Source organism: Hibiscus syriacus, unplaced genomic scaffold (genome assembly GCF_006381635.1).
Source record: "Hibiscus syriacus cultivar Baekdansim isolate YM2019G1 unplaced genomic scaffold, ASM638163v2 tig00110339_pilon, whole genome shotgun sequence".
Classification (NCBI taxonomy): domain Eukaryota; kingdom Viridiplantae; phylum Streptophyta; class Magnoliopsida; order Malvales; family Malvaceae; genus Hibiscus; species Hibiscus syriacus.
Window position 1 is genome coordinate 1,648,345 of NW_024062692.1, and position 72,089 is coordinate 1,720,433.

Consider the following 72,089-nt stretch of genomic DNA (forward strand, 5'->3'; position numbering starts at 1 on the left):
GACGGTAGCCCATTGAGAATCGTCGTCACCTGCTCATACTCAGACACCGAGCTTCCACACGCGACAAGAGCGTCACAAATCTCTTTTACTTGAGAAATAAAGGTCCTCATGCTCAAGTCCCCTTTCCGAACTGCATTCAACCGATAATGTAAATTCATTATCGTGGTCGTTGACTTACTTGCAAAAAACTTGTTGACAGTGGACCAAAATGTGGCAGTAGTATCAACTCTAACGAGATGAGGAATGATGAATGGACTCATCGTGGAGAGAAGCCACGAAGCGAGCGCACTCTCTTGCGCCACAAACACCTCGTAGTCCTCATTTTCAGCAACGGTTTCATCTTCTCGAACCACCGTCGAGGGAGGAGTGATAGCACCAGCCAGAAGATTCTTAAGACGGTGACTTCTGACCTCCAGAAGCACATGTTGCTTCCATAACAAGAAGTTATGGTCATTCAAAACGACGCTAAGGCTCTAATTATTACAAATTCCAAGGAGTCAATACTAAAGATTAGTATATAAATCGGCTAAAAAGGAAAAATTTTCTTCCTCTCAAGCTTTTTCTTTTTGAACTACTGTTCATTGTAATTTTTAACTCGTATGCTCTCTGTTTCTTCTCCATCGAACAATCGGCTGCAACTCTCCATCTCAATCAAAGAGGTGAACCGTCAAAAGTCACCGAAACCTAACTTTTCACATCAACCCGACTTATCACATCAATCGTTTGCAATTTATGTGAAAAGTAATCAATCAACGAAAAAGAAATACCATGACCCAAATGCTTAAGAAAAAACTAAGAAAAATATACAATTACAAAAGAGAAACAAAGTAGAAGTGAACAACACGATGGCACCTTATGGTGGCCACGGTTGATCAATGACATTCTATGACAATTGAAATGCGTTTGGTATAGAAAGGAGATAATTTCTACAAACTTTGGTACACTTGTCAAAGGGATATATAGGGTCGAAAACTTATAACAGCCCCATGAGGACCAACACACGAAGCCATAGAGACAAGAAGAGCGCCGTCATTTGAAGTAATCGTGCCAACTATGACTTGGCCCCTAAACTAGAGGCCCTCGCATAGCTGGTCGCTGCTCTAGTTCCCGATGTTGAAAGTCAAATATGGTGGCAGCAAAATTTGTCAAATAAGACTACAAATTTCGGTGGCTTTCGACGCACGCCTAAATTAGTTGATTTTGTTAATTTTTTTATATGGGAAAATTACAAACTATAGTCACTAAATTTTAGGGTATTTACAAGATTAGTCCTTAATCTTTAACTATAAATACCCTAATCCATTTAGCTTCAAAATCATCCCAAATCATTCTAGCTTTCTCCCAATAGTAGAGAATTTAGAGAGTTTTCTTGCGAGTTGTTTTCTCCTTTTCATCAAGAGATAATTGTCATTGTTTTCTCCTTAAATCGAGAGAAGTTGTAATTCCTATTTTCTTATAGTGAAATTCTTCTATCGTTGCATGTGGTTTTTACCCTATATTATTTAGGAGTTTTCCATGTAAAATTTGTGTCTTCTTTATCTTCATTTTTATTTTCTCAAATTATCAGTTGCGTTTTTGATCTATCTGATAGTCGTATTCCGCAACAATTGGCATCAGAGCCAAATTAGAGTGTGTAATATCTACTTATTTTCTTTGTGGTTGCTACCAAAAGGTGGATCCTCTAACATAAGAAAGTAAGAAGGTATTATTCACTCTTTGAAAGTTCCAAAGAACTATTCACAATAGTGAAATAGTGAGAGCTATCCATAATAGAAGCTATGACAACGAAATTTGATATTGAAAATTTCAATTGGAGAAATTTCTCAATGTGAAAATTGAAGATGAAGGACATCCTGAAAAAGACGGTAGTCTAGCAGCTATCAGTGAAAGGCCGGTGGATTTCATAGATGACAGCAAATGGAACGAGATGGACGGGAATGTTATGGAAAACTTTCATCTAGCATTAGCAGATGAAGTATTGTCAAGCATCGAAGAAAAGAAGACAGCTAAGGAGATATGAGATCATCTCACCAAACTGTACGAGGCTACATCGTTGCACAATAAAATTTTCCTTAAGAGGAAATTGTACACTCTTCGTATGCCAGAATCTACTTCAGTGACGGAGTACTTAAACACACTGAACACTTTATTTTCTCAGCTTACATCCTTAAGATGTGCAATAAAAGAACAAGAACGTGTTAAACTTCTACTTCAAAGTCTAACTGATTCGTGTGATCAACTCATCATCAACTTGACAAACAGTAATGTCACTAGTCTAGTCTTCGATGATGTTGCAGCTGCTGTTCTACAAGAAGAAAATCGGCACAAGAACAAGGAAGCCAAACAAGTAAATTTGCAACAAGCAGAAGTGTTGACAATGATGAAAGGGAGATCAACAGAACGTGGCCAAAGCAGCAGTCACAAACATACTAGATTGAAGTCGAGAAGCAAAAAGAATTTAAAATGCTACAACTGTGGAAAGAATGGTCACTTGAAGAATGATTGTTGGAGTTTAAATAAAAACTCGAATCCACAAGGCAATACCTCAAACACTTCAGATGATGTAGATACTCTATGCTGTGAAGCGTCAACCACCGTGGAAGAAAGAAAAAGATTTGCAGATATATGACTCATTGATTCAGGAGTAACATATCACATGACCTCAAAGAAGAGAATGGTTCCATCATTATGAACATGTCTCAGGAGGATCTGCGTATAGTTGTAATGATCATGCCTTAGAAATCGTTGGCGTGGGAACCATCAAATTGAAGATGTATGATGGAACAATTAAAGTTGTTCGAGATGTGCAACACGTGAAAGACCTGAACAAAAATTTATTATCCTACGGATTGTTGGATAATAATGCAAGCAAGATTGAAACACGAAAAAGAATCATGAAGGTTTTTCGTGGAGTGCTTGTGGTGATGAAAGGCAAAAGGATAGCAGCAAACTTGTACATGTTGAAGGGAGAGACTTTGCTAGAAGTAGAAGCCTCTATTGCCTCATGGAGTTCAGATTCTGGAATGTTATGGCATCAAAAACTTGGACACATGTCAGAACAAGTAATGAAAGTCCTTGTGGTGCAAAAGCTACTTTCAGGCTTAACAAATGTATCACTTACTTTGTGTGAGCATTGTACAACAAGTAAGCAGCACCGGTTGAAATTCAACACGTCAAATTCTAGAGGCTAAAGTGTTCTAGAATTGGTTCATTCTGACGTAGGGTAAGCACCAGTTACATCCCTAGGCAGAGTAAAATATTGTCTCATTTATTGACGACTACTCCAGGAGATGTTGGGTGTACCCTATTAAGAAGAAGTCATATGTGTTTTCAACTTTCAAAAACTTCAAAGTGTGGGTGGAACTTGATTCTGAAAATAAGATCAAGTGTTTCAGAACAGATAATGGAGGAGAATACACAAGTGAAGAATTTGATGACTTTTGCAAGAAAGAAGGCATCAAAAGATAGTTCACAGTGGCGAACACTCCTCAATAAAATGGAGTGGCAGAGCGGATGAACAGAACCTTGTTAGAAAGAACAAGAGAAATGTTGAGGGATGCAAGCCTAGAAAAATTATTATGGGCAGAAGCAGTCAATACCGCCTGTTATTTGGTGAATCGAGCTCCATCAACTGCAATAGAGCTAAAGACACCAATGGAGATGTGGACTGGTAAACCATCTGATTATACAAACCTCCATGTATTTGGAAATATTGTGTACGTGATATACAACTCTCAAGGAATTTCAAAGCTCGATCCAAAATTCAGGAAATACAAATTCTTGGGGTATGTTGATGGTGTAAAGGGGTATTGCTTGTGGGATCCCACTGCCCGCAAAGTGAACATTAGGAGGGATGTTATCTTTCTAGAAGATAAACTACAAAGAAAAGAAGATTATGATAGCGTTGAAAAGTCAGATACTACACAAATACATTTGGAAAAAGAGGTTGAACAAGGAGATTCTTCTGAAGCAGAATCAGCACATTATGAACAAGAACAAGAGAGTTCTGAAGCTCTAACAACTCGTCAATCAGATCGTGTGAGAAAACGTCCCAATTAGCACTCAGATTATGTTATAGAAGTAACTATTGCATATTTCTTTTTAACAGAAGACGGTGAGCCATCAACATACCATGAGGCAATAAACAGCTCAGATGCTTCACTGTGGATGATGGCGATGCAAGAATAAATTGAAGCCCTTCATAAAAATAATACATGGGACCTTGTGCCACTACCACAAGGAAGGAAGCCAATTGGTAACAAATGGGTCTTCAAAATCAAGTGAAATTGTGACGATCAAGTAGAGAGGTATCGTGCAAGACTGGTGGTCAAAGGATATGCTCAAAAAGAAGGTATTGATTTCAATGAAATCTTTTCTCCTGTGGTTCGACTAACAACAGTTCGAGTTGTCTTGGCAATGTGTGCTACATTGAATTTACATCTAGAGCAGCTAGATGTTAAAACAACTTTTCTTCATGGAAATCTTGAAGAAGAGATTTATACGCTTCAGCCTGAAGGTTTTAAAGAAAAAGAAAAGAAAAACTTGGTTTGCAGGTTGAATAAATCTCTGTACGGTCTAAAACAGGCGCCGAGGTATTGGTATAAGAGATTTGATTCATTCATTATGTGCCTTGGATACAATAAACTTAACACAGACCCTTGTGCTTATTTCAAGAGGTTTGGTAATAACGATTTTGTTATATTGTTATTGTATGTGGATGACATGTTGGTTGCAGGATTCAACAAAGATCATATTGAAGAATTGAAGGCACAACTGGCTAGGGAATTTAAAATGAAGGACTTGGGATCAACAAACAAGATTCTAGGGATGCAAATTCACCGAGACAGAAGTAATAGGAAGATTTGGCTTTCACAAAAGAATTATTTGAAGAAGATCTTGTCACGATTCAACATGCAAGATTGTAAGCCAATTTCTACCCCTCTTCCTATTAACTTCAAATCATCCTCCAGTATGAGTCCTAGCAGTGAAGAAGAGAGGATGGAGATGTCTCAAGTGTCGTATGCATCGGCAGTGGGAAGTTTAATGTTCGATATGATATGCACAAGACCAGACATTGCACAAGCAGTGGGAGTAGTTAGTCGGTACATGGCGAATCCAGGCAAAGAGCATTGGAATACAGTAAAGAGAATCTTGAGATACATCAAAGGGACCTCAAATGTTGCATTATGTTACGGAGGATCAAATTTACTTATCAATGAGTATGTTGATTCTGACTATGCAGGGGATTTGGATAAAAGCAAATCTACTACAGGATATGTGTTCAAAATTGATGGTGGAGCTGTAAGCTGGGTTTCAAAATTGCAGTTAGTTATGGCTACATCCACAACAGAGGCAGAATATATAGCAGCTACACAAGCCAGTAAAGAAGTAATTTGGTTGAAGATGCTATTGGAGGAGCTTGGGCACAATCAATAGTATGTATCTCTGTTTTGTGACAGTCAAAGCACCTTGCATCTAGCAAGGAATCCAACATTTCATTCAAGGACAAAGCACATACGAGTTAAGTACCATTTCATTCATGAAAAAGTGGAAAAAGAGACGGTAGATATGCAGAAAATCCATACCAAAGACAACATAGCAGATTTCATGACGAAGGCGATCAATGCCGATAAATTTACTTGGTGTCGACACAGTTCGAAGGCCCCATGGAGATTGCAACAACCTCCTTAGCCAATCGAGATTCTTTCATTTTCAAAGCCTCCTCTAAAACTATCTCGCAAAAAGGATTCATTGACATCTTCACATTCTGGGTTTCAACTCCACTCTTATCGGGCCTGACTCTGATCTTAACGACGTAATCCACTACTCGCTTTACGGCTACCATTATCTTCATGGCTAGAATATCTTTCTCTTACGTCTTACAATAGCTTCGACCTTTGATACTGGAGCTTTTCTTTGCAGCCTTGATTTTTGGATCTTCTTCGGTACTAATGATTTCTAAAACAACATTCCTTTCAATCTCGTCGGTGAAAGCATCCAAATGCTCCATTAATGCATCATTGAGATCCTCATTGTTCTTGTTCCTAACAATTACGGCTGCTCGGACCTTAAACTGAACACCTTTGTCATTCTGGTCGGGCGCAACCTTGATCAGATTGTCACTGACGGCAACCACCACTGTAATACCCCAAAAATTTAGATAATGACCAAAAATGCAAATTTTGAAAGTTTGATGGTCAAAGTAGAAAATTGGGAAAAGTTTAAGGAATTAAGTGGTGATTTTTCCCAAAAAGAATTTTATTTCATAAATGGATTTATTTAATGACCAAATTATAAATTTGGTAAAGTTTGGTGATCAAAGTATAAACTTTGGAAAGTTCAAGGACCAAAATGTAATTTTAGAAAAATTAAAATGGGTCACGAAAATAAGAAATAAAAATATTATTTTCACATTTTTAAAATGTTAGAAAATAATATTTAATGGTTTAATTTCATGTTTAACTTGAATTGTTTGATTAAATTGACTGAATTATAATTTTTGGAAATTGCAAGGGCAAAATGGTAAAGTGGAAGACTAATTTGTTTATCTTTGACTATTATAAGATGATAAGGTTGATATTTCTCTAATTTGGAAGGAGATAAGAATAAGTATATAGGTTCTTTGGTAATTATAAAGTTTCATTAAGGTTAAATTGGTATTTAACCAATTTAATGAATTTAATATTCATTAAATGATTAATTAAAGGATATAAGCATGATATCAATCAAACATATCATGCCAAAGTGTTCATCTTCTCCAGCACAAGAACATGAGAAAGCTTGAAGGTAAGAAAATATTTCATTTTCAATTTTGAGCTAATTCCTTTGGAATTGGAGTTATGTTGTGAGATAGGAAAGTGATCTAAGCCAAAAACGCTATCATTTGGTACCAATATTGCTTTTTAATTTTGCTATATTTCAAAGATCCTAAATCTAAGGGTTTGTGTTCATATAAGAGATCATGAATTTGATGATGAATCTTGATGTTTTAGAGGTTGTAGATTTATTTTCAAGTTTGATTGATGGTTATAACATGTTCAATCTTCTTAGAATTAATTCTTCAAAATTCGGCCAAATCATAAGTTGGAGAAATTTGTGTTTTGATGAGAGATAATTAAGAATTTGATTGTAGAGATGTTAAGTGGTTGATTTATTGTGTTTTATGGGTTTTGAAGAGTTAAGTGAATTGAAAGAATTGGTTGTAAGAATTGATGAAGAACCTAAGAATGAAATTAAAGAAAACAGTTTGAATTTTGAATCTGGCAGTAGGTTCGAAAATTCACCAAAAATTATATAAAAATAATTTTGAGATTATTTTTATATATTTGTGTTCATATATCGATCTAGTTTCGTTTAAAACAAACGGGGATCAATTTCAAGGTGTATACAAAAAGATATGAGTTTTTAACCAAGGAAAGGTCAGAAAAATCGGACAGCAGATTCTGCAAAATAGATTTTGTTAATCAACTTTGAAAATTCACCATAAATTGTACAGAATGAATTAGAAGGAGTTCTTTATATGGATAGATTCGCATTCTAGTATAGTTTCTAAAGGAATAAACGGAATTAAATTCCAGTGTGTATATTAGTACATAATATTGATTCTTTAAAGGTAGTGCAAGTTGTCAGAATATGGAAATTTTAGAAAGTTTGGTAATTGTAATACAAATTTCGAATTGTTGGGAGTGTTATTGTAATTATGCCTTTGTGTACTTGGTTGATAATAATTTCAATACTGGAATTTTTGTATTGAAATTCTAAGTGATAAAATGGTGAAGGACCATTTTGTGTAAATTGAAAAAATTGGTTCCAATGTTAAAAGAAATTATTAAGAGTTAGTATTTTGATAGATAATGAGTATAAAAAATATTGTTATTGTGGGATATGTTTATGTTAGTAAAATACTAACATATGTATCGTTATGAAATTATGAATTATACAGATTATAATTGATTTGCGATTAAAGCAAGTCAAGTGGGTTTATTGTGGACAATAGTGAGGAACAAATTTGGAAAATTATAAAGTGTTAAGGTGAGTGCAATACATGCATGATATTATACATGGATGTTTTATACATCATCAGGAAGACTTGCGATAAGTCGACCTTGCTTATGTTGACATGATATTTATGTCATTTATCATATATTTGACATATTCTAAATATGTCAAAGGTTGAATATAAAATGTATTGATCACTGATTTTTGCATATGATGTTATTATGAACATATATGATTTTTATCATGAATAGTATTGTGGGTATGAACTACCCAATGTTAAATGATATACTTTGCCATGGATGGACCGAATAAAATTGATTATATGCCCAAGTATGTTATTAAGGATCAGTGGTATTAATGGTATGTCATAGAGTCTAGCAGCTGCAATATTAAGTAGCACTAAAGTGTCTAGAGAAGGCACATAGTGCAGTCCTTAGTGTCTAGTAAAGACACAGTACAAACACTACGGTGTACTAGGTGGGTAAATCCCGACCTCAGCACTACGGTGCATTATTAGGTGAGCAATGCTCGACCTCAGCACTTCGATGCAATATTTGACTCCTATACCGGGTTCCTCATATAGTTATACTATAGGCTATGGATAATGGTTTATTGATTAATAAATGGTAAGTATAAAAATAAGCTTACGAGCTTATGGAATAATGGCAAGTATGTTGGTAAAATAAGCTTACGAGCTTATGGAATAAATGATAAGTATGTTGGTAAAATAAGCTTACGAGCTTATGGAATAAATGGTAAGTATGTTGGTAAAATAAGCTTATGAGCTTATGGAATAAATGGTAAGTATGTTGGTAAAATAAGCTTACAAGCTTATGGGATTAAATTGTAAATACTTTGATAAGAAATTTTAAATTAATTTGGTCATGGTAAAATATTGAATATGCAAGTGAAATGATTTATGGCATTTTGATTTGGACATCGAAATTCATGCATGAATTGTATTGCACTGTATATTGTTTTAATTGCCTCACTAAGTTTATACTTAGCATGTGATGATTTTCACGCTTAGGTAAAAAGTCAATAGTGGATTAAAGAGTTCAAAGTGACATCAAGCATCGAGAGGTATATTTCATTATCAGTAAGACATCCTACGATGGAATTTGATTTTAGATAGTGACATGTAATTTAAAAATGTTCAATTTATTTGTTGAATAAATTTTGGAAATTTTTATAGTGATGAAAGGTTAATTTTTATGAATTTATATGTATTTTCGGAAGTTACTGTAGCAGTTATTATAGCATGAACAATAACCATATTTTTTAGCAAAATTTCCAGAATGATTTTGAGGTACTGATTCCCCTACTGTTCATCGCAATGTTCACGGGTACTATTCGTAAAAAAATATTTTGAATTAAATTTGTCATAATAAAATATAAATTATATGGAATGATATTTTTATAATATCAATTATCATTTTAAAGAAAAATAAATTTTAAATCGCTTTTGAATCATTAAAATGGTTTTAAAAATTCGGATAACATCTATAATCTGTATAGATATAATTATACGGGTTATGAGTGTTACAACCACAGGAACTATGGCAGCTCTTCTCAAACGTAAACTCCTTTGCTTCGATGGGAGCAAGACATGGTTAACCAGGAACCGGTTCTGGTTCTGTCGGAACAGGAAAGAAGTTGTCCTATTACTACTGTCGAATGACGATCTTTGAATCAAAGAAGAACCCATCATTTCTTTAGCCGCTGCCATGACTTCCTCTCTCTCTCTCTCTATCAAAGTGGGTTTTTTTTTTTAGAATAGGAATGGGAGTTGGTTTGAGTAAAGATTGATAATTTTCTCCCCTTATTCCATCGAATATCTACCTTATTTATAGTTGAACGTGGCTTTGTTTTTTTGTGATTGATAGTGGATTTAGTGGAGTAGGTGGTTTTTTAGTAGTGGGATAGTGAAAATGGTTGAGATACATGGGGTTGGAGTTGAATGGGTTGAGTGTTGAGTTTGGGTCGGATCCAAATCCGGATCTTGTAACTGGGTCTTGGGTGTGTATTACTGAGCTTGTAATTGGGTTGGGATTAGGCATGCAAAATATAATTTAATTTTATTAATAATAATAGCAATAATAATAATAATAGCAATAATAATAGTATAAATTTTTTATCCGAACAAAAACGAGTATCTACACTTACTAACATCCAACAAGTTCAAAGTGTACTCGGAAAAAAACTTCAATGAAAGCAATGCATAATTTACCTTGACTTGGCAGACATCTTCATGTGATAGGCGTATATTTGAATACCGGATAAATAAGGTACATAGTACTGAACAACAGAGTCACAGTCATTGAAAATTAGTGGGACACCTACTCCATATGCACTCCACTCTTTGAACGACTCCCATAAATCACCTTACACAAAATATGGCTCAAACTCAACGTTACGGGTCCGCCACCCTCACATCGTCGTCTGCCATACCCCATTTTCAAATATCAATCACAGTTTTTAAAGAAAAAACTCGATCTCCTAAAAATTACACCATTTTTTTATTTACACTACTTGATAAACAGCAGAAAAAATAAAATATTCCAGATTTTACTTTTAAAGAAAGGAATCTAACGGAAAAACCAATTCAATTTAAACGAAAGAAATACAAAGGCAATTAAGCAACCCAAAAGTATTAGCGTATATGAGATTTAATAAACCTTAGAGAGATGGAGCGCAGGGACGGAAGGCATGACCGACCCCAAAACCGCTCTAAATTACTCAAAGGGGAAACAACCGGTTCGGAAGAGGGAATGGAGGCCGGTTTGGTATTGTCCTTTTCAGACTCCCGGTTCACATGAGTGGCAACGGGTTTATCCGTCGATTGCCTCGCGCAAACATCGGTTTGATCCCTCCATGGCTGATCGTTTTACTGATTCCGGTTCTCTCTTCTGGCATTGGGCGGGTTGTAGAACCGAACTTCGCCTCGAGTTCTCCTGAATTCCAATCCTGTCCCCAACATAACTTTTAAAAAAAATTCCTTTGGATTTGTTTTCTGTACCGAAAATTTGAAGTGCGGATCAAAGAAAAGAAACAAAAAAAAAAAGGATTGCAGACGAGTGAAAAGGGATATAACTGGGGAAGATGAAGGGTAAAATGGTCAATGCGATTAGGGAACAACACAAAGGTAGAATGAAAGTTGCAAGGAAAAGGTGTGCTTTTAAAAGAGGGACCGAATAATGCGACAATTACATATCAGTGCTAATTTCCAATGTTTTTAAAACCGTATTGAATTTTAAACGGCGAAGGTATTAGTTTACTGGTTCAATCAGTTCAACCGTAGTTAAATTGTGATTGAACCGTAGTTAAATTACGATTGAATCGATTTATATAAAATAATATTTTTTAAATTTTACATAATATTCAAAGCACTATATATATATAACACTCTTTTTAAGTTCACAATATTAAAAGGTATAAAAATATCACAAGTCATAACATATATAAGTTAAATACCATAATATCAAATAAAATAAAATGATTCAAATCAACTACAACATAATATTTAAGATCAATACCTAATGAAATTCATCAACAACTAAATAAAAAAAGTACACAATTGATACAAGTATCAATCATCATAATATTATAATATTCATTGAAATTGATTCCCTCAAATTCTAAAATATTGAGAAAAGCTTCTTCATTAGTTGAACTATTACCGTTATCACCACTTTGAACTTGAAACTTCATAGCATTACTTTGAACTTGAAAGTCCACAACATCAAGATCTTCATCATCTAGCAATATGATAAATAAATACAAAGTTAAATTTAAATTCTCAAACAATACTTAACAATTAAAAGTAAAAGTGTAAAACATATTAAATAATAAATTTGAGCTCAAAAAAATCATAACAAACGACGTCGTTTGGTTTAATTTAAAAAAAACAGAATCGCTTGAACCGTTGGTTCACACCGATTTTGCCGGTTCCCAACCGGTTCTATCGGTTCTTTAGCAGTTCATTGCAAAACTGGTTTTGGAGGTTGATCGGACCGAACAGACAATCGGTTTCCGGTTCAACCAGTCAAACCGGCCGATTCGAACCGGTTTTGATAACATTGCTAATTTCTATTGTCTTATTGCAACCATCGTTTGATTTTCTTCTACTCTAGTTCACCCAATTTTCAATTATTATGTTTTAGTCATTTATCTTATCGATTAGTTATAATTTGGTCGGCAAGCATGTTACAAAAGGTTAATTTTTAATTTGATTATTAAACTTTAAATAAATGTTAATTTAATATTCTATTTGTCCCACTAAATATGTCCTAAAAATAAAAAAATTTAAACTTTGACCATGATTATTTTAAGATATTTTAAACAATTAAATTTTATAAAATATATATTTAAGGTAGGCACCAATAAAATTTCAGAGTATATATAATCAATAAAATGAATAACAAACATAAAGATATTCGAATTTTAAGATGAACACGTGCCTTTAAGAGATGTTTATGAAAGTGTTGTAGAGAAGATTGTTTTAGAAAAGTTGAATTTAAGATTTTAGTATTTAATATTGTAGACGTTTCATCGGCTTTTTTACTTAAAAATGAATCGAATGATATCAAATGAAATCTAAAGGATACAAGGCTTCCAAATATGAGCTTAATTTAAGGTATGGGGAAGCATGTTAGGGTTCATCCCTAATTTCAAGTGTAGGGTTTCATCAAGCTTTTAATAGTAGGGTTTTTGGTTTAATGAAGAAGAAAAGGGTTCATATTTCCTTTTGCTTTATAAACCGTGATTTAGACTGAAGCTCCACCAAAGGGTTCGTTTGATTTTTTAATTCAATTTCTTTACAATAAATCTTAATAATCTAATATTAAGAAATAAAGAATTTTGGACTAAATTATAAGAAAATAACACCCAGCTTGATTATTCGTCAAAGTCCACCAACGTCAGTAAATGGTCTAATCATGCTATAAATCCTTTCATCCCCCCTTGTTTTCACTTTAGAACTCAAACTTTCACCTTTTTCCTGAAGACTTTATACTTTCAAATTATCATATTTTTATCCCCGAACAAATTTTAATTCAGACTAATGTATTAGTATTACTCACAAATTTAAACTTTATTCACTAATAACCGGTTGGCTTAGCATGATGATGCACTAAATTTTTTAAACAAAATCAAGGGTTCGAACCCTGAGGTTTGTGAATGGAACAAATTAAGCTGGAATGATTGTCATTGTCTCTATTGTACCCAATCTAAATTATTCGATCAATAGATTAGATACTAGTTATTAATTTAAAAAAATTAAACTTTATTCCTTTGACCTCATTCTCTATAGAATGCCACATTACTTGTATTACAAAATGCTAGTCTCTACCAGAGTAGTTATATGTATGCCATTTTGATTGGATCAATATTGTTTTTTCACTAGATACATGTTTTTGTAACCTGTTTAGGGTAAATTATATCATATATCATTAAACTTTAAATATTAAATCATTTATATTACTAAACTTTCAATTTTATAAACAATAACATTAAATTTTAATTTTCGTTTCACTGATAAATTATTAACAGCCGAATCATTAGACATTATTTTGATAAGATGTCTACCCGACAACCGTTTGTCACATAATTATGACATTAACATAATTATGACATTAACGATTTATCTGTTCAATTATATAATTGAACCAAAGAACAAAATCTAATGCTATAATTGTTAAAATTAAAAATTAAATGATATAAACAATATAATACTTAAAATTTTCAGTATTATAATTGATAAAATAAAAAAATCAGTGAATAACCGATACAATAAATGTAATTTACCCTAAATTTTATATTTCTTGTCTACGAACCTAATTTTTTTAAAAAGAAAACTTTCCCCTTTACTTTGTACCACTTTTTGATTTTCACAGTGATAACAAAGATAAATACATGTATTTTTTCTTCTTTCTCAGATGCTTTTTCAAGTATGGCACGGAGGGTTTAGCATTTCTTCACACACTTGTTATTAGCTGATTTTTTTTTCTAATTTCAACAGATTCAAAAACCCAAAAAATTAAGAAAACCCCAGGAAAAAAGGGAGTTAAAAACAAGTGTGGACGAGCAACAATCAGAGCGTCAATGGAGAAAAAATGACGACTGAAACGATATCTCGGCCTTTGATTTTGATATACCTCAACGTTGTTTCATGAAGAGACTAATTTTATAGATGCCTCCTCATTGTTCTAACCCAACAGAGGTTTGTTTCCTTAAGAAAAACAAATACTTGGTATGAAAAAATAAAACCATAAATGAAGTAGTTCTTACTACAAAGAATGTGTACCAGAATACATAAGAGAGGTGAAGAAGAATGAGAAAAAAAGAGAGGCTTTAAGTGCTCAATTTATAGAGGAGGAACCCTAGATGCATTGTGGACTCTGGACATGGGCTTAACTGGTTGAATGATTAAAAGTATTATGGGCTCAATTGTTTGAATTAACAATTTTGAGAGACCCAAACTGTTATAGTATTTAAGCTAAATTATATATTTAGTACCCTAATCATCAGTAATTGAATACATGTGAAAATATCTCATCAACGATATATGTTGATCAATAGTAAACTAATAGTTTTCAAATAAGATTTTTTTTTTATCAAAAATTAAAACATTAGAAGCTAAAATGCTCAAAGAAAAAAACAAGAGACAAAATAATCACTTATACAAATATTAGATAATTTTATCTTTGTGCAGAGACTGAGCTCCCTTAGGGCTTAAAGGGGTCTCGGACCATGTAAAAAGTTATATATTCGATAAATTTAGTTTATTATTATTTTGGTTTATGTAAAAAATGAATATTCAAATTAAAAAATACAAAAAAATATTAAATATTTAATAAGTAGTGATCAAACTAAAGATGGATAATCTCATGTTCTCAAAATTTTTGTTATAAAAATAATTTAGGTTATTGTAAGTTTAAATATTAGACAAATAGGTTTTGTCTTCTGAATTTTGAGTTTAAATACCTAATAATTTATTATATTTTTTTTAAAAAAATTCAATATTTCGACCCTTGTTAATATTTAATTTTAGCTATGTCCTTGCGGTTATGTCTTCTATTTTTCGATCTTACAAGTCATTACCCTCCAATTTTCATCCTAAAATAACCCTTTAAAATCATACGGTGTTCATTTTATTAAATTAATTACTTGTTTTATTATATTCACTCATTTTTTTTCATACACCACCCATATTTCAATCTTCAAAGGTATTTAATCTACCATATTTTCACGAATATTATTAAAAAAATATTATTCATGAATTTAAACAATACTTTGGACTGTTTTTTAGAATAAACAAAGGCAGTTTGCTCATAGTAAAAGAAAATTTGTTTACAATTTTATATTTGCACATTTAATTTGATTAATTGTATTTGAAATATTAGTAAAATTAACTTTATTTTAAGAATTACATTATAATTTGTTATTGTGCATTTAGTCATTTTATTTATAATATTATTCAATATGGACTCAAATTTAATTAAAAACTAAATTAAATTTTATTATAATTCTATTGGTTGTAGATTACTTAGCGATTAGATTAGTTTAGTTAAAATTTATGCGGGTTAGAATTCTTGGTAACCTTTGACTCTATAAATAAAGAATATTTTAATCTTTAAAATTATGAGGATATAATTTTAAAGAGAATTCTTTTAGCCTCTGGAATTTTTAGGATTCACGTTGCAAAGATTATTTTTGTAGGATGTTCGAAGAATGATTTGAAATACATCAAGTTTTAGTATATATATTAGGTTTTGAGATACATAATATATTTATGTATTTACACTCTTCATAATCTCTATGTTTATAATAGATTATTTATTTCTCTCGTCTGTAGAAATAGGCCAAAATTGAACCAAGTTAAATCTCATTTCTCACGCATATCTTATTTGAAGTTGATTATTTTTCTGCTTATAAATTCTAAATTGTACAACTTACTTTCATGTATTGAATCCAGCAGAATTTATTGACACGCAGATAAGAAAAAAAAATGATTTTTATTAAAACAATATGCGCTTAAATAGTATAAATAAAATCGCTGGAGGGGAAAACTTTTTGTGAATATCTCTTGCCTCACTATACGGCCCCTGGAATACAAGTATAGAAACAAAACATTGCACTATCTCTACACATTGGGCGACAAAGTTTCTCAGACAAAAATCAAGACTGGAGATGAACATCTCCATGGATGAAGCAACCTCACAAATCGCGAGGGAAATTGTTGATTTTCCCTTCTTCCAATATGTCGTCGTTGTTCGTCTTGTAAGCTATTCGTATGCGCATTGCCAATGATTTCTGAATGTGAATCAGATAATATTGTAAAACAGCCTCCATTACAATATCCTCGAAACATATTGCTCCATAACAAGTATGAAAAAAAAATTTGATGGACAATTTTCTGTAATCTCATACAGAACTCTTGTTTAGGGATGACAAAACTCGGACCATCTGATGAATTCAAAACTAATATTCATAGAGGTGTGTCAAAACGACGAGTTCGAGCAATATTCGTGCATCCCACCCTATTACCGTCCCTACTTATATTGATGGGGCTAATGCGTTAAAACCGACGAGTTCGAGCAACATAGATTTTTAATCACTAAAATCAGATATATGAAATGATTTACTAAAGCTTTTCCTTGCTAAACCATGGGACTCAAAAAGTGTAACATAAGAGTCAAACTCAGTATACATACCTTCCCATGTTGGGTATTATTGACTTTCAAATTTTGTGTGATGGACCCGTCACCGCTTGCCGGCAAAGTGCTGCTGCTAGCAGGATCTAAATGCAGCTGAAGAAACTGCAGAGTTTAAATGCAGCAACTGTATCAGCACTATACACATTAAAAGGAAATGAATGAGAGATTCTATATGATAAGATTTACAAACTTTGATGGTTACTTTCAAGGAACACGACATACTATAAATTTTGTGAATTTAATGAAGACTCTATTTTCGGAACAAGAAAAAGGTTTTAGATGTTAACAGAAATCCATGAAAAAATAAATAAAAAAAAAGCAACAAAGAGCCTAGGAACTTTGATATACCAAGTTTGTGCCACACCATTACCAGGTGTGAAACTTGCTATATCTGATTATATATTTGTACTAATTGATTCTGATTGCAGTCATGTGAATATATTGATGGTGTAACTATCACTGTAGTTTTAGCTTTAGAAAGAGAAAAAAAAGCAACAGAGAGAATTGATAATGAAATACCCACCTGTAGTAGACAAAAAAGAAACCGATTATAAATTTATAAACTATGGGTAGAGGAAACTCAATAATGACGATCTCGAGTTACCTTTGGGACTGCTGCCTGGAAAAGAAAATCATTATAAACATTAGGTGACAGATTTGTAAAAGTAGCCAGGATGAATGTCGTTCGTGGGTTTCCTGGTTGCTTTGAGAAGTTGAACGTCATCCTCAAGGATCTGCTCTCATATGCAACTATGGATGGATAAGCTGGACCATTTTCCTCTGCTCATAGAAAAACAAAACTATAATTTTGGCAACTACAAGGCTGCAACGATCTGCCAGAGTTCCAAACTTAAAAATTTACCAAGCTTTTGAGTAATAGGGTCGAACGCATCCAATAAATCCATCATTCCAGCTGAACTTGCAGGAGAATCGGCGATAAGTAAGGGAAGTGATGCAAGACCATTTGAATTGGCAAGTGGTGCTTTGTTGTCCTGACCGGAGGATGATATGTCTAATGCAGATGGGCTGGTCTCTGCAGGAACCAGTGTTCCTATTGACAAAAGATCCAGCAGAACATCTGTACCAGCTTTTGGAGGATGACTTGTGCCTTAAAATTCAAAATAAGAAAACCAGATTTTTTTTAATCAGCAGGAAAGAAAATCAGGCACTGCAAGTAGTGAAACATTTAAGATTTTATGGCGACGCAAAACAAGGTTCTCTTAGAAAAAATATGACAATAAAAACAAGAAGATATATTTTCTTTTATCAGTATTACACTTCCAAAAAAGTCAACTTAAGTAATTAAGCAATGCAATCACCATTACACCCATTAAATTCCAAAACCAATTTGGAATCCATAATAATAATTATAGGATATCAAATTATATGAAAATATTACTCTTAACTATATTTTAATAATTATAAATATATATTATTTATTATCAAACATTATTAAATATAAAATCTTAAATATGATTTTGAAATATTAATTTTAAGTCTTAAACTTTTACATATTTTTGAAATTACTAATAATATTTTATGAGAGACTTTTAAGTTTAATTCTTAATGTATTATTATTATTATAACAATTGAAGGGTAAAATAATACTTTTAGACACTATGCTCCATAACACGATTTCAAACGGCCAAACATCTTAGTTTTCCCTTTTTACTCCATTCTCCAAACTAAACAAAATAAAACATATGCACTCTTTATTATATTCCCACCAAATAAAAGAGTTTAAACTATGGCCCAATAAAAAAAATTATAATATTTATGGCTATTTCATATTTTTATCTTTAATCATCTAAATCATATACATTAACGAGTATATTTAAACCTTTAATGTTCTTAAAGTATTGATATTTATACGGTTCCATGTCTTCATTTTTTAGAAGTTTCCACGTTACTTGCTATGTATGTGCTTCCTAAATCATACCATAAGCAGATGCTTGAAAAAAATAAATTTCAGTCAAACGCTTCTAGAAGATGCACCAGTATGCATCCCAACTAACCTGATAGTGCAGAAGCTGGGGATAAATCAATAGCAAGGAGATCCTGAAGAATATCACCACAAGAAGAGATAGGTGGAGGGACATCATCCAAACTTAGGTCGAGTAAGTCTCCAATAGGAGCTGCAGCTGGTTCAGCAACTCCATTAGGAAGATCACATGGTATGATGGTGGAAGTTGAAACAGCTGTTGGCAAGGAGCCATCTTTCCTTCCCCTTAAAGTCGTCTCATCCAAAATTGGCATCCTTTCAAGCAGAGCAGATCTGTACGGATTAATTTATCAGCTTTGTACTTCACAACAGAGGTTAAAATGCAGGAAATCTTCTAAAGGCAGTGACATAAACCATCATAATAAAGATAATACTAATAATAATCATACCTAATGTTATGGTACTTCTGAAGAATACAATTAAATTCAATAGATCGTTGCTGCAACTCAAGTAGAAGGCTCTGTTTATTCTGGAAAATTATATCCTTGATCCTCCTGGAGCCACCGTTCATTAAAATTTGTTTTTCTTTTTCATAATATATAGACAATAATCAGAAATTTCACAATAATTAGGATTCTAAACCAAATTGCCAAGAAATAAATTCAAGTTGGATCATGCTCAGATAGAGTTTGTTACCTGTAGACCAAGCAAAGCCAGTAGAAATGTATAACCATGGGGAAGGAGAGACAATAAATGATAAAATATCCACTTACTCTGAACAAGCAGGAAATCGAGAAGAGAGCTTAAACAGAGCAATCAAAGCCATTGCTTTAGTAGTGAGATCTGATCTATGATGCTTAATAGCAACCTCTATGGCATCCACAGCATCAGATTCCGTTACCTGCTTAGGAATTTTTTTTTAACAAAAAAAATTACAGCAAATTTTCCAAACAGAAGTGGAAGAAGTAGAGTGATAAATCTAAGCATTCACATAGGACACTGAGATAAAGGACTTTCAGCACATCATATAGAAAGTTAGAATCTCCTTGGTCTAAAAATCATTTAGGATCCATATGATCCCACGAGAAAACCCTACATTGAATGACATGCATTATTTCATCTACTGCAAGTAATCTCAAACTATGTTACTCGCACTCAGGTGTGGGTGTCAGATATGGTTATGTGCCCGCCACAGATATGGTTAGATTTTTTTAAGCTTTTCCATGTATTCAGAGGATCCTTGGATGCCATATTCCCATAGCATTGTATCAGACATGAATGTCGGACATGACTGCTTCATGAAAAAGGAAGAGTCAGGACAACATAGATCTCAAATTAGAAGCTTCCCCTGTGCGAACTCAGGTTCATATAAAACAGACCATTGCCTGCTGTGTTACCTCTTTTTCTGAAGATAAAGAAATCCAAAACGACTATAGTAAGTGCAAGCAAACTAATCTATGGATAAGGATGCACTTACTGTTATTGGTTCTTCAATGTCAAGCATCCCAACATTATTCACCAACATGTCACCATATTCACCAATACACCAAACTGCCACTCGAACAAGGGATTCCTTATGAAAAAACAATTTGCATTTAATAATTAAACTGATACAAATATCAAATTCTGAAAAGAAAAAAAAATCCAAAACAAACCTAAGAATACCTGTTCTGTTGATGCCTGGAAAGCTCTGTACAATGCCCTGACTGTATATCCATGGAGGTCAGAAGCATTACTTATGACAACGATAAGTGCATGCCAGACTTCATCTTTTACAAAATTTCCAGCCTACTAAGTGAAGGATAAATATCAGTACTATTGGAACATAATAATTAATAGAAACATTGAAAAAGCTAAGAAGATAAATAACAAATGTTGCATGTTAAGATCATGTGTGTTTCTGATTGATAGGACAGCTCGTCGAAGGGCGATTGAAACATAGTTTGAGATTACTAGCCAAAAATGAGAGTCAACATCCAACAGATGAAGATTCTCCCACCAAGCAAACTATAAAAAGAACATGCATTCTGCTACCAATGACCCAATCCTTTTCACCGACACTTTAGTTTCATGAACAAAATGAAAAACACCGACATATATATAGTAAAATGAATATATAGGATTGGGTAAGATGAACCTTTACTAGCTATACACCTCAGTCCCCACACTTTCTGGAAAATTACCATGCCTACTCTTCCCAATTGCTTCCTTATTATGCAGATTGAGAAAATGTTCAGCCAAAAGCCTATTCCAAGTTGCCACGAGGACATAGACGAAGCTACTTCTCCGGTTTGAATTGCTAGTCCTTAACAAGTTGCTAGTAGTGGAGGCTTGAAATCTTATATGGATTTCATCAATCACACTCCTAAATCCTAATTAACTTATAAAGGGCATCATAATCCTTCACTGTCAAATCCTAGATATCCTCATTGGTGTCACACTTTACAATTAAAAGGATTAAGATCATACCAGAAACCATCCAAGTTGCAACACAAGCTAATACAAATTGAATGGCCCAGCAAATTTTGAGGCCTAAGCCACCACTTCTCAATGGTCAAAAGCTTAAATTCAAGTTCTAGGGTCACTTAAGGCCTTTTATGGTTTCCACTTTTCAGCCTTTGATAGACAATGGATCAAAGGCAACAAGCAGATAAAAGTCATAGCTGAGACAGGTTCCACCATTAGATTTAACTTGAGAAATCTAGTGGGTGAACTAGTGCAGTTTGACTGCAAATTTGGTATCACTTGAGAAAAGATACCAAAAAAGGTTATTAACATTGAAATTTCTTTATATAAACCACTACTTAAACAGGGTAAGAATGTATTCACTTTCCTTTGAAAGAATTTATACACGAGGTCATATGTTCTACAAAGAAACTTGGTAATAAAATAAAGGTTAAAACATGTTTCACACCAGCATTTAATGGATTCCTGCAAAAAGTTGGATCAAACCAAAGACTGAAATAATCACATCAGTGATCTAGAACAAAAAATAATGTTCTGAAACACCTATAAGGAACAAAGATTGCAGTGGATGCAACTCAGACAAGAGAAAATACAGTAGCGGAACAGAAACATGGACAGAAATGAATTTAGTAGAATTTGAGAAATAATGCATCTTCACTCCAATCATATAACAATGATATGTATACTACATATACCTCAGAGAGGACCTTGAGCATCTGATCAATGTACCAAATTTTCTCAGGGGAAAACCTGAGGCAATGGAAATGATTGTTAATTCACTAAACAATGCTGCAAAGAAATTACAAAATCTTTCAGCATCCTTCCCCTGGCCAACATAAAAAAGTTTTCTGATAAACCAGAAGAAAACATTCCAACATAAGAGACAGATAAAAGGAACCTCAATAAATTTAATAAAGGTAGCAAACCATTAAAATCATCATATTAAATCAATTGTATGATATAACTTCCTTCTCCAAGAATGATAACCAGTCATTTTATTTCCTAAAAAGGGGTTTGGAGGAAGGATTATATACAGATATGCAGCTAGATACATCCAAAGCACAAACATGAAAATATTGAACCAATAAGACAAAGCATATAAAACAACAGTAAATATAACATACACAAGGAAAGCTAAGGTAGCACTTCTTATTTAATTAACAAGTAGCTTTACTTACTTTTCAACAAGGGAGCATATCTTGGCAGTAATATCTCCCTTAAATTCTTGATCACTTACTTCCAAATATTCAATTAGCTCTTTCGTGAAAGGCTTTACATTGCTTTCATTCACTAGCAAGTATACAAGTTCAAGTGCCCTTTTCTGAATTGAAGCATCTGAATCCTGGAAATATAAAATCTCGAATAAAAACTTATTCAGATGCCTAAAACTTACATTTTGACAATAATGACATTTCAGTCCACATCAAAAGCAACAAAGAAAAAGGTGGAAACATCTTTTTTTATTGGTAGAGTACCAAGGCTCAGATTTAGGATATCTACGAAATTCCTACTCCACTCTACCCCTGATCCAAGCCCAAGAGACAATTCTGGAAATTATTATATCTTCAAATGAATCCCTATGCATCTGTCCAAGTATCAATCAAAACAAGAGTAATCAACCAAAAAAAATCATAAGAGTGGCATGTAAGAAAATTGAGGGTTCTCTATGGAGAAAGCTGACGACAATTCGGAGTTTAATTTCACTTAGAAGATTAATTTATTTGTAACTTATCTATATTATATGATTAAGATTCAATTTCTTAGGAGATAAGATAAGTTTAAGAGATACAGGTTAGGGAGAAGGGAAACCTAGACTCTAACTTGTAATCCACGGCCTATAAAAATAGGTTGTGCTTTCTGTTTTCCAATAAGAAATTAGATCAGAAAATTTCTTTTTCTTCTCTTGATTACTTCCTTATTTCTATTCTCTCGATTTCTCACATGGTATCAGGCTAGGTTATCAAACCTAGGAAATCATGGAGAATCCACCTACATCATCATTGGAGGTCAGTTCAGACTCCGACAATCATCTCTCCAACACAGTCGTCCACACCTCACCCAACAGCAGCCATGAGAATAATCCCTTGAACATGCGGGTACAAAAAGGTACTATTTCTTTTGCCAATACGGCAAAAAAAAACAATAACTTGAGATCTTGGATAATTGATTCTGTAGCTTCAGAATACACAACAGGGGATCTTTGTTTCAAAAATTCAGCCCATGACCTAGTCTCTCAACTGTTCGAATGGAAAATGGATCACTCTCCAAAGTGGAAGGGATTGGATCAGTTCTATCAACAAAGGCCTCATTCTATCCTCAGTCTTTTATGTTCCTAAATTGACTTGTACTCTTATTTTTGTTAATAAGCTATCTAGTGAATTAAACTGTGTTACTAAATTTTATTTCAATCTTTGTGAATTTCAGGCAGTGGATTTGAGGAGGGTGATTGGCAGTGCTGAATTGTGTGGTGGTCTCTATTTGCTCGAAGGGAATGCTTCTCTACATGGACAAATTCATTCAAGTTGTGTTTCAAAGTTGTCATAATATCAAATTTAGCCCCTAATGTTTACCAAAATAATCATTTTGGTCTCTATTCTTTTTTTTGTTGAGCATTTTGGCCACGTTTCATTTTGGGGCAAAAAGGCCCCTCTATGGATGAAAATCGTTAGTTAAAAAATGATTAATGTTCCAAAATTGAGGGTTTTTAACCCTAAAATGAAACATTAAGGGTCAAAATACTTTTAAAAAAGAGAGTAAAAGTCAAAGTGACTATTCGGTGAAATATTAGGGGCTTTTTTGCCCTAAAATGAAATGTTGGGACCAAAATACTCCAAAAAAATGACTATTTTGATAAACATTGGTAAGAAGACTATTCTTATTGACTATGTTGATGATATTATCATAACAGAAGATGACAGAATAAATCATCAAGCTAAAAGGTCGATTTGTTGTCAACTTTGAATTCAAGGACCTTGGTGCTCTCAAATACGTTCTAGGGATAAGGTTGCTCGATCTAAAGCATGAACTGTGATCTCTCAAAGAAGGTGTATCCTGGACTTGTTAACCAAGACTGGTATTCTTGGGTGCAAACCAACAGAAACTACCATGAACGCTAATATAAAATTAAGGACGAATGGAGTTCTAGTTTACGAAGAGCAGTACCAAAGATTAGTGGGCAAGCTAATCTATCTTTCACACACAAGACATTACATTTTCAATAAATATTGTAAGCTAACAAATGAATAATCCACGAGAAGAGCATCTAGAGGTTGTAAATCAAATCCTCATATACTTAAAGATGACACCCGGTCACGATTTACTTTCTAAAAGGAGTAAAAACCGTGAGGTTATAGTGTACACTGATACAAGTTGGGTTGGAGAGTTAACTAAAAGAATATCTACAAGTGTCTATTGCTCCATGTTTGGGGTAATATTTGTTACATGGAGAAGCAAAAAGCAAGTTGTGGTTTTAAGAAGCAGTGTAAAGGCTGAATTTCAAGCTTTTACCTCAAAATTTGTGAAGGAATGTGAATTCAGAGACTGTTAAAAGAACTAAAAGTTGATTTTAAAAATTATTTCAAGGTGCAAAGTGACAATCAATCAGCCATAAGCATTACCAAAAATCATGTTCATCATGATAGAACAAAGCATGTAGAAATTGACAGACACTTCATTTTAGAGTAAGTTAACAATGGGACTATTGAACTAAACAACATTCCTATTGAAATGCAGCTTGTGGACATTCTTACTAAAGCTCTTCCATGTTGGATTAAAATCCAAGTTGGGTTGTATAACATATACACACTAACTTGATGGGAGTGTAGAAAGCTACCGATAATTAGGAGTTTAATTTCACTTAGAAGTTTAATTTATTTGTAACTTATTTATATTATAGATTAGGATTCAATTTCTTAGGAGATAAGATAAGGTTTAAGAGATAAAAGTTAGGAAGAAAAGAAACTTTGTAGTACTCTAACTTGTAATTCACAGCATATAAAAACATGATACGTTTTGTTTTTCAATAAGATTTTTTATCAGAAAATGTCTTTTTCTTCTCTCGATTTCTTCCTTTTTTTCCTATTCTCTCGATTTCTCACACTCTAAAGAAAAGAAGAGATAAATAGAAAGAAACCAGAGAGATGACTATCGGATCTTTATCTTTGGAAAATATAAAAGATCAAGCGACATCTAAAGAGAGAATCCTCTCTGCAGCAAATAATAAGTCTCATTCCCACATATATGGTGTTCACCAAAAGTAACAAACAAATAACTTAACAGAGAAATAGGGTAGCTAAAAGGAAAGCAAAAGAAAAAGTCCTTGGGCTTCTTAAACGAGAACTAAATAAGAAACCTATTGAAATCATCAATGATGAAATTATATATCATGAGGCATCACCTTTACACATTCCAAAATAGTTGCTCTATGCCTCTGAACTGCTTTAGCTTCCACCACAATAGCCTTCATAAGCATGTTCAATCCAACATACCTGAAAAAATGCTAGGTTAAGTTCCATAATATAATAGAGGAGCAAAGAAATAGTGTAGATAGGGATACGGGAAATCGAGATAAGATTTGAAAGGAAAATACCTGATATTGTTGTCACGATTTGACAAGAATCTTCCCAAGATATTAATAGCAAGCACACGTAAACCTCCATTATCTTCAATGCTCATGATGGTTTGAACACATTCATAAAGAATAGCATTTCCTGCATTTTTGTTTGACTCGGTTCTCGATGCCACCTAAAAAGAATATGACCATATAGAAAAACATGTAAAAGTGAAACCCTTCAACTTACTGAGAGATGAACCATTGTTTCTTTTTCTCTTTTTTTTTTTTGAAATAGATGAAATATTGTTGAATTGTTCAAAACCATGAAAGGAGTTCTCCAACAATTTTAGATTCTACTTTCATTTATATAGATCAGCTTTAGAAGCAATGTCCAGTATACCCAAAATTGTAACCTTTCAATTAACATGCTCCATACAATTTCATAAATGTTTTTTTATCATGTCAAGGAACAAGATTTCAATGGAATGCCCAGTTTATTTTCTACAAAGGCCGGGACTTTTATTTTTCATCATGCAATAGCATTTTAAATCATAAAACAAAATAACATAACTCACTCCAAGAAAGCAAACACTTTTTCCTTTTAAAAAAGCTTTTTTAAGAACTTTATAAAGATTTTTTTTAATGATATTAATTGCAAGCACGCGTAAGCCTCCATTATCTTCAATGCTCATGATGGTTTGAATGATATTCAAGAAAATAGTATTCTAGAGACAACTATGAAGGGGTTTTTAACGAGACCTCCTACTTCTATAAAAAAAAAAGTATTCTAGAACAATTCATAGAAGTAGAGGAACTCTTCCTGTTGGACGAAATGATAAAAGAATACCAAGAAACACATCTACAAAAACTACGTACAGGAATCCACAAAGATACAATCCAATTGATCAAGATGCACAATGAGGATCGTATCCATACGATTTGCACTTCTCGACAAATCTAATTTGTTTCGTTATTCTAAGTGGTTATTGTATTTGGGGAATGAATAACTTCTTGTTCTTAACTCTTGGGGTTCAAGAATTCCTATATGATTTAAGCAAAAATGATGAGCAAGCACATAAATACAGCAAAAGAAAGACAGAAATAAAAAATTTAAAAAAAGAACTGTGATGTAGTTGCTAATTGGCGAGATAAAACAATATATGTAATACGCATTATACTTGATACTTCTTTCAGGACAAAACATATTACAAATAAAAGAGATAGGTCAGCAGAAAAAGCTTCAAATGTTCAGAATTGACCTGGGCTAGTATGTCAGTCATACAGTCACTAGCATCAGCATCACCCTGTCCCAATAACCGCAGAAGCATAAGCAATCTTATATGAAGGAAAGGATCTGTAATGCCAGCAACGTCATACTCAGGTGAATAGGGACTGTTTGCGATATCCCTCAGAGTTTTGACCAAACCTTCAGTACAGTTCTGCATTGATGATAAAAAAAGCTATCATCTTTTCACAGGTAAAGAAAATAATCATATAACATTAGCAGGAAGCGAGGAACTCAATATTTAAAAGAAGTTCTACTCATTACTGCTTCTTTTCATAGTCACAGATCTTGTTAGGTAGAGAGTAACAATGAACTGAAAAAAATGTTAAAAAAGCCATAACCAATTACCTCTCTAAAATATTCAAGGGCTTCAGAACTGACTTTACAAAGACCTGTACAGAGTTGAACTCCAGTTACTAGGACTCCATGATGTTTTTCTTTAAGTAGTGAAGCAGCAGGATACATAAAGTTCTCAACCAGGTCCGGAACTTTCTTTATGATCCGTATGGAGCACAGTGCTGCCTACAAAGAACAGCTAGTTAAGAGGAGTCAAAGATTGCAGTCAGAAAACCAAAAACCTAGGTGCATGCTAAGAATCCATAAACAAAAAGCCAATTGACGGGGGAAGGGGGGGAGAACAGTAGGAAACCTGTTTAATCAAACCAATACAACAATAGAAATGTGAGTAATTTTAGATGAATCGATTTAGTGCGTCATAAAAATGACTTCACAGAATGGCTGGCACCAAGCAATAGATGTATTTCCAGCAAATCATCAAACAAGCAAGACTTTCTTGGAGTCGATAACACATACGAGTTCAGACTCGAGGTCTGTCATATGATTCCATTGTTCCCTTGAGTGATTACATGCAGTAAAATCTTCTAGATAAGATAAATGGTAAAAAAATATCCAGATTTCATAGAAGTACAGGGCATTTGAAGGTCGAGGAACACCGTTAAACAAAATATCACACTTTCATGAAGTACAAAAATAATTACATGTTACAACTAAGGTCTCAGTCATGAGGCATGCAGTACTTACATAATGGGTTCACGTGGTGATTTTAACTTATGTATTGACAAATTACAAGGCACTAAAAAGAAAAGAAAAACCATGATACTAGAAGAGTCCAACAAAACAGCACAAAACTTTCCAATTCCTGTAGAAGAAAGGCGGATGGAGAAGTTGATATCTACTAAGAGGGATAATCAGAGCATTGTTCTGGCATAAGAAACTCACAATTCCTAGAATAGAATTCCCTTACCCCCTTTATTAGGCATATCATTGAAATCAGAATCTGTAGCCAACAGGCACTTCGATAAAGATAGGACACACTTACTTTCTTCCGGATATTTGGATCTCTAAACTGCAGCAATCTTTCTACATCCGGTGCAAGATCACGGGCCATTTCTGCAGAACTAATATTTCCCAGAGCACAAAGAGCAAGCCCTACAATATACTGGTTTGAGTGGTTGAGATCTCTGCACATGAGTTAAGGTTCCTGCAAAGTAAATCATATCTCTCCTTTTCTTATTTTTACCCTTAGTAATACCGGTGTATCAGGGGCAAAGTTATTCATCCAGAACAGAAATGATAAAGGGAAAAGAAAATAGGAACAAATAAGGTTGAGAAAAGTCTACATGCAGGATACTGCTTTAATGAATTTGTGACCAACATCAGAACCTCTTGTCTTTCGTCTAGAAGCAACATGAGACCAAGATATCCAATCCTCTTCTCTGGAAATCCAGCTGACGCAATCAACTTTAGGCACTCCATTTGGCCAAAATGAGTGGGATACCCAAGCATGTGAATGAACATAAGCTTTGCTAGGTTACGGTGCCTATAACCTTGATCATTCTCATTAATTGCAGCACGAATAGCAGCACACTCTTTTCTTACAACAGCACGTTCTTCAGCTGCAGTTTTGCATGCACGTATGGCCCGTATCATGTCCCTACATTGGAGTAATGATTTTGACCATTTCCAATTAATAACCACTTAAACTATAATCAAGTCATTAATTTGGATTATAGAATATTGCCCAGGACAAAAAATGTACAAAATATGAGTATGTTATCAATTTAATTCATTTAACAAAAAACCGAATTCCTACTCATGGATGGATCATTTAAGAAAAAGAAAAAGTATTCTTAGAAACCAGCCATAGGTCCTCTAACTAAGAAGAAACTTTTCAAACTATCAAAACCTCAAACCTAAAATTAATTGCTAATAGGTGGAGGGCTTAAACTTTCGATATAAGATTAATAGATGTAGGGTAGCAACACTTTACACTCCCTCTCACATGTTGCTCATATAGCACACACGTGGACAATCTCAATTGGGCTCATCCACATCACATAGTGTTAGGCAAGAAGAAGAACATAACTTAATGTAGGCTCTAATACCATGTTATAGAATCCAAAACGTTGATGAGAGTGTTGAGTTCTCTAATACCATGTTATAGAATCCAAAACGTGATGGGAGTGTTAGGTGATGTTACTCCATATTGGTTAAGTATAGGTTTTCTTTTGATCATGTATAAAAATTGGCCTTTTCGCTTATTGCCAATTGGTTTAAGCTGGTTGATTGGCCAAATATCTAACAAATATGGGATAACTTTGATACTTGACAATTAGTGAAAGGACCCAACTTAAATATAAAATCACATGAAATGAGCATTTGACACAGTGAATAACACCACTTAATACTCGCCATTCTTGTGTAGCTTAATAGGCCTATGTGTGGACAACCTCATCAAGAGTCATCAATCTCACTCAGGGTTAGGTAGGAAGAATGGAACACACTTGGCCTCTAGTAGCATGTTAAGCATTCAACCTACAACCATTTAGCAATAAATGGAGGGGGCCCAACTTTAATATAAGACTCAAAAAAACTTCATACATAACAGACGCTAAATAAACTAACTTAATAATCCGCTTCAAGCATTATAGAGGCTAGAACCCTTATATTGCCTCCTGCACAAGGTGGAAAAAAAAGTGCTTGCTAGAGTGAAATAAGGTGCAATATGTTTGTGTGTCTGATAAGCTTAAGATATATGATTATACATAAACCCTAAAGAATGGCCTATTTTACCTACAGAACAAGTACTATTTTTGGCGGCCAACATGTATGATTTCTTTATGTTCTATTTATTGTTGATACCCTTTCTTACTAGTAAAGGTACATCTAATGAAAAAAAGCTAGAAATAGAAGAAACTAAAGGGAACTTCAATGAAGTTGCATTTTTTTATGCTTGTCGCCTTATAAAAAGAGCATGCCAAGGCACATCAGGAATGTGCTTGCTTGAAAGGGTTTGAGGAGCCTTTGGTGCTTAGCTCTAAGGTGCAAGGCAGAGGTGCATCTAGGTGCACGCCTACGTGTGGCTCACAAGCCCTACTCATGGACAACCTTCCCAGGGGTCATTGCTGGAATAGGAAATATTAACTTGTATGTAAATATAGAAATTCGAGGCCACAGGAAAGGACAACCAAGCAGTTAATATAGGATGTGAAATCCATTTTCCCTTTCTCTATTTTCATAAAATGTTACATTAACTAAGAGACGCCTTTCTCCATTATATATAATCAGTTTTTGTAAACAGTAGTGAAATACAAGTATTCACCGATGCTTAAGAAAGAGGAGACCAAATATTCCATAAAAGCAGCACCCAAAACTGATCAATCCATAGAGGGAGCACCTCCAAATAAAATTATCTGATGGCTAAAGACAAGGAGATTGAGATCTTCACACTAATAAAATATGGAGAAAACTTGGTAACTAATTCAAATAACAGAGAATTCCCATGACAATATCATTTAACCCAGATTCTGTTGCTTATCTCAAAATTTATTAATCATCCTAAATTTATATAGGGCCGAATACAACTATTTAGTTCCATTGCAATAGGCACGAGAACCTTCTACAGTCACCAAGCAGTCTTGCCTAGGAAAAGGAAATCAATTTATACTTGTTTACTAAAAGTGTGATAAGTTCTAAAATCATTTCGAACATATAGCCACAAGAATTAAAGGTACAACCATGTAATCAGGCTATTCGAATTGTCTTTGGTAACCATATTGAAAGGGACACCTGAGTATATGACATGCCTTGGACTGAAAGTTATATATTTAATACCACTCTCTCAAATTATTACCGCTAGTTAATCAGCATTTAACTGTTTGATGTAATATCTATGTTCCAAAACACGCTATATAACTTACATATCTATAATGCAGTAGTAGAGAAGTAAGGTTTCGGTACTGAACTGGTGCCTGGTGGTACCATTTAGGTCCCCTCTCTAGAAAATGGTACCTTCTGACACTAACGCTATTTGGCGCATCATTTCATATTTTAAATATTCATAAAAAAAAGGTAGATTAAGCTACTCTCAAACCAATTACTTGATGTTATACATTTGCACGCAACTAATTTAAGCATGTAAAAAACAAAGGGAAAAAGTAACTAGAAGAGCCAAATTATGAAACCAGATAAGCTAAAAATCTCCACTATGGATCTAAAATTCAGACGCAAACATCATTTTAAGTAGCACAGACTAATATCGAACTCCCAAATTGCAGTCATGGCAATAAAAACATACGCAATTTGGAAGAGGGGGAAAACGCATCTGTTTCCATAAAAAAAACATCCATTCTAATAAGAAACCCCGTGTTCTTGATCAGATTTTCAAATTAAAAGGGAAAGGAAGAATTAAAATAAGAAATGCGTAACACAAGGAATCGGTGCCCACCGTAGACGATTACCAGAAGAGAAAGGATTCATTATTGCGTACGAGGTCGAAACTGGTGTAGAGAGCTGAAATCAGATCCAATCAAATCAAAACTAAATCAAACGCTGCAATTAAATCAACCCAGCCAATTAGCGCTTATTTGTAATGAAATCGAATTGTATTCGTAAATCTAAGAAGCTTTTTAAGATCCAAATGTTGGAATTCGGAGATCAAAGAATACAACCAAACTTTTGGATTTGACCGATTGAGAAAACGGAGTATCTGTATTTTCTATACATATAAACTGCAAAAGGAAAAACCAAAAACGGGAGCACTCAATTTTTCATTTGCAATGGTGAGTGGCTCACCCGCAGGTAACGTGAATAAATTGCTCGAGTTCTGCCATTGGGTTAAATTTCAAAAATGGATCTTACGGCCCCTTGTTGTTACGTGTGAAGGCGCGATTTCAACGGCCACTGAGAGGTTTTCAAATAACGTCGAGGAAGGAAGACTATGTCCGGTTCTTAAACGGTTTTACATTTTATTTTTAATCGGTATTCGGTCTTGTCCGTGGATCAACCGGTTCACACGACTCTGATGAACTTAATTTGTATTGCGTTAGAATATGCAATCAGTTATTGTGGCCACTAATAACGTTTCAAATGAATCTAGTTTGATATATATATATATATATATATATATATATATATATATATATATATATATATATATATATATATATATATATATATATATATATATATATATTAAGTTCATTTATTTACTCTTTGGCTTAATACAAAATAAGTGATTAAACAATGTCTCGAAAACGTTTTAGTGTTTGAAGAATTTTTTTTGCTAAAATTATGTGTCTAACGTTTTTATCGGAGCACTTTTAAGTGTTTGGACCGTAACGTCCGTCAAATGACATGTGTTACATTCTGATAATTTTGAGAATTTATTTAAAAAAATTAAAAATATTTTTATTATTAAAAAAACAGCCCGTGTACCCCTTGCTCTCCCCCTTCTCCCTTTCCCCTTTCCTCTTCCATAGTCGTCGGTCGGTCAACTGTGACCGTTCCCGCCACCTTCATTCACACCGACTTCAATCTCTGATCAAACCCCCGTTGGTCTTTCGTCTTAAAGTGTCACCGTTTGTCGTGGAGAAGCGTTCAAAGGTTCATTAGATTTTAAGTCACCGTCTTTGTTTTTGTCGATTTCGGTCGATCTAGACGTCCATAAGTCACACCGTCACCACCATTCGAACCATCGTGCAATTTCGATCAAAACCCAAGTGTTCGGCTACGATGGTGGTCGGAGATGACCGACGATGGTTGATAATGGGATATTTTAGTTTTTATAGTTTTCTTTATAATTTCTTTAAAAATTTGTGGTTTTTTTATAAATAAATTATGTTTTTTTTAAAAAAATAATTTATTATTAAAAAATTAAAAAATATAACAATAAACACCTAAAAGTGTAACTAAGAAAACGTTAAGCACCTATTTTTAGCACAAAAAAAATTAGGAACCAAATCGTTTTTTTAGGTAAAGTTTAGACACTTATTTTTGTATTAAATCTTCACTTTTTAAAGATATTTTTTTGTATTTATTTAGATTTTTTATAACATATTTATGTTTGTTTATTTTTTTAGGTGTTCATGTTCGTTCGTTTAATGTTCACGAACATATTCTTTTAATACTTGTTTAATGTTGGACAACCAACACTCTCTTTTTCTCTTTATGACCACTGGTCCTCGAGTTTTTTATGCTTCATAGTTTAAACTCCAAAATTCATTTTATCTTCATTTTAGTCCCTATCCTAACCAATATTTAAAATATAAAAATAAGCATGAACCTAGCCACCTTAGTGATTAAGGAATTGTTGTTTTACCTTAAGGTTCTAGGTTTGAGGATCGTGTATGCAAGAGTTTTTAAATATATATATACATATATATATATATATAAGAAAAACGATAACCGAGTAAACGAGATTATAAACGAATCGATAAATAGACATATAAATGAATCGATAAATAGACATATGAATGAGTCGATAAATAGACATATAAATGAGTCGATAAAAAAGCTTATAAATGAGCTTGTTTGTGAACATAAACGAACCGAACACGCCTCTATTCATGTTTGTTCGTTTATTAAATGGACATACAAATTATATTCATACTCGTTTATTTAGTAAATTTTTATAATTTAAAAATAAATATGAATTCTGTAGACACCCGTTTTTGTCCGGGTCTACAAAAACATTATATTATATTATTATTTATTTATTATTATTATTTAATTATTTATTTTTAATTTTATTTTTTTTGCAGGCCCCACTACCCATCATTATCTCAACTACATGCACCCCACCTATTCCACTAAGCCCATGCCACCATAAATTAAGGGTGAGTAGTGGACACAATTACTTTCCCCCTGAGAATTGAACTCTATGCTCCCACTTTCATGACTTTTTATAACCCACCTTCATCACTTTTTTAATGGGGGGGCAAAAAGATGAACAGGGGAGGACACTGGGCGCGGGGTTCTCTCTCTTGGCCTTCTTTCTCTTCCTTCCATGGTCTCCACTCTTCACTTTCCAGCATCAAATGACAATCTCATTCCCACATTAAATTGGCGTTGGTCTCACGCTCTCTCGGGGCTAAAATTTCTCTGTCTCTATTCTTTCCAATACCATCTTTGTTACTTCACCATTTGAAACATCGAATCGAAGTAACACCAACCAACAACAACCCTGGCCATATTTGAACCACAACTCCACTAATCTAGGTGAGGCACTTGCTCCATCTCCGTGCCAATAAAAAGGAGAAGGAACTGAAGAGAGAGAGGTGCTATGGCCTATCGGCCATTGCACGGAACCCATTTCCCTTTTCTTCTTTATCCCCTATTTTCGTTTAGATTTGAGGGGGCTACTGGAATTAAAAAAATGCTAGAGAGAGCTAAGAAGTCTCCCAGTCCCAGAGTAATCATCAGCTGCCGTTTAACGAGAATGGTTCTCAAGACATGTTCATCTACCAAGTGTTGAACGAAGCAAACGCTCATGGCTCGAGAATCAACAACCTTCGTCAGTTTCATGTATCCCAAAGAAACCAAACTGCTGCAACCATGCTTGAACCAGCCAGGAACCACGGGGAAGAAGAAACGAGGCGACGAAATTTTTTTTTTGCTCTCTGGAAAGTTGCATTTGATTTATGTATTTATTTATTGGTTCTGATCCATTTCATTGGATCCTTTGATTATTATTATTATTATTTTGCGTTCATTAATTTTTTGGTTCCTTGTATTACCATTCTCATTAGTAATCTTCTTCTTCCTTGGTTCTGGTTCTCGAAAGTTCAAGTTCGAAGAAATGGCGGAGCGTGCTCTCACTTGCGTACACAGCCTCCGTGAACGTTTGGATTCCACACTTGCTGCCCACAGGAACGAGATTCTGGCCCTGCTTGCAAGGATCGAAGAAGTTGTTTTCTGAACAATACCGGTATTTCTGAGTCGTCAGGCTCTTCCTCTTACAACTTGAAGAAGCTGTCGTTTATGGGGCCAAACAGGAGCCTGCTTCTTCCCTTGGTATTGTGCCTCACAAAGGACATGATTCACTTGAAGTTAATGAAGATATGCAGTCGGCCCTAGCTCACCAATGGTGCATGATTATGATGTGCACTGCCAAAAATGAAGAAGCCCTTCAAATTGAGCCTCACTTTGCTGCGTATTATGGAAACATGGCAAATGCTTGGGAGGAAAAAGGGAATTGAAGAGAGAGAGACACCCATTTCCCAATCTAAGAATTTTCAATTTTCAGCTTATGTTCATATTCTCTCTTTTTTATATTTGTTAAGTGTGGGTTTCCCAATGACAGTATACCATTAATGAATCCATTTTCTTACCATCAAGTTTTGTAGGAAAAGAAGAAGGAAAGTTAACAATGACAGAATCCCAATCTCAAGGAGCCCCTACGTTGTTCTCTCCTTACAAGATGGAAAAGTTGAACCTTTCTCACAGGGTGGTTCTGGCGCCTATGACGAGATTCAGGGTGTTGAATGGAATACCAGGGCCGATGTTTGCTGAATATTACACCCAGAGGACGACTCCCGACATCTTTCTCATCACCGAAGGGACACTAATCTTCGACACCGGCGTAGGGTTTCCTCATGTTCCTGGAACCTACCATGAAGAATAGGTGGAGGCATGGAAGCCGATTGTGGATGCTGTTCATGCCAAGGGAGGCATCGTTTTTCGTCAACTGTGGCATGTAGGCCGAGCATCACATTCAGTGTATCAACCTGGTGGAGTGGCGTCGATATCATCAACAGATAAACTCATCTCAGACCGGTGGGGAATTCTTATGCGTGATGGGAGCTATGGCATATATCCAAAACCTCGACCACTTGAAACCTTAGAAATACCAGAGGTTGTGGAGCATTACTGTAAGGCAGCCTTGAATTCCATTCGAGCATATGCACAGAATGTGATGGAAAAGGGAAGCTACCTTGTGCAACTTGTGGATCCTGTGGATTACTTAAAGCGAGACATGTCATGGAAATGGTTCGCTGTTGTCACGCAAGATTGTTGTTGTTAAATGGTAACATTATGATTCTGGTAGACACTCATTTTGATTCTGAGTTTTTTTATAATACAGTATAGTTTTTGATTTTTTTTTATTTTTTAAATTATCTATTTTTAACATTTTTTAAGAAAAATCTTTTTTTTCCTCTTTTTATTTAATATTTATTTATTTATTTTTCAATTTAACATTTTTTTTAAACTTTTTAAGTCGTAATTTCAATCGATCAAAGGTAAGTATTTGAATCGAATGTTTTAAATTCTAATTTTAATTTTAATTTTCGCAATTAAAGACAACCGACAAATTAATTGGTACCGAAAGGGCGGTTCAAGGGTGCTAATCCTTCCTTGACCGTAACCGACTCCCGAACCCGACACATTTTTGGTAAAACGCAGATCAGGTAAGATGGTGTCCGACCCACCTAAATTCATTTTAAAATGGTCGGTGGCGACTCCAAATCTATTTTCCTAAGTCGAAGCCCGATTCCGGGGCACAACCGAAAGACGGTTCCGACAGCTTGGCGACTCTGCTGGGGACAGGTAAGTGAGTCAGGCCAAAATTAATTTTCGGTTGTCTTTTTATGCGAAAATTTTAATTTTAAATTTAAATTTATTTATTCGATTCCAATTATTTATCTTTGATTATTTTGTTTCAAATAAATAGTTGTACTGATGTTTTTTAATGATTTCATATTTTTTTCAAAATTGTCATCTCTAAGCTCTAAACCCGAGCTCCGAACCCGTTTTAAGTGGGGGTGAAAGCGACGCATTCGTGTGAATTTATTCACCGCATATGCCTAGCAAGTAGCATTCGGGATTCATATACCTTATGTCTTCGTGTGAATTTATTCACCGTGCGGACATAAGGGAATGTGTCCTCTCGAGTTTAACTTAGTCCACACAAGCTTGTAATAGGCTTAGGACTAAGGGTCTGGCAAGCCCAAGGGGGCACCGGCAAGGAGAACTCGAGTACCTTTTTAGAACCTAAACCGGGAGAGTGCAGGGAATTAGAGCTCACCCCAAGACCTCATTCCAAACCCTAGGATGCTTTGTTTCCTGCTTTATTTTCTGTTCAAAGCATGCGAACTAGACAAATATGCGGCTAGGATTTATTTGAAATTAGCATGCGGGATAGAAATCATGTCTGTGTAGGAATATTAAGCATGTTCAGGTAAATTATCATGTGGGGTAGGATTTTTTATTATTTTTTATTTTGATTTACCTCACTAACCCCTTTTATTTTTTTATTCTATTTCATTTTGTTTTCATCATTCCCATCATTTAAAACGAGGTGTTGATCCACCAAAAATGTGTTTGTTAAACGTAAATAATCTGTATTAATGGACAAAGGGGTTATAATACAAAGAGATAAAAAGCTCAGAAGTCCAACCGTGATCAAAGAATACTCAGAGGCAAAAGTTGCAGGGGCAAGACAAGGAAATGGTTACTGACCCGGAGAGTCCTTTCGAAAATTACGAGAACAAGATGGTGAAACCCTAGCTAAGCCGGAGACCATTCCAAGAACAGGTCGACAAACTTCGGATTGAGGGCTCCAATGGCACTTTCGTTTGGAACGAGCTCGGCATAGAGCGAAGGCCGGAGATGCAGTCATTTGAGACCTTTTTTGGGGCAAGAAACTCGTTACCCGCACAAGTTTAGCCAAAGGAACTGGAATGGTTCGACAAGATATTCAACCGGTGAAAAAGCGGAAGACGAATCAACTTTCCAGAGGCTGTACAGGATCTATACCATCAAAAAAGTTTTTTGTCTCTTCAGACGTAACATTTTTGTCCCCAATAAGGATTATTCAGAATAATAGGCACATTTTTCGGATCAATGCCTCGAACATTTCATGCATCATACATTCAGACATATTGTGCATTTTGTTATTTTTTCTTTACATTCGCATTATGATTCACTTTTTTCATTACATTCACATGTCTCATCAAAAATGAGAACATTCCGATCCTATGACATATAAGGAGCTTTACCAACAGTTGTTTGATGCACACGTGGTGTCCATGAAGCCCCGTACCCCAGGTAGTATGATGAGAATACTCATTGCGAAAATCATAGCGGAGTCCCAGGGTGCACTATCGAGAATTACTCCACCATCAAGAGAATCATACAGAAAATACGTAACAAGAATCGGATCGACTTCAACAACTTGGGGGCATCCAAGTGAGGCATATCATCTCATCATTTGAGCCATTCTGTTTGGATTTGTTTTTTCATTCTTTCCTCAAGTTTTTTCAAGGACTTTTAAATAAATTTATGTTGCTTTAATGATGGCGAGCAATAAATCACATTTGCAAACTTGCAATTCTTTAAATATCATTTGAATTAAGAAACTCTGTTAATGGTTCAAAGTTACGGATCTTTGACAAAGTAACATGATTTAAAAAAAAGGACTTTGACCTTATCCAAAATATACCCTCAAACACCATACCCTGCTCTTGTAATTAACCAATATACCCTTTTCCTTTCATAAGGTGCGGACAACACGGGGCATCATTTGCATATGACAATTACTATGTTTTTTATTTAAGACGTTCAATGACGATGATGATCTTTACAAATGAAAGAGTCGAGTAGGTGAATCCAGTTTAGGTCAGTTGCTTGAAAATTGAACTCTAAAGATGAGATTCCTTGACTTTCAAAAAACACCTAGGCTATAACAGGTTCTTCTTGACAATCTTATGAAATTAAATCCGTAAAAACTGAGCTATTCCGCTAAGGCAATTGGTTATAGAGGAAACTTGAAAGCCCTGGCCTTATGAGTAGATTACGTTCAAACCATGACATTGCTCGGACACTTGGCAATTCGGTGTTTGCTCCACTGCTCTTGTCAGGCTGAAGACTCTGTGATGAGATGAACCCTTCAGTTAACTTGATAACTGTGATTATAATATTAAGCTGTCCCTCTAAAGCAATTGGTTAAACGCCCCGGCTTTATGGATTCAGCTAGTCAGATAACGACAAATTAAATCAAATTTATCTAAGCGAGAAATTTTCGGTAAAATGGACTAAGGGAGTTAAGGAACACCTATTATAGTCAACTACACACGAGCACTCAAGAATTTCATTTTTAGACCGATGTTTTTGCACTGCCTTTGTTAGAGGAGCCTACAAAGCTTGAACAAATAGAAGATTTCAGAGGACTGAAATAAAAGGTCTAGTAAGTGATCATGCTAGTTGTGTCATTTTGTCCGCACCCAATTGAAGTGCCAAAGCATGTTGCGATATTTCAAAAAAAAATGACATTTTTTTTCCAAAACCTTATAAAGGAGGCCAAGCTAAAGCCAACCCATTCATTTGACACTGGTCAAAGAGCTGTAACTCTGAAAACGTTAAAAGAGCTATTGATTCCTTTGATATTCTTTGAACTCACGTTTATAATTTGATTCAATTGCGAATAATATTTTACAGCATTTTTATCGTTTTCTCTCCTGAAACAAGAAAAATGAGAAAAACATTTTCAAACAGAACAATCTCAGATATGAAATGTCTGTAAAGCCCAAGCTCGAGAAGCAAATGGGGCACGATCGATTCCATGGACCAGATTGGCAGACAAAGCACGAAGAGATAACACATAATTCATTCATATTGCATGCATCTTAGACATACTTAGGTGCGTCACATTCATCATTTTAACATACACGTTTTTGCAGCTTTTAGAGTCAAGTTTTGACTTCAGGATGAAGGATACTCGATTCTCAAGCGCCTTCAAAGAAGGATGGTGGTTGCTTAACTCGGCAGTAAGGAGCTACACCTCAACCGACTTGATATCTCAGAACCAATTTCAGATAGGTTCGAGAACCAGTTCAAAACAAATCTAGTTCGACTCAAACTCATCCATGAGCATCATGTTTCCAGTTAAAACTTTCAAGCCAGATTTCAATTCCACGACGGAAGATATCCGACTCAAAATTTGGCGAAAAGGGCCATCATTCATTTAAAGGAAATTTACAGCACAGCTTAAGTCAAGAAAAGTTGTTTGTCAACAAACAACTTCTCAATTTCAGAGCCAATTTCAACTTCACAACGAAGGATATTGGACTCGAGACAACGCAAGTTCAACTTCACGACGAAGGGACCGCTGGTTGTCAACAAACAATTTCCCAATTTCGGAGCCAATTTCAACTTCACAGCGAAGGATATTGGACTCCAGACAACGTAAGTTCAACTTCACAACGAAGGGACCGCTGGTTGTCAACAAACAACTTCTCAATTTCAGAGCCAATTTCAACTTCACAACGAAGGATATTGGACTCGAGACAACGCAAGTTCAACTTCATGACGAAGGGACCGATGGTTGTCAACAAACAACTTCTCAATTTCAGAGCCAATTTCAACTTCACAACGAAGGATATTGGACTCCAGACAACGTAAGTTCAACTTCACGACGAAGGGACCACTGGTTGTCAATAGACAACTTCTCAATTTTAGAGCCAATTTCAACTTCACAACGAAGGATATTAGACTCCAGACAACGTAAGTTCAACTTCACGACGAAGGGACCGCTGGTTGTCAACAAACAACTTCTCAATTTCAGAGCCAATTTCAACTTCACAACGAAGGATATTGGACTCCAGACAACGTAAGTTCAACTTCACGACGAAGGGACCGCTGGTTGTCAACAAACAACTTCTCAATTTCAGAGCCAATTTCAACTTCACAACGAAGGATATTGGACTCGAGACAACGCAAGTTCAACTTCATGACGAAGGGACCGATGGTTGTCAACAAACAACTTCTCAATTTCAGAGCCAATTTCAACTTCACAACGAAGGATATTGGACTCCAGACAACGTAAGTTCAACTTCACGACGAAGGGACCGCTGGTTGTCAATAGACAACTTCTCAATTTCAGAGCCAATTTCAACTTCACAACGAAGGATATTAGACTCCAGACAACGTAAGTTCAACTTCACGACGAAGGGACCGCTGGTTGTCAACAAACAACTTCTCAATTTCAGAGCCAATTTCAACTTCACAACGAAGGATATTGGACTCCAGACAACGTAAGTTCAACTTCACGACGAAGGGACCGCTGGTTGTCAACAAACAACTTCTCAATTTCAGAGCCAATTTCAACTTCACAACGAAGGATATTGGACTCCAGACAACGCAAGTTCAACTTCACGACGAAGGGACCGCTGGTTGTCAATAAACAACTTCCCAATTTCAACTTCGCAACGAAGGATATTGGACTCCAGACAACGCAAGTTCAACTTCACGATGAAGGGACCGCTGGTTGTCAACAAACAACTTCTCAATTTCAGAGCCAATTTCAACTTCACAACGAAGGATATTGGACTCCAGACAACGCAAGTTCAACTTCACGACGAAGGGACCGCTGGTTGTCAACAAACAACTTCCCAATTTCAGAGCCAATTTCAATTTCACAACAAAGGATATTGGACTCCAGACAACGCAAGTTCAACTTCACGACGAAGGGACCGTTGGTTGTCAACAAACAATTTCCCAATTTCAGAGCCAATTTCAACTTCACAACGAAGGATATTGGACTACAGACAACACAAGTTCTACTTCACGACGAAGGGACCGCTGGTTGTCAACAAACAATTTCCCAGTTCCAGAGCCAATTTCAACTTCACGGCGGAGGATATTGGACTTGTAACAATACAACTTACTTGTATTTCAACTTCACGACGAAGGATATCCAATTCCAGGCTCAGCTTAACGACGAAGGGTCACCCGCGGTTTCAACTTCATGACGAAGGGAATCGTGCACACAAGCAGCATCAATCTCTAGATTGGATTTCAACTTCACGACGAGGGATATACAACTCAAAGAAGGAGTGTCTGCCAACAAAAGACCTTTGAGTTCGACTACGCTCAGCTCAATGGCACATCATTTGCAGCATAGCTTAAGTCGAGAAGGGCTATCTGCCAAAGACCCCCGAGTTCGATTACACTCAGCTTCGAGGGCATATCATTTACAGCATAACTCAAGGCTAGAAGGGTTATCTGTGACCAAAGACCTTCGAGTTCGACTACGCTCAGCTCCAAGGCACATCATTTGCAGTATAGTTTAAGTCGAGAAGGGCTATCTGCCAACCGAAGACCTTCGAGTTCAATTACACTCAGCTCAGAGGCAAACCAAGTTTACAGAATAGCTCAAGGCAAGAAGGGCTATCTGTCAATAAAACTGAAGAGTTCGATTTCATTCAACTCGATGACAGCGAGGAACTACTTTCTGGAAGAATTTTCAAGCCAGAATCTTTAAACCGAGAAGAAGACAAAGGCCCAATTCCAGGAAGCCCAATCACATTTGAGAGGACCGGACAAAAACTGATTGTCTTTTTTTTCGTCTTTGCCCTATTCTTGTTAACACAAAAATGTGCAAAGAGGGGCAGCTGTAGACACCCGTTTTTGTCCGGGTCTACAAAAACATTATATTATATTATATTATTATTTATTTATTATTATTATTTAATTATTTATTTTTATTTTTATTTTTTTTGCAGGCCCCACTACCCATCATTATCTCAACTACATGCACCCCACCTATTCCACTAAGCCCATGCCACCATAAATTAAGGGTGAGTAGTGGACACAATTACTTTCCCCCTGAGAATTGAACTCTATGCTCCCACTTTCATGACTTTTTATAACCCACCTTCATCACTTTTTTAATGGGGGGGCAAAAAGATGAACAGGGGAGGACACTGGGCGTGGGGTTCTCTCTCTTGGCCTTCTTTCTCTTCCTTCCATGGTCTCCACTCTTCACTTTCCAGCATCAAATGACAATCTCATTCCCACATTAAATTGGCGTTGGTCTCACGCTCTCTCGGGGCTAAAATTTCTCTGTCTCTATTCTTTCCAATACCATCTTTGTTACTTCACCATTTGAAACATCGAATCGAAGTAACACCAACCAACAACAACCCTGGCCATATTTGAACCACAACTCCACTAATCTAGGTGAGGCACTTGCTCCATCACCGTGCCAATAAAAAGGAGAAGGAACTGAAGAGAGAGAGGTGCTATGGCCTATCGGCCATTACACGGAACCCATTTCCCTTTTCTTCTTTATCCCCTATTTTCGTTTAGATTTGAGGGGGCTACTGGAATTAAAAAAAATGCTAGAGAGAGCTAAGAAGTCTCCCAGTCCCAGAGTAATCATCAGCTGTCGTTTAACGAGAATGGTTCTCAAGACATGTTCATCTACCAAGTGTTGAACGAAGCAAACGCTCATGGCTCGAGAATCAACAACCTTCGTCAGTTTCATGTATCCCAAAGAAACCAAACTGCTGCAACCATGCTTGAACCAGCCAGGAACCACGGGGAAGAAGAAACGAGGCGACGAAATTTTTTTTTTGCTCTCTGGAAAGTTGCATTTGATTTATGTATTTATTTATTGGTTCTGATCCATTTCATTGGATCCTTTGATTATTATTATTATTATTTTGCGTTCATTAATTTTTTGGTTCCTTGTATTACCATTCTCATTAGTAATCTTCTTCTTCCTTGGTTCTGGTTCTCGAAAGTTCAAGTTCGAAGAAATGGCGGAGCGTGCTCTCACTTGCGTACACAGCCTCCGTGAACGTTTGGATTCCACACTTGCTGCCCACAGGAACGAGATTCTGGCCCTGCTTGCAAGGATCGAAGAAGTTGTTTTCTGAACAATACCGGCATTTCTGAGTCGTCAGGCTCTTCCTCTTACAACTTGAAGAAGCTGTCGTTTATGGGGCCAAACAGGAGCCTGCTTCTTCCCTTGGTATTGTGCCTCACAAAGGACATGATTCACTTGAAGTTAATGAAGATATGCAGTCGGCCCTAGCTCACCAATGGTGCATGATTATGATGTGCACTGCCAAAAATGAAGAAGCCCTTCAAATTGAGCCTCACTTTGCTGCGTATTATGGAAACATGGCAAATGCTTGGGAGGAAAAAGAGAATTGAAGAGAGAGAGACACCCATTTCCCAATCTAAGAATTTTCAATTTTCAGCTTATGTTCATATTATCTCTTTTTTATATTTGTTAAGTGTGGGTTTCCTAATGGCAGTATACCATTAATGAATCCATTTTCTTACCATCAAGTTTTGTAGGAAAAGAAGAAGGAAAGTTAACAATGACAGAATCCCAATCTCAAGGAGCCCCTACGTTGTTCTCTCCTTACAAGATGGAAAAGTTGAACCTTTCTCACAGGGTGGTTCTGGCGCCTATGACGAGATTCAGGGTGTTGAATGGAATGCCAGGGCCGGTGTTTGCTGAATATTACACCCAGAGGACGACTCCCGACATCTTTCTCATCACCGAAGGGACACTGATCTTCAACACCGGCGTAGGGTTTCCTCATGTTCCTGGAACCTACCATGAAGAATAGGTGGAGGCATGGAAGCCGATTGTGGATGCTGTTCATGCCAAGGGAGGCATCATTTTCCGTCAACTGTGGCATGTAGGCCGAGCATCACATTCAGTGTATCAACCTGGTGGAGTGGCGTCGATATCATCAACAGATAAACTCATCTCAGACCGGTGGGGAATTCTTATGCGTGATGGGAGCTATGGCATATATCCAAAACCTCGACCACTTGAAACCTCAGAAATACCAGAGGTTGTGGAGTATTACTGTAAGGCAGCCTTGAATTCCATTCGAGCATATGCACAGAATGTGATGGAAAAGGGAAGCTACCTTGTGCAACTTGTGGATCCTGTGGATTACTTAAAGCGAGACATGTCATGGAAACGGTTCGCTGTTGTCACGCAAGATTGTTGTTGTTAAATGGTAACATTATGATTCTGGTAGACACTCATTTTGATTCTGAGTTTTTTTTATAATACAGTATAGTTTTTGATTTTTTTTATTTTTTAAATTATCTATTTTTAACATTTTTTAAGAAAAATCTTTTTTTTCCTCTTTTTATTTAATATTTATTTATTTATTTTTCAATTTAACATTCTTTTTAAACTTTTTAAGTCGTAATTTCAATCGATCAAAGGTAAGTATTTGAATCGAATGTTTTAAATTCTAATTTTAATTTTAATTTTCGCAATTAAAGACAACCGACAAATTAATTGGTACCGAAAGGGCGGTTCAAGGGTGCTAATCCTTCCTTGACCGTAACCGACTCCCGAACCCGACACATTTTTGGTAAAACGCAGATCAGGTAAGATGGTGTCCGACCCACCTAAATTCATTTTAAAATGGTCGGTGGCGACTCCAAATCTATTTTCCTAAGTCGAAGCCCGATTCCGGGGCCCAACCGAAAGACGATTCCGACAAATTCTAGTATATTTTTAAAATGATTTTTTGTAAATTTTTTGGAATTATTGTTTAGAAACATTAAAAAGGTATCAAATATAATTTTAGTTACAATTGAGGGACCAAATAAAATATAACCTACTAACAACGCAACGATTTTTTTTAAAAAAATAACGGAATGACCATTTTATAATTAAATAGAATATTTACACACAAGTTTATAATTTTTGAAAATTTAATGATAAAAAATTATTTCTAACATATTTTATTGACCATTTATACACTTTAACCTTAAATAAAATAATATAATTGGCAAAACTTTCGAGACAATGTTCTGGAAAAAATTAATTCACGAGATAAAGCACTCCCAAGATTAATTGCTCAAATAAGGTGAAATCCACAGTGTTGGCCATAGGTCGTCATGTCTTCCCGGCGAGCTACAAGAGATTGCATGTGCCATGCACGTCCCAACACGCTGGGCATCCGAGGCCATCCGAGAGCATCCGAGGCCATCCGACCGAGGCCATCCGAACGAGCTATGCGAGGGCATCTGAGGGCAACCGAGCGAGCTATGCGAGGGAATCCGAGGGAAGCCGAGCGAGGGTAGGTCTCCCGGAGTACATGGGGACCTACAAGGTCGCCCGGAGGGCATGGCGACCTATGTGTTGTGACGTGCATGGCCATGCAACACGGTCATTCTCTCTGTTTGAGCAAGGGTAGGTCGCCCGGAGTGCATGGCGACCTACGACCAACACTGTAGATTTCACCCTATTTGAGCAATTAATCTTGGGAGTGCATTAGCTCGTGAATTAATTTCTTCCAGAACATTATCTCGAAAGTTTTGCCTAATATAATTACATTAATAATTAAAAAACACAAATATCATTATACATATTATCCATAAAATTATAATTTAATGTTATTATTCATAAATCTATAAGGTTAAATAGTTTACAATTTTATCATATATAATTTTTAATATAATATCTTTAATTCTATTAGTTTTATGGGTAAATTTCAAATTTGGTAACTGATATTTTCTCTCCTATTTCACTTACTATACTTTCAATCTTTTCAATTTTCTTACTAAACTTAATACATTGGAGTTTTTTTGTTACTTTGTCGTTAAATAATTAACAACATTAAAATGAGTTGTTATATAGATGCAAAATGACGTCGTTTTGGTGAATTTTCTTTTAAATTGCATCATTTTTAATGCCGTTAACTATTTAACGGCGAAGTGACCAAAATAAGAGAGAGATTAAAGTTCAGTGACAAAAAAATCCAATGTATTAAGTTTAGTGAGAAAATCGAAAACTTTTAAAGTTCAGTTAACAAAATAGGAGAGAATAAAATTCAATGATGAAAATTATAATTTACCCTAGTTTTATTTTCACCATACCGTGATAATTAGAAGAACATATCCTAAATAAGAGGGAGAGTAAAATTCACTGATGAAAATTGTAATTTAACTCTTTTAAGAATTTTCAAAAGTTTCATTATGTTTTGAAATTTTTGAATTTTTAAATTAATTTCACTTCTAAAACTTTTAAAATTTCACACTACTACACTACGTCTTATAATTTTTTAAACTTTCAGTTAAACCCCAAATATTTTAACAAATTTAAATTAAGCCCTTTATAAATTTTTTAATTTAGACTAGTACAATTTTTTAAAATTTTATGCAGGACACTCCAAATATTCTTTTTAAAATCCACCACTGTACAATTGTATTTAAATCTATATATTTCATTGTTATTTTTAATCTCACCGTTACGATAATTAATTTGGACACCATGATTGATTTTAATCTTACTAAACTTAATTGATTTAAGAATTAATAATACTGATAAAAAATCAATTTATTTTATTGGATTTAATCAGTTTAACCCATTTTTGCACCCTCTTACTATATAGATGTTGTTATATATTGAGTTAATTGTATCACATATCCTCAAGGCATGATATTTATTTTAAATTGGTCCCTAAACTTTTTAATATTTCAATTACATCCATAAACTATGACTATCATTCTAAATTGGTCCCCAAACTTTTTAAACATTCCAAATTCATCCCAAACTATTCATATATACTGATCACATCTCTTGTTAATAAAATCGTTAGGTCAAGTCATAGTGTTATATGTTTGAAAAAAATAAAGTTTATGTTAAATTATGGTTGAAACCAATTACATATTTGGATGAATTTAGGGATAAAATTGAAATATTCAAAAGTTTGGGGATTAATTTAAAAGTAGGTCATAGTTTAGGGATGAAATTATAATGTTCAAAAGTTTAAGGACTAATTTAGAATAAGAGGCATACTTTAGGGATGAAATTGGAATATTTAAAAGTTTAAGGACTAATTTAAAATGAAGATTATAGTTTGGGGACATATATTTCAATTAAGTCTTATATTTTATATACAACTTTTAAATACAAAATGAGATTTTATTATTATTTTTGGATTAATTATTAGTAATATTTAATTTATTAATAAATCTTTAATTTATAATTTATAGTGTCTCAGTTTATCAAATCAATTTAACCGGTGCTTAGTCAACTACTACTTATAAGCGGATGTGTAGAAAAAGAAGCGATATTGGAATCGAAATTGGTCGCCAAAGGGAAGAAATAGAATTAACAGAAAAGAATAAGCATTGAAGAAGGAAGAATGGGACGGTGGAATGAGTCTCTGTTGGCGGAAGCCGCAGCGGTGGCGATAATGGCGTTGGGCCTCTTTTCAATCTCAGCCACGGCGGCAAGGCCCTGCAAGACCTTCCTCGTCTCCTCCTATTCCATCTCTTTACATAACCCTAACGACCCTGTCCACGCTGTCTCGTCCCGATTCGTCACCGTCTTCACTGAAATCGCCCAATCGAATCCCTTACCCATACACGAAGATCCCAAGCCCTCCCACGTCTTCAGCTCTCTCCGTGATCGCAGCAGGGACATTCTCAGCGTGGTCGCCGCTCTCCTCCTCGGTGTCGGCTGCGGCGCTCTCACTGCCGCCACTATCTACTTGATCTGGATGATCTTCATGGCCCGTCGCGAGTACCATGAGGATTATGAGTTCAACGAAGAAATTAGTCCTAAAGAGATGGGGTTTGTTAACATTCCTGTGAATCCTGCAGTCAACGTTAAGAAAGAATCCCTTTGAAAAAAGTGGCATAGTTGTTATTACTAATAAAATAAATTCTGGGATTGTTTTTTCAGTATTTCGATTATCTCATGTCTCTGTCTATGCATTTTATATATGTAACCAAAGTACTACTGCTGTTATTGTATTACTTCGGATGCTATATTTACTGCGTGCTTATTTCTAATGTGCTTTAATTTCCAATAGGTGCATTTTCTTTGTTTCTCTTAGAAGAAAAATAAAATGAAGATGTCATTTGCTGTCGGTAGTAAAAGGGAGTGCTGTTCTCCCTGAAGGTTTAGGATAAGAGATTTCTGAACAATACTACCTTATCATCACCCCAGATTATTCAAAAAAGAATAATGTGATATCGATCAAAGTGCCTTAAGCTTTGTCCTTATGTTTTGTTTTGGGGTAATTATTAGTTTTACTGTCTTTCTAATGTGATATCGATCAAAATGCCCTCATACTGCTTTTAAGCTTATTGGACTGCATTTGTTTGATTGTGTAATGTTTGCCCTTTTTCTTCTGTGATAATGTGAACCTATAACTCTTACTTCTCGGATGCCAATCTTATTATGTTTCATGTGTTATTCCCTGCCAATGATTTGTCGTGGCAAACTGGCAATGGCTAAATTATCTGGTTTATAAATTAAAAGATGCTGCTGCTAGGTTGATTGTGCACTTCAGTTGCACATGATGTATGAATCTTTATATCCATATCTATATATATATATATATATCATCCACCTTAAGCATAACTTGAATCCTCTGTTTAACATTTTCCCGCTTTCCCTTCTACAGATTAAATCCAAAAGCTCAGTGAATGGTAATTTTTTTTTTGCAAACCTTAAGTTCTGTTGTCTATTCAATTATGAAGTATGTGATATTAATATGGTAGTCTTCATAAGACTTTGTTGTATTTGGAAATTGATTCAATGCCTCACTTTCTAGGCTTAATCTACAGGGAAAAATTACCTTCCTGATTGAAGAGCATGACTTTTCTGATGGGAAACAGTTTTTTCCCTTTTATTATTTATTGGAGTTACACTAAAGAAGGATGTTTAGGCATGAGGCTTAGTTAGCATTTAAGTAAAATAACTGGGTCAATATCTTATGTTTATTTTCAAATGAAGCTGAGATGCTGAAGCAGGTTTACATGGCATTGATTTTCTTGACTACATGGGTGATGTATTTGCTTTTTTTACTTTCGCACTTTCATATGTAGAGAAAAATGGTGGATATAATGGTATGGTTGTGTTGCTTGTTGCAATGAGCATGCATTTGGAGATAAGAGGTTAGAATGTTTAGTTATGTTTGATAGATGAATGATTTGAGCTTGGTGTGGGCCGTGTGGCTTGATAAGGTCTTTCTTGTTAGGAATTTAACATTTTGGTTTAAAATATTAAAATTATTGTCGATTAGTTTAAATGTTTTGGTTTAAACTCTTTTTAGGTTCTTCTCAATTTTGAACTCAATTATTCTCTTTCAAAATATTTTTTGTGTGAATATTTACATAAAATTTGTAAATACTTATGAAATATAAATACAAAATTAATTCCTACTCAACTCCAGACTCTGTTATCTCCACTTATAATAATATTAAAAATGAACTTATTAAGCAATATCAATGGTTAAAGGGAGTATTTCTCCTCGAGATCTCGAGTTTGAACATTTATGTCTTAAGGGTGTGTGTGCATCCATTGCCTATTGGTTAAAAAAATCCTAAACAAATATTACCTTGTAATCACCCCAATCTAATAAAAAATATTTAAAATGTTTAATTGAAAAAAATGTACATTAAATTTTCTTAGAATTTTTATATTTGGAGTAAGAGTAAGGGTTTAATTGAAAAGGATGATACAAAAATACAAAATATTTAAAATTTTATTAAAGTTATAAAATATGAAATATATGAAAAGTATTATATTTTTTATTTTATTTTAAAAAAGTTATCCAATCATAATTGAACATGTGTCAGGTACTAATAGACATAGATCACTCTTATTTTATTCACTGCTAAAGTATAAATCGAATAAATCACTTTCCCTTTTCAAGTGGAATCATTTTGTTCCATTTTAAAATTGTCAATGACTTAAAAAGGTGCTAAAATTCAAAATATTAAGTTGACTAACTATAACTTTAAAATTTTAAACCAAAATATTCACTTTTCAAACATACAAAGGATTAAAATATTTCTTTTTATAATAGAGGGACTAAATTAAAATTTTAGATATAATAAAGAACTAAAACATCCCTTTTTTTTTTAAACAGTAGAAAGACTAAAATTAACTTTCAGGTATACTACATATAGGTTTTAACCAAATATTGACACAGCCAACATAGGCAAGAAAAGTAAAATTCTGAAGTTAAAATAATTCATTTGCATACCATACTCAAATACCTGAAGTTGTACAAAAGTTATAAAACAATAGAAAAATATCTATAGCGGTACACCAAAATTTATGCTATATAAGAATATCTAATGGTTACCATTAGAAATATTGATATGTTCATTTATATATATATTATGAAACAAATATGTTCTTATAAATCTTCATTATTGAATTGTTGTTACTTTACCCAAACCCACACTGAATCTCTTTCCTAAATACCAAGTTGGAATATTTTGTTACCTGATAAATGATAGCAATAATCAGAGATAGATTGAGGGGAGCAGGTGGAGACAATCGTTCCTCCCTAAAATTTTTAAAATTCTATATATTTTAAATTTTTTTCTTTATACCTTTAGTTGATAATATATTTTCATCCTCCCTGAAATTTTATTAATTTGTCTCCCTCGATATAAAATCATGTGTTCGTCTCTAGCGGTAACAGTTAGACCTTGCTCTACGTCATGCTTATAGTTGGATGATTTTGGACAGTTTCTTTCTTTGTTTCCATGGATGCTTGCCGGATTGTACATGGAAGAGAAGAAAATAATTGCTTGGTGTTCAATTCCACCACCATTGTTAGACAATGGATCTTTACGCCTATTTATGAAAGAATTCTCAACAACTCTTCTAAAGGCTGGATATATTTAACCCTCACACAGTCACTCCAACTTTTGCATAACTTACAGAATAATAATGTGTTTAAATGCAAGTTCCCACAATATGAGATGATTTTGATTTGAAACTAGGTCATTTGTAGGGTTCCATATTCACCTTTTCAGTAACCACCTTCCTGTTGTTCAATACATTAATGAGGAGATCACTGGCTTGACGGGCAGACGGCCTCTCCTGCGTTATCGTTCTCGTGCACTGCAGTGCTATTTCAAGCACCTGATATGCTGCAGACTCCTCACAAGGTAAGAGCGGTTTCAGTGTAGGATCTATCAGCTCCCCACGATCTGAACCTTGCATTTGGATACGCATCTCCACCCATCTCACCATGTCCATATCTACACCGAAAAGGTTATCAGTTGGCATTTTGCCACTTACAATCTCCATTAACACGATTCCCATACTGTAAACGTCGGTCTTCTCGGTTGCCTTGAGCATATAAGCGTACTCTGCAAACAGGAACGGAACTTTTTGAGCTTTAAACCATGTATGAAAAAATATTGAAGATAGTACTACCTGGTGCAATATAACCATAAGACCCTGCAAACAATGAGTTTGACTCCAGGTCGGAGATGGAGTCATAATTCTCCACGACCGATTTTGCTAGCCCAAAATCTCCCAAATGTGCTTCCATGTTGGAATCTAGCAACACATTGCTTGATTTGATGTCCCTATGAACAATCTTCGGCACACAGTCATGATGGAGGTACTCGACTCCTTGTGCTAATCCGACCGCAATCCTTATCCTAGCCTCCCAATCAAGGCTCTTCTTCTTGATATTTACCGGCTGCTTATGCAACCAATCCCACACACTTCCATTCTCCATGTACTCGTAGATCAGGAGATTGAAGCCAGCTACTCTGTTTATACAATACCCCATCAACTTCACCAAATGTCTGTGCCTTATCCTCCCAAGTGTCCTGATCTCTCTTGTGAAACTTCTATCCAGTAGGAGATCTTCCTTCCACAGGATCTTTTTGACGGCCACAGTTTCTCCGTCTCGAAATTCGCCTTTGTAGACTGTTCCAGACCCTCCAGAGCCAATGAAAAACTCGTTGCTTAGATTTTTCGTGGCTTGCATGATGTCTTCCCATTTGTAGTCTTGCTTAGTAGCCCCGTGATGGAAGAGTAGCCTTCTCCTTGCTTGGGAAGAACTGGAAGAAGAGTAGGTGCATTTCACTTCATTGCCTCTCTTGAAATATTCTCTCCTTTGTTTCAAGAAGATGATTACTACCAGCACAAGCAGCGCAATTGCAGCTAAAGTCGAAATCGCTGATATCACCACCACAGATGTTTCACTTAGTGATCGCTGCTTGCTGGATCCAAGGTTGTCACAACCATCAAGAGGGCTTCCACAAAGATCCAAGTTCCCTTCAAATGCTTCAGCCGGCCAGTGCGACAGTTGTTTGCTTAATTTTCCTTGGAGATTGTTGTTGGAGAGATTAAGCTTCCCCAAGCTGCTCATGTCACCAATTTGAGGGGGGACTTCTCCTATGAGTTGATTGTGAGAAAGATCAAGGGCTTCAAGCTTGGATAGCAATCCGATAGAAGGTGGTATATTTCCGGTGAGGTTGTTGCAACTGAGGTCTAGAATGCTTTGGAGATTCTTGAGTTGCCCAACCTCAGTTGGTATATCACCATTGAAACCATTCCTTGAGAGCTGCAGCTCATATAGATTGCTTAGCTTGCCTATGGTTTTAGGAATGGGCCCAGAAAGTCGGTTTCCATTGAGGTTGAGTATATTAAGAGACGACAAATTACCGATTTCACCAGGGAGAGTTCCATTGATCGAGTTGCCTTCAAGGTGCAGTACCAGAAGCTTGGAAGAATTGAAAAGCTGTTGAGGGAGAGCCCCGAAAAAATGATTGGAGGAGAGCCTAAGCTCTCCAAGTTGAGGCAAATCACCCAGCCATGGTGGTATCAGTCCAGAAAGCGAGTTGTCGTTTAAATCAACATGACTCAATTTCCTGCACAGCTTGAGCTCATCCGGTATAGGTCCAGTGAGCAAATTACCTGAGAGGTCTAGTAGCGACAGTTCACGAATCATGCCCAACGATACTGGGATTCTTCCGGTGAATCTGTTTCTCCCTAATCTTAGTCTATCAAGAGTAGGTGAATTCCCAAGCTCCTCAGGAATTTCACCATCAAATGCATTGTTAGTTACATCAAATGAAAGGAAAGAACGTGAACCACATAATGGAGCAATGCTCCCATTCATTTTGTTTTTGGAGAGATTGATTCTTGTCAGGTTGGCTAAATTGATCAATGAGGCTGGGAGATTACCTTCAAGTGAATTGTTGTAAAGCATGAACTGCTCCAGGGCTCGAAGTAACCCGAAACTAGTGGGAATGACACCAGATAGTTGATTGTCTGCAATGTCCAGGATAGTAAGGTGATGGCAGTTACCCAATGTGGCTGGAATTTCTCCCACAAGCTCATTCTGCCTCAGATGAAGCAGCTGCAGCTCCTTCAGCCTACCAAAAGTAACCGGGATCTCCCCGGTAAAACAATTACCAAAGAAGTCCACCATTTTCAAGCTCGAACAATTACCGATCTCCCAAGGGATGTGTCCACTCAATCGATTTTCATACAGATATAAGATTTCAAGTGCACCCAGCATTCCTATTTCTCCAGGAAGTTTGCCTTCTAAATCATTGTGAAACAGAGCAAGTGTTTGCAAGTTGGTGAGGTTTGCTATGAATGGAGAAATGGAACCAACCAGGCTGTTGTTGTGGAGATAGAGATCGGTCAGTTCATACAGCTCATAAAGCTCAACTGGTATTGATCCATTAAGCGTGTTGTTGGACAAATCAAGCTGCTTCAAAGATGTACAATCTCTCAATTCCACTGGGATTTCACCGAAAAGATGAACATCCGAAAGGATCAGATGCTCCAAATGGCTAGTGTTGGAGCATATATTTCTTGGTATTGTACCCGAAATATTGTTGTTTGATAGAACCAAGTACACCAGCAGACTCAACTGGCCTAATTCTTCGGGAATGCCTCCTGTGAGCTTGTTTAACGATAAATCAAGAGTCTGAAGATTGCCCAAGTTCGCTAATGACTTTGGTATTGCACCCTCGAGATGGTTCCCCATTAAACTGAGATAATCGAGTTCGCTCAATTCACCGAGTTGGCTTGGTATATTCCCTGAAAGAGAGTTGTTTATCAGATTGAGAGTTTGAAGGTTCTTGAGACGTCCCAATTCTGGTGGGATGGATCCATTAAGGTTGTTGAAAGCTGCAGTGAAGACGTTGAGGCTTGAACAGTTCCCAAGCTGAGGTGGAATATGGCCGTTGAGTTGGTTATCCTGCAGAATCAAGTCCTCAAGTCCGGCGAGTTGACCCAGCTCGGGGGGAATTGAGCCTGTGAGACGGCATGAAGCCAAGCCGAGGGTGACCAAGTTGACAAGTTCTCCGAATGACGACGGAATGGGGCCAGTGAGCTCATTGTCACCAACTCGCATGACTCGGAGGCTGGAGAGTGAACCCAGCTGAGGTGGGATGGGTCCAGAGAGCTTGTTTGAATACAGAAGCAAAGATTCCATAGAGGAAAGGTTAGAGAGGGTGGTTGGAATGGGGCCCGTAAGTCGGTTAGAGGAAAGATCAAGGTGTCGTAGATTCTTCAACTCACCAAGCGAGGCTGATATCGAGCCACCGAGTCCAAACCCGGAAAGGTTCAAACTCACAACATGGGCTGAGTTCACGGAGGAGCTAAACCCACAAGTGACACCAGTCCAACCACAGAAATTGGAATCACCATAGGAGGACCAGTCGTGCAGAACACCCTGAGGGTCTTCAACAAACGACCTCTTAATCTCCAGCAAAAGCGGCAACTCCTGGTTTTGACATACAACAGAAGCTAAAAACAACAGAAGAGTACTCAGTAGGAAGAAGAAACCCTTTTTCATGGCGTCCATCTCTTGACAGAAACAGAGCATTGCATGAACGTTGCTTTATCTGATAAACATGGTGAACATCATTTATCAAAGCCGCGTTGGAAGTTGGTAATAATTTGCCTTAAAAAGGGTGAAAACTTTAAAAAGAAGTGGTGCTAGGATCAGAGAATGGATAGATTGATAGAGGGACCGTTGGGGTGTGTCAGTAGGGTGCCATAAATGAGTTGCTGTATTGGGAACAAGGTTTGGGAATGGAGGCAGCTCGGTGGAGATTGAGGTTTGGTTCTAACTGTACTACTGTCGACAGGTGTGCTCATAAATGAATCAATTTCATCAACTATTAATATTTTTTTTGAATTAGCAAGGTCAAACCCAGTCAGGGACATTGACGATACAAATAATTTTTTTAACACAATGAGTTAGTATTGTGGGGAAGGTGTCTTTCTTTTGTTATAAACTTTGAAAAGTGTGTTAGCTCACAACGAATTAAATCTTCTGTTTTGAAAATCGGATCGGATTGGATCGGTTGATTTAACTGGGAATCGTTACTGATTCAATCTAAATCGATTGAATCGTTATTAATGAACCGGCCAGAACCGCTGAACCGTTCGAACCGGATCGGCTGAAAATCGGAAAAAACTAGGATTTTTGTTTTTTTAAAAAAAAAAATTAAACCAAACAGCGTCGTTTGTTAAACGAGCCAAGTCGAACTCGAGTATTGCTGAGCTCGACTCGAACTTGAAAACTTTAAAAGTAAGCTCAACTCAACTCAAACTCACAAGCTAAAAATTATCAAGTTCAACTCAAACTCGAAATATAATATTGAAACTTGAACTCAAAAAGGCTTGAACTCAAAAAAAAAATTAGAAGCTCGATTGAAGCCTAAAATTCGAGCTTGATTGAAGTGAAAGAATAGTTCACTCAATACTCACCAAAAGGCTCCATGATTTTGAATGTCAAATTACCTCTATTATTTATAGAACTTAGTTGTGATGCGCTTCTATGTTTCTTAGCAATGTGAGATTGTTTTGTTCTCATATTTTTTCTCTTTAGACCTTTGGGATGCTCTTCTATGTTTCTTAGTCATGTGAGATTGTTTTTAAAAAAAATTAAACCAAACAATATCATTTTGTTATGATTTTTTTAACCCCAAATTTATTTTTTAATTATAGTTATATAATTATATTTATTATTTAATATGTTTTACCTTAAATATTATGTTGCAGTTAAACTGTTATTATTTTGTTTCACTTGATTTTATGGTTTTTAACTTATATATGTTATGACTTGCTTTGAATATGACTTGTGATATAAAAAATTATTTTTTATTAATATTTTTGGTATTTTTATTTAATTTTTTAAATAATTATGACGTCGTCCGGTTCTTCCGATCGGTCAGACCAGTTCGACCGGTTGAACCAGTGAACTGGTAGCATGACCGGTTCACTAACCGGTCCGGTTCTAAAAACCATGATTAAATCCAAAACCTCTTTTATATAATATATATACTAGTAAAGCACATAAATAGTGTTTTAACTATAAAGTAATTTTTTGTTGAGTTTATCAACTATTAAAAATTATAAAATGATCATTTAATTATAAGATATTATTTTGTTAAGTTCATCGACTATTAAAAGTTATAAAATGATCATTCGACTATTTAGTATGTTCCAAACTCGTCCTTTTTCGTTAAGAAATTGACGACATTCTGAGTTTGATGTTAACCTGATGAGTGAGATATGATAAAATATAATCCCAAAATCTAAAAAAATATCATATCTCAATCAACAAGTTAACATCCAACTTGGATTGTTTTTAATTTTTTAACGGAAAAGAACGGGTTTGAAATATACTAAATAGTATGATTACCATTTTGTAACTTTTAATAGTCGAGAGACTCAACAAAGCAATACCCTATAGTCGAAGGACCATTTTGTAACTTTAATAGTTAGAGAACTCAACAAAGTAATACACTATAGTCAAATTATCATTTTGTAACTTTTAATAGTCGAAGGACCCAACAAAGTATCACCCTATAGTCGATAGACTATTTGTATACTTTACCCTACATATATAAAGAAACAATATTAAGCAAAAATTTTATGTTAGGAAAGAAATTTTAAAATTTAAGAGAAAAATTTATAAAATTTTAAGAATTGAAAATAAATTATCGATAAAAAATATGTAAAACATAAGATAATTTAAAGTTTTTAGAGGATCATTATATACTCCTCTCGATTCAAAATAAAAAAAAAATTATATACCCCTCATGATTCGAAATAAAAAAATTAATTGAAAATCTAGCTGGTGGAAGTCAAAGTTAGGGAATGGAGTCCCACTTCAACCTACGTACTGTACAATATTCTTCACATGATACAATAATATTCCTTTTCCAAACCCCAAAACCCACGTAATTATCTACAACGTAACTTTACCTTGGCTTGCTGCTACTATTCCCATCAATAATTACGTTGGTTTCATATAAGAATAATATCTCCTATGCCTAATTGCTTATACCTGGAAGAAAACAACTAATAGGACGCTTTGTTTTATGTTTTCTTTAATTACAACGAGTCTTCATCATATTAATATTGGGTTGAGCCACCAAAACCCTCGTCCTTTTGTGGCACTTCGATTCCTTTTTTATTGGTAGCCTACTCCAAATGAACCTTACCGTCTAATATCATCCCACAATGACATTTGATTTACATATAATTATTTGATGTATAAGTGGTGAAATTAATCACAGTTGAAATATTTTTACCTGTACTTAATTTATATTAAAAAATAACAAATAGATATTTTTGTGTTTCTTGTAAATCTCTTCTCCAAGATTGATTTCCGCATCTTAAAGTCATTCAAATAATTTCTTCTTAGTTAAAATTTCGGAAGAACATATTCAAACATAAGGACTTAAGGTCTTTGTACCTCTCTAAAAGTTGTAACCTCTTGATATGATCTCTGTCAAATTCACGTGACCTGTTAGAGCTAAAATCTACTATCAATTTGTCGTATCTATCAGGTCTGCCAATATGTTAGTAGCTATCATGACTCTACACCTGATATCAACACTAAGGGTCGCTGTAAAGCTTCAACCAAGATTGAGAGAATGATCTAGAACCGATTCTTATTGACTCCCCATATCCATCCTAATGGAGACAGAGGACCCAAACACCGACCAATTATCGTATAACCACTGGTTATGGAACTCTGTCTAAACCATAAGGGGTGAACCATCAACGACTGATATAAGTCATTTGTTCTCACCAATAATTGGTGCGATGAGAAAGGAACATCTCCTAACAAAAATGAATAAGTTGAAATACACCATTAAAGGAAAAAAAACCAATATCACATCCCATCTTTGTACTAAAATCCCCCTCGACGTATTTGGTTATTTTCGGCCGACACCTACAAAATTGAGCTACATAGCTTGTATGTGCGATCAAAGATCCCTCGAAAGAAAACATAGACAACATGACGATCTTTGCTTACTCGGATCACTCTTCTTATGAGGGTTGAAAATAGGAAGCCGACAACACTCAAGGACTTACTTTTACGAAGCATGCCTTCTTCACCTACTTCAATTTAGACTTGAGGCAACCAAAGTTGAAGCATGGGCTCGAACATATGAATGGAGAGGATGGGCAACACCTCCATTAAGTATCTCTGCCACCACATGTGAAAGATAAGTTGGTACCTACTAGGCATATTCGCAAATGAGTGATTTATGTAACAACCCAAATTTTTGAGTTAAGATTTTAGTGTTGACTCAATAATTTATTTAATAGATTTATTATAGCATAGAGGTTCATCTCTTCGAATACGAGTTCAATCGAGTAAGAAATTGATCTTTTTGGAGATAAAAAAGGAAATTTTTAAGCTTAGGATGATATGAGAGGGACCTAGAGTGTAATTTTCTCATTGAGTAAAATCATGGCTGATATGGGGAGGATTTTTTGCTAATTCACGTTGGGCTATTTGGGGTAATATACATACTCATTTTTCTCATCTCCTCCCAACACTTCTCAGTCTCATCTTTTTCTTTCTTTCTTTCTTCTTCTCTCTTCATCCAAGCAAGAGCTAGAGTCAAAGGTTTCTCTTTTCTTCATCTTTTTCACTCCATCAGAAAATCCATGGTAAGATTTGTGATCCTTAGATCACAAGCTCCAAGATAAGTTCACTATCTTCTTTAATAGTGGCCATGAGCTCATTTGGAAGTTTAGGAGGCTTTGGGTTCCAAAGTCTCATTTCATGGTTTTCATTCAATTTTCATGTGTTATAGTATTTTTTAACAACTAGTGTCATTCCTTTTCATGTTGGAAACATTGATTGGCTTTTGGGTGGTGAAAGTGTGGTGTAAAGACCCCTCCCAAAGAGCAAGAGTTGGGAAGACTTGGTGATATGGTGAGCTTAATAGGTATTTGGATAGCTTGGAAGTTGACGTAACATACTATATCTCTTCCATACTATTTGTAGTGCATAACATTTAACATGAATTGCTTGTATGAGATGAAAAAACATGTGGGGGCTTGGGTGTTTGATTTGTTGTTATGTATGTTTTGGACGTTACTTTAGTGTAAAAATGATGTATGATGACCTCTAATGACTTTCATAAGCTTTAATAATTAGCTTAGACCTTAAAATAAGTGTTTGAGGGTGAGTTTGAGGGTGATTCCCATGTGAAACAATGTCTTTCTAGGTTGTAGTATCCATATTGTATGAACAATATCGATATTATTCATATTCGGGGTGGAATTAGGCTATTTTATAAGGGTAGCACTGATATTACCTAGGGGAATACCGATACTAGTCCTTTGAAAATACAAAGGGTGATTTTTGGGCCATTTGAAGCTAAATTTGGTATTGATACTTAAGGGAGTATCGATACTACCTGAGAGAATATCAATACTATATGTATGGTATCGATACTAAGGTTATTTTGGGGGACTTTTGGGGTTGTTTTTTTGTACCGATGCATAGGGAGAGTACTGATACATTAGGGCAGGTATCGATACCTATGTAAGGGTATGCATTCCATTAGTGGTTGATTGTTTAGTGGACTTCGAGATATCGAATTGACTCAAGAGTGAGAAGTTTAATAATGGTTGAGATCGAGAATGTAGCTTGATTATGTAAGAAATTACTAAAGTGCCCTTAGAGGGATAAAATTACCAAATTACCACTAATTGTGAATATTGCCTTACAAAGATTTGAAAATACCTCTAAAAGCATAAGACTCAAAAAATGATGCAAGAAATTAGTGATTACTTGTTAAACTTAAGAGGAAGCCTAAAATACCCTCGAATAGGTAAAATGATCAAAATATCTTTGGTCATAATAAATGACATGAAAAGCCTAAAATGCACAATAAAAGGTGTTAAGAGTCAAATAATTAATTAAGTACTCTTCCATAAGTCTTAAACATAAGATATACTTGTGAGTGAGGTGAATTCCTAGAGTGCCCTTATGAGGAGGTAGTAATGACTAAATCACCCTTATGGGCTAAAATGATCGAAATACCCTTATAGGTCAAATGTTTAGTAAATCTTTGAATAATGAGATATTTGAGTTATATTGTGTAGAAAGTGTTTAAAATACTTGTAATGATAAAAATGACTAAAATACCCTTTAGGGAGGAAAGTTACTAAAATACCTTTAAGACGTCTAGTGAAAGTTTAAGGATACCAATGGTGGGTTTACTATCGATACTCATGTAGAAGCATTTATAATCTTGTGTGCAGTGTCACTACTCGGGTTGGAGTATTGATACTAGTTACGAGAATCAACTATTAAAATCTGAAATGAGAAAGACTCAAGTGATAAGGTTTAATAGTGATTAAGAATGATTAATAAGTTTTATTGATAATGAAAATTTGATTGAATGTATTTGTTTAAGGATAAGAACATTATGAGGTAGGATTGCATAAGACATATGCCTTTGTTTGACACTCGATAAATAATGATGACACCAGAGTTACTTGTGTATGACAATCATCAATTATGTTTGATGTATGCATATGATGTGTTATCTGGATATCCTAATAATCATGTTGATGCATTGAAAGTTCATTATTAGGGCATAACTATGATGTTGTATGACCCCGGAGGCGTCCATGTACTCTCGAGGAGTAGACTAACCGGATGTACATTTATAAATTTATGAGACCCCATATCTCACCCAATACTAAATGTATGTTGCTGATGTTGTGTGACCCCATGCCTCACACGATATCGAGTGTACATTTATGACGTTATGTGACCCCATGCCTCAGTCGATGCCAAATTTATATTCCCGATACTATATGATCTCAGACATCATCCAAGAATAGATGTACATTTATGATGTTATGTGATCTCATGCCTCATCCATAGTGTACTTAATATTATGTGATACCAAATATGACCCAAGTCTAATCTAGAGTACCTTGGGTAGGCTAAAGAGGTGTGAGTCTCGGATGCTATGTGACCTTATATTACACCATGATGCCTATATATGATTGTCTGTTAATGTATTTATGTTGTCCAAGATCTATACCAGATAACTATGTTGAGGTAGGGAGATCATCCGTATTAAATATGATGATGCATAGTTGTATGAATTGTGGATAGAGACCCAATATATTTATATTCATGGTCAGCCCTTAGTTACAAACTAAAGGAAGCACGAGACTCATACCATTGTGATAGTGGATGTACTTTGGATATATGGTTAGATAGTTGTCGGAACGGTCCTTAATTTTTTAGGGCTATGGCGGGGATCAATCCAACTTAATCTTGGGAAAAAGTTGGGTTTTAAAATAAACGTATAAATATTTTCGGAGTCGCCATCGACCTTTAGATTAGGTAGGTCGAATACCTAAAAATACCTTTTAAAATACTTTTTAAGAAAAATAATTTTAAAAGAAAAAAATTGATCTACGTTTAACTAAAAATCCGTTTTGAAAAAGGGTTCGGGAGTCAATTACGCGTGGGGAAGGATTAGCACCCCCACAACGCCCGAAATTGGTACCTAAACGATTATACGTTATCTAAATATTGAAATTGGCTAATTCGAATATATATATTTAAATTATGATCCTTTTTTTAGAAAACAAATATAAGGGTTATTATTTTTCACGAGCAATTCTCGAAATACCTCCTCGTCAGTTAAGGGGGCACTTCCATGGATTCTCCTTACAAAATAATATTGCCCAAGTTTTTAGATAAAATACATATATTAAATATATTAAAACACACTCATTGTCAGTTAAGGTGCGCTTCTATAAATTCCTCGTGTAAAATAATATTTGAAAATATTACAAATAGCGGGAAATTAACAAATATATATAAATAATGGACCAAAATAATAAAAATGTTAACTTTAGGGATTAAACTATACAACCAACAAGAAATCAGAGCAATCATTGCAAATATTTCACAGATTAGGCACTACAATCGTAAATAAACCAAATTTAATCATTCATTACCAAGATGTAATTTATTAAAATAAAGCACTCGAATTCAAATAATCACAAAGATAAAATAATAAGCTTAAAGGGACTAAAATGAATTAAAACTAAAAATAATAGCCAAATCATAATCAATTAGCGACTAAAATGCATATATTGAAGATTTTATATCTAAATTATAATAGAATAATAAATAGTGGCTAAAATGAATAAAAATAAAAACCAGTGAATAAATTTGAATAAACCATAATAATAAAAATACTAAATTGAAACAAACACAAATTATAGAACAAAATTAAAGAAATAAAATAAACAGAGGACTAGTGACCAAAATGGAAAAACACACTTGAAGTAGAGGGGCGTGGAAGAAAATAAACCAAAAAGTTAGTGCTGAGAAATAAAAAAGGTAAAATCACTAAATCAGTCATTAAATATTTAAAAAAATTAAATAGTCACTACACATGAGCAAAATGTAAAACACGTATAAAATTACAGGGACCAAACATAAATTAAACCAAAAATATGTATCATGCATAAAAAATGGGTAAATTACAAAAATGGTCCCTTCAGGCGACCATTTTGCAAAAACACGCCTAACTTATGGGGAACTAAGTGTAATTTACCGCTAAAGTTTTCTATAAATATAATATTTTTCTTTCCTTTTTTTATAATTTTTTATTTCTTTTTTTTTAAATTTAGAGAAAGAGGGTCTAACCTCTCTCTATAATTACGGCCATCGCACTGCCGTTTGGGCTACCGTCGGTCGCCTCGCTGGTGGTCGTTGGCCACCAAATTTCACCGGTCCACTCGTCTTGACCTCCCCGTCTTGGATAAGGGCTCCATTTCGCCGGGAGATGCACCGAACGTCACGAAAATATAAAAAATCGTTCGGTTTTCCTCTTTTTGATCCGTCGACTTCTGCCTTCAGATCGTCGTGAGCTCCGATTATGTTGTTCACCATCCACTTGCACAACTTTTCACCGTTGGGATCATCGAACGGAGATTCCTAACGCCGTCCTCTCTCACTGGCTGAAGGTAAACTCTTTTTTTATTATTCTCACTCTCTTTCCTCTCCTGTTTTTTAGGTCCGACGTGGACCTCATCGAAATATACTCGAACGTGAGAAAAACAAAAGGGAAGTGTAAAATTTTTTTATTGATTCGAAATGTTGGGAATACAATGGTTGTGTTTTTCTTTCTATTCGATGCTCCCATGATTTTTGTATCCTCATTCGAATCTGCTTCGCCCTTTACAAATTTTCTTTCTCGGTGGTTCCTCCCCTACACTGATTTTGGAAAACCGAGAGCCTCCCCTATTGCCTTACAAATTATTTCCAGTTTCGAATGAATCCCTAAAAAGTTTTTCTTTTTTCGAGAAAAGCCGAGAGCCTCTAATATAATCTGCTCCCCTCTTTTACATCCCATTACATCAAATTATAAAAAATTGATTAATTGTTGATATTTGGAGAGTTCAGTGGTCTTGGTGTTGGTAGTGGCTTCACGTGGGAGATGGTGACCTTGCTCAGTTGGTGATGGCAAGATTAGTTGGTGGTGGCAGGAGTAGCTAGTGCTTCACATGGGTGATCAAACCGGGTCCGGGTCGGGTTGTAATTTTGTAATTTGGACCGAATTTGGGCTGTTGGGCCTTGGGTTATAATTTTGGGCTCGGGTGGGCTCGTTGTACTGGCCTGCAAAGGAAATAAAATAAACGGTAATAATAATAATAATAATAATAATAATAATAATAATATAAAAACGTGTCTCCGGAGTAAAATGGGTGTCGACAGTTGCCCCTCTTTGCCTATTCTTATGTTAACAAGAATATGACAAAGATAAAAATATAACGTGTTTTTGTCCAGTTTCATCTTCGTGCTTTGAAATTTGATAAGGGATATGCTCCACTTTTTCTACAGGGTAGATCAGATCGATAAAAATTGATTCATTCCACTATTATACAGGGAAGATTAAATCGGAATCAATTTGTTTCATTGCTCTTCATGAAGACCAAATCTGAAAGAATAAGAATTTACTTCAATACTTTTTAGGGTAGATCAAACTCGATGAAACTTTGACCCACTTCACTATTCTTCAGGGAAGATTGAATCATAATCGATTTGCTTCACTGTTCTTTAGGAAGACCAAATCTGAAAGAAGAAGAATATGCTCCACTACTCTTTAGGGGAGATTAGACTCGAGAAAATTTTGATCCACTTCACTGCTCTTTAGGGAAGATTGAATCAAAATTGATTTGCTTCACTGCTCTTTAGGAAGACAAAATCTGAAAGAAGAAGAATCTGCTCCACTAATATTTAGGGGAGATCAGACTCGAGAAAACCTTGATCCACTTCACTGCTCTTCAGGGAAGATATAATCGGAAACGATTTGCTTCACTACTCTTTAGGAAGACCAAATCTGAAATAAGAGGAATCTGCTCCACTACTCTTTAGGGGAGATCAGACTCGAGAAAACTTTGATCCACTTCACTGCTCTTCAGGGAAGATGAAATCGAATTTGATTTGCTTCTCTTGTCTTCAAGACGATCGAATATGAAAATAAAACATTACCAATCATTAGTGCACGTTTGAGAATTTGAAAACATCATACCTGAAGATTTAGAATATGAGAGAATCTTTGAAAATCGATATCTCCTGTGGAAATTTTTCTCACAGCCACCAAATATGGGAATATTCCTTGACTCAAATGCCTTTTGAACCTCTCCCTTCTTGGGATTTTGAATTGGTTGATGACTCATGCTTGTCATAAATCTGTATTTTTCTTGAAAAACCTGTAAAATATTAATTTTGAAGGTGCAACGTATCCGTATAATGAATGCAGAGATACAATTCATTTATCATTAATCTTTTGAGAAATTGAAAAGGTGTTTAAGAAGGAAAAAATTAGAACTTTCACGAAAGCAACCCAAAATAGACAAAGTTAATTTCCAGAGTCTTATGGAAGACAAGGTTGAGGTTTATAGGGAAACGATCCTTAGGGAGACTAAACTGAACTTTCTAGGACGTAAGTCCTAATAGAGTCGGGATTGAAGACAACATTACAGAAAGACTAACTCTTCTATACGAGATAGTCAAGTTGATGAAAGATACTACTGAAAGGTTGATTCTTCTTCGTGAGAAAGTCAAAAAGGACAACACTAACAGATCGACTTCTCTTCGCGAGAAAGTCAAGGAAGGAAACACTAAAAGATTGACTCCTCTTCGTGAGAAAGTCAAGGAAGGTAACACTAAAAGATTAAATCCTCTTCATGAGAAAGTCAAGGAAGATAACACCAAAAGATTGACTCCTTTTCGCGAGAAAATCAAGAAGGACAACACTAAAAAATTGACTTCTCTTCGCGAGAAAGTAAAGGAAGACAACACTAAAAGATTGACTCCTCTTCGTGAGAAATTCTAGGAAGACAACACTAAAAGATTAACTCCTCTTCATGACAAAGTCAATGAAGGCAACACTAAAAGATTGACTCATCTTCACGAGAAAGTCAATGAAGACAACACTAAAATATTAACTCCTCTTCGCGAGAAAGTCAAGAATGACAATACTAAGAGATTGGTTTCTCTTCACGAGAAGGTCAAGAATAACACCGAAAGATTGACTCCTCTTCACGAGGGAGTCAAGAATAAAAAAGGTTGACTTTACTTCACGAGGAAGTCAAGAATAACAAATATTGACTTCTCTTCACGAGGGAGTCATGAATAACAAAGATTGACTTCTCTTTACAAGGAAGTCAAGAGTAACATTCAAAGATTGACTTCTCTTCGCGAGGGAGCCAAGTTGAAGCTTCAAGTGAAAATGAATTTTTGTAAGAAAATATTGAGTTTCCTAGGAGACATGTTCTAAGAAGGGCACGATTGAAATTTCTAGGGAAACCATCTTAAGAGAGTCAAACAATTTCTCATAACATATTTTAACAAACATCCTCATGAGGGAGATCAAAATTTATCATGTATGCATGAGATGATATGTGATACAATGACACCAATTCATGTATCATGTATGCATGTTTTCTTGATCTGTGGTGGGAACGATTGTAAGAACGATCTTCATTCTCTTCCTAATTAAGTTGTCTTCACATTTTGTTTGCATCAACGTTCACTCTTGCAATTCTTGAGTTGTGTCAATTTCTTCTTACCCCCAACAATTTTTTACCCCTGATAAGATTTGCTTTCTTCGCCTGAACTTGTGTAGAAATCCAATAGAGCTTTCATCTTTGAAAGAAGGGTCTACAATCTTTAGAGATTGTGTATGTGTTGTTGCCTTATAGCTGGAAATCAAAGGTCATTGCTTGGAGTTGATCATCGCAGTAATTGATAGAATATCATACTGCCTAGGAGAGCCATAAGACACATCCATGCCAAGAATGATGGTTGGAACCTTATAAACAACTAGAATTGAAGGTGTTTGTTCAATTGCTAACCTCAAACTTAACCCTCTAAGTTTTGTATTAATTTTTAGAAGTAAATTCTTTATTTCACCATTTTCATTATTCATACCTTTATGTTTCATTGAAAATGAATGTTTGTTCAATTCAATGATCTTGTATTCATGGATGATATGGGCCTTCAAAAATGCCCCAACATTTATCATTTTCTTGCTCCAACACTGATTCTAAGCATGAACTCTGTGTCTGAGAAACATGTCTCAACTACCAAGACCTACTCCAGAGGGATTTTCTTGTTTGAAAATGTTATTCTTCTTCTTCTTTTATTTCCAAAAAATTGAAAAATATCAATTAAAAGAATTTTGAAAAATGTTTAATCAAAAAATTTGAAAAATATTGCCCCTTTCTAGGTTTCACAATTGAGACAAATCATAAATAAGAGTTTAATGAATATTAAACAAGTCAACTACTCTTTTAATCTGTCAAAAAGTCATATCCCATTGGAAAATGTCAAAATTACTGACAAATTTAAGGTGTAGGTTGATTCTGAAAAGGTAAGGTCTCTCAGGTTGGCGTTTTTATTATAGCATATCTTTCTCTTTAGGCGTCCACTGACTTGAAGAAGCGATTGTTATGCTCATTTTTTAGGGATACTTATTAGTTCCAAACTCTCAAGAACACATTTGGGATGTGCAGTACTTCATCAAGAGCTTTGTAAGACTGTCTCTTATGTCGTCATTGCACAATTTAATATTCGAGTCGCCTTTTCAGGTTTTCAACTCGAATCCTCATTTGGCTTCAAGATGTTATTCAAAACTTTACGTTTTGAACCCCTTTATTATTTTTCCTATCATGCATTAAAGATTTTAGAAAACCATTTTTTGCAAATAAAAATTAATCCTGGGAAGCGAAATGAAATATGAAGACAATCTCTTTCACTTAGAAATCCATATATGATTAGAATGGACTTTTCAGGCACGTACATAGGCCAGGGCTCACAGTTACGAAAGAAAGGGATAAATAGGCCCAAACAAGTGTTTAAGGGTAATTGAACCAATGATCAATTCGTTGTGATGCCTTCAATCTTGCCTTGCTTGGGTTGGATATGCTTGCCACCTGTCTTTTATTTTCTTTTGCTTTTTCTGGATCCCTCTAGACTACCCATTTTTGGGTTTTCACCCTAGAGTTCATTTTCATTTCGTTATATCTTCAGCGTTTCTCGTTCTTCTTGTTGAATCTGAATATTTGAAATGATTGTACATGATCAACCTTGTGGCTTGAGGCTCAATGAGTCAGTTATATTGAAATCTTGATTTATTTTCTGTCTTTTTTCTTGTCTTTTTCCTCTTTTCCTCTTTTTTTCTTCTTTCTTTTCTATCTTTTCTCTTCTATTTTCTCTTTTTTCTTTTCTTTTCTTTTCTCTGTGTTTCTCTTTTTTTCTTCTCTCTCCTCTTCATCCTATATTCTTATGAATTTATTGGATGAGTATAGGACTCCAGTTGCTTTGAGCAACTTTTTTTCCTCTTTATTTCTTGTATTTGGAACCTCTTTTATTGTTCTCGACTGGATCTAATCTCTAACTACTTTGCCTTTGATTTGCCTTACGGTTCCTTGTTATTCCTCCTTATTTCATGGAGACTTACCCTTGTAAAAAAATTGGATTGACGATTTTTACTCCTGCGAGCAGATGTCCTTTACCTTTCCCCCCAATGTGGAGGGTGATCCTTGGTTAGGGTTGAATCGGAAGAAAAATAATTCAGGCTCAAATGGGGACAACAAGGGATATATTTTCTCTTTTTGTGAAGGGATAAATGAAAGAAGGCCGCTCATCATTTCATACACAGAAGTCCTTATAAAAAGAGGTATTCCCAAGGGGATGAATATTCAGTATTAACTTTTATTTACACGAAAACAAAGTAATTAAAACATGATAGAATTATTTGAATCATTCTCTTTATTTCTTCGTCTTTTTGCTTCGAGCATGCCCCCATCATCCGAGCTTCTCTTCAACAATTGATTCATGATGCCCCATCTCATCTCTTCTTTCTGAAAGATTCACGTACAAATGAAATATTTGCAATTGAAGCCTTTCAGTTTTATTGGTATAAAAATGATGCTTTTGTGTCTGAAAAGGCAAAGGTGTAACTTTGAAGTCGAAAAAAGGCAAAGATATGATGTTGGAATATTTGATAAATGTAGTGTCAAATTTTGGTTTTGGTAATAACTATGAATTATGTAAGGAAAAAAAGATAGAGTAATGGTGTTTTTGGCTTTGGAAGCGATATGGAAGGTCTAATTTTGCCACTTGCCAAAGATCTATAATTCTTGAAAAATTAAAATAATCTTTAATTAATTTGATAGTAAAAACTAATGGATTAAAAATTTGATTATTTTCTCATAGCATTAAAAGTAGCATAAGTTCAATCATCAAACAATTTTTACAAAATATTTAGTAAATAAAGAAAGGAAGAACAAAAACACACTCAAACAAGACCTTGTAAGTGAAATAGAGCTTCATGATGAATGAAATGATCTTTTCTTAATTAGAATGCCCCATTACTCATCAGAAATGTGAGTGCTTGGCTGGATATTCAGGGTTATTACAATCTAATGCCCCATTTACTTATTAAAACCATGTCTTCGAATCAATCAGATCCTGTAACTTGCTCTTCGATATCCCACAGTTATTAATGGCATGCCCCAAGCTTCATATCCATGGCTTTGAAACCTTCTTTAGGTACAAGCGGGGTGGCTTCAATTTACCTTTAGTATTTCTGTCACAAGATTCTCCGTGAGTTACCACCAGGAGCCATCATTAATGTATGTTAAGATGCGATATATATTATGCAATGTATGATGTATTTATGTGAATGTAAAGATGCACATACGAAAATACAGAATTGGGAATGCAAAATATACAATGCAAATGCATGTATGTAAGAGGTGTCATTCTAGAGTGACCATCTTAAAACAACTTTCATTGGACACAAGGGTTTCGGTATGTAAAACAAACATTACATACAAGGGATAGCCTTAACTCCTAACTTTTCTATTTCTCTCAGAAGCCAAGTTAACTTTCTCTCATGCTCGGGTGTTGAGTTGTCAACCTGCTTCAATTTTCTTACGAAACCAGTTAAATCAATCAACTTGTGAGCCAAATTGCTTTCTTAGATCACAACTTCTTTCATATCGTCCTCTTTTTCTATCATTTTCTGTGTCAATTCTAGGAGTTGTAGATAAGGTTATTCATTTTTTCTCGCAAGTAAGTCTTTGTGGTCATTTAATTCTCGTGCAATATCTTTCTGCAATTTGTAAATCATGAAAGGACTTCTTGGCTCAACCTTCATGCACCTTGCAATTCTTTCTCTAGTGTCCAACGCTATTTTTCAGTTCAATGACCCCTGTTGTCTACTCCTCAGTGTACTCACTTAAGCTTCGTACCTTAGCAATCTTTCTTCCTCCTGGATGCTTCTATTGCCATCCTTACCTTTGAAAACTTTTGGCTTCAAATTAACAGGACAATCAGTTAACAAACTAGGTTGACCTTTCATCTCGAACTCCATGATCTAAAGGGTGTTGGACTCGATACTTGAAGACGGTGAAATTCTCAATGGCGTGTCGTTGAGCTTCTCTCAACTTGGATTGAACTGGAGACTTCAGGTTTATTTCTCTTAACGTTGGGAGTAGACTCTCAAATGACCACGGGTTTTGATTGCAGGGCTTATTTTTATCTTTCTAAACTTCTATAGTTGTTACCATTTTCTTGGGGTTTCCAGTCAACTTGTTGATACGAATGGTGACTGTGTGTGACTTCTTAGATTAGCTAGGATTAGTTTTCTCTAAAGTAGTCCCTTGTGTATTTATCGTCGTATGATCATTTTCATCTAGCTCTTTCTTTTCTCTTGCAAAAATCTCTTTTCCCTTGGCCAGCATAGCTAATCTATCCATCTTCTTGGACATTTGCTCTCTTATATCTCTAATCTCCTTTTTCTTTTTGCCAGACACATGATCTTTAGGCGCATAGCTCTCTACTATTCTCGGAGTTTCCTCAGGATGTCATTCCCTAGCAGTGTTATAGTTTACTTGATTATGAAACCCTTCATCCATCATGAAAACCTTTTACTCTGATGACCACTCACAAATCAACACCTTTTGATTATGTCATGATCATGCAATGAAAGAAACGTAAAAACACGTTAGTATAAAATGACAAGGATTATTGTAAAATCAATCAAAATAAATTAATATGCTAATACAAAACTAGAATGCAAATGCAAATGCACAAAGTGCTAATTCCAAAAGCGATCACCATAGAACAAACTTCATCATACCATTAGTGCTCCTTACACTAGACAGACAAGCTTCATTTTCTTCATTTGTTCAATCTAGGCCATCCTCACGATTTGGTGTTTGTCTTTAAGTTGTTGGACTTCTCAAAATGTTGATTCGCCTTTCTTCGTTTTACTTCACTTATTGTGATTGATGGATCTCTAGACTTCCATTTTTATGGGATTATCCAAGAGAAAAGTGACCTTAATATCTCGCGAAGGATCTTCTCACTCTTGATTGAACTATCATCTGTCTATTTGAAACAATCTCGATCTTTGTTCATTTAATAGGAATCTTCAATCGACTTTGAG

General features: G+C 35.1%; 4 protein-coding genes, 1 long non-coding RNA gene and 1 other non-coding gene across 6 annotated transcripts; 1 reads left to right on the forward strand and 5 right to left on the reverse strand.

The window, feature by feature from the left end:
- Positions 1-5,872: 5,872 nt before the first annotated feature.
- LOC120120559 (linoleate 13S-lipoxygenase 3-1, chloroplastic-like) lies at positions 5,873-9,727 on the reverse strand. The gene is made up of 2 exons (XM_039140174.1): positions 9,529-9,727; positions 5,873-6,138 (listed from the first exon to the last, which is right to left on the reverse strand). The coding sequence occupies exons 1-2, from the start codon at positions 9,725-9,727 to the stop codon at positions 5,873-5,875; spliced, it is 465 nt and encodes a 154-aa protein (XP_038996105.1).
- Positions 9,728-10,228: 501 nt separating this feature from the next.
- LOC120120502 lies at positions 10,229-11,033 on the reverse strand. Its single transcript, XR_005515907.1, has 2 exons — positions 10,677-11,033; positions 10,229-10,440 (listed from the first exon to the last, which is right to left on the reverse strand). It is a non-coding gene; the product is annotated as an uncharacterized LOC120120502 (long non-coding RNA).
- A 3,039-nt stretch (positions 11,034-14,072) lies between these two features.
- On the reverse strand, positions 14,073-14,206 carry LOC120120576. Its single transcript, XR_005515910.1, has one exon. It is a non-coding gene; the product is annotated as a small nucleolar RNA snoR111 (small nucleolar RNA).
- Positions 14,207-16,091: 1,885 nt separating this feature from the next.
- On the reverse strand, positions 16,092-32,071 carry LOC120120477 (AP-1 complex subunit gamma-2-like). The gene is made up of 19 exons (XM_039140113.1): positions 31,987-32,071; positions 31,708-31,797; positions 28,612-28,914; positions 28,300-28,441; positions 27,309-27,482; positions 26,935-27,114; positions 25,712-25,866; positions 25,520-25,610; positions 22,302-22,465; positions 21,819-21,873; positions 20,323-20,445; positions 20,135-20,230; positions 19,431-19,558; positions 19,107-19,211; positions 18,731-18,990; positions 17,578-17,823; positions 17,320-17,495; positions 16,713-16,817; positions 16,092-16,311 (listed from the first exon to the last, which is right to left on the reverse strand). Exons 2-19 carry the CDS (start codon positions 31,737-31,739, stop codon positions 16,216-16,218), a joined length of 2,631 nt encoding a protein of 876 aa, XP_038996044.1. The 5' UTR covers positions 31,740-31,797; positions 31,987-32,071; the 3' UTR covers positions 16,092-16,215.
- Positions 31,205-48,719, forward strand: LOC120120478. The gene is made up of 2 exons (XM_039140114.1): positions 31,205-31,210; positions 48,149-48,719. The coding sequence occupies exon 2, from the start codon at positions 48,176-48,178 to the stop codon at positions 48,659-48,661; it is 486 nt and encodes a 161-aa protein (XP_038996045.1). The 5' UTR covers positions 31,205-31,210; positions 48,149-48,175; the 3' UTR covers positions 48,662-48,719.
- A 2,987-nt stretch (positions 48,720-51,706) lies between these two features.
- LOC120120560 (LRR receptor-like serine/threonine-protein kinase GSO1) lies at positions 51,707-55,624 on the reverse strand. The gene is made up of 2 exons (XM_039140175.1): positions 52,222-55,624; positions 51,707-52,154 (listed from the first exon to the last, which is right to left on the reverse strand). Exons 1-2 carry the CDS (start codon positions 55,622-55,624, stop codon positions 51,784-51,786), a joined length of 3,774 nt encoding a protein of 1,257 aa, XP_038996106.1. The 3' UTR covers positions 51,707-51,783.
- Positions 55,625-72,089: the final 16,465 nt, after the last annotated feature.

Excerpts from the sequence above, each read along its gene's own strand:
- LOC120120560 (XM_039140175.1), bottom strand. The coding sequence starts at position 55,624 with ATGGACGCCATGAAAAAGGGTTTCTTCTTCCTACTGAGTACTCTTCTG. Across the intron at positions 52,155-52,221 it reads TTATGGTTATATTGCACCAG|AGTACGCTTATATGCTCAAG; the intron begins GTAGTACTATCT and ends TCCTGTTTGCAG.
- LOC120120477 (XM_039140113.1), bottom strand. The coding sequence starts at position 31,739 with ATGAATCCTTTCTCTTCTGGTAATCGTCTACG. Across the intron at positions 22,466-25,519 it reads CTATTTTGGAATGTGTAAAG|GATTCAGATGCTTCAATTCA; the intron begins GTGATGCCTCAT and ends TTATATTTCCAG. Across the intron at positions 20,231-20,322 it reads TCCAGGCATCAACAGAACAG|GAATCCCTTGTTCGAGTGGC; the intron begins GTATTCTTAGGT and ends TTTTTTCATAAG.
- LOC120120478 (XM_039140114.1), top strand. The coding sequence starts at position 48,176 with ATGGGACGGTGGAATGAGTCTCTGTTGGCGGAAGCCGCAGCGGTGGCG.
- LOC120120559 (XM_039140174.1), bottom strand. The coding sequence starts at position 9,727 with ATGGCAGCGGCTAAAGAAATGATGGGTTCTTCTTTGATTCAAAGATCG. Across the intron at positions 6,139-9,528 it reads GGTTGTAACACTCATAACCC|TGGTGGTTGCCGTCAGTGAC; the intron begins GTATAATTATAT and ends GGGGTATTACAG.